This window comes from Barbus barbus (genome assembly GCF_936440315.1).
Source record: "Barbus barbus genome assembly, chromosome: 2".
Classification (NCBI taxonomy): domain Eukaryota; kingdom Metazoa; phylum Chordata; class Actinopteri; order Cypriniformes; family Cyprinidae; genus Barbus; species Barbus barbus.
The window spans coordinates 12,608,026-12,680,114 of record NC_136730.1 but is presented as its reverse complement, the minus strand read 5'-3'; the positions used below and the strand labels follow the sequence as shown (position 1 = coordinate 12,680,114).

Genomic DNA, 72,089 nt, shown 5'->3' with positions numbered 1-72,089 from the left:
ATCAGGCTTAAAATCAGCCTTAAAAACCTCTAGTGTGTAGCCAGCTTTAGGCTACGTCCTACGTCATCCTCTGGAATGCAGCTCAAACCAGCTGCCATGCTTTAAAACATGGCAAAAACAAAAAAATATGGAAAATAACAGCATATACCTAACCAGCATATGCTGTTTTTTTCAACAGGGTAGATAGATGGATGGATAGATAACATTGGATGGAAGGGTGGATGGATCTATCTGTATATACACTAGTGATAGAACCAGCGTATGCTGTTTTTTTTTTTCAACAGGATGGATGGATGGATGGATAGATAGATAACATTGGATGGATAGATGGATGGATGGATGGAAAGCTCTATCTGTATATATATTCAGAGACAGAACATTGGATGAAGGGATGGATGGATAGACTTATCTACATAATGAAAGAGCGTTGGATGGATCTATCTGTATAGAGTGATTCTTTCATGCTATTGTGTGGCTTCTGGTTGCTCGGTACGTTCTGCATCATCCAGCTTCACCTGTCAAAGCGTGAATCTCATCCAGTGAGTGTCTTCATTTCAGTTTATTAATTTCTTATAATGAGCGGCCGCGCTGTGAGCTGGCATTCCCTCTGATTTTTTTCCCTCCAATTAATCATTCCATGGAACCTACTGTTTTTGATTAAGCAGGAGGCAGTTTGAGAAGATAAACACAGTGCTGGACGAGAAAACCTTCGGCTGTGTAATGAAAGCGTCCTCATATATCGGGCAAAGAGCAGCTTTATTTTAATCATCACGTCTACTGGGATTTCTTTGCAAATGGCAGACATTCAGAATAAGAAAGTATTACGCAAATGTTCACCCGAAGAGTTTCGTTATTTCTGTCCCTTCCTGACCAGTTAGCCATAAGGTCAATGCTGAATTCAGCTGTTTTTCTGCTTTGAGAAGCCTGAGGCCTCATTTATAGATATGAATATATGGATGTACAATAATGTACAAGTGACCCAACTCACTCTTCTTAACGAATGTTCCAAGTTTTGTGCATGATTCATCACAGCATGCCTTAATAAATGATAAAATGATCAAATCTGATGCACATGCATTTTATATAAAATGGTATAAAATTTATACACTACGGTTTGCAGTCTGTAAGTTTTTGGATGATTTTGAAAGAAATTTCTTACGCTGACCAAGGCTGCATTTATTGGATCAAAAATAGTTTGAGTAATATTGTTAAATATCATCACAAATTAAAATAACTGTTTTCTATTTGAATATATTTTAAAATGTAATTTATCCCTGTGATGCAATGCTGAATTTTCAGCATCATTACAGTCTTCAGTGTCACATGATCCTTCAGAAATCATTCTAATATACTGATTTACTGCTCAAGAAACATTGCTTATTATTATCAATGTTGAAAAGAGTTGTGCTGCTTCATATTTTTGTGGAAACCACATGATACATTTTTTTCAGGATCGTTTAAATGTTCAAAAGAACAGCAAAATCACGTCACTTTTATTGTTTTAATGCATCCTTCCTGAATAGAAGTATTAATTACGTTCTACAAAATCATACCCCAAACTTTAGTGCATATTCTATTATGAATATAGCCTATGTATTTGGTAGATACACACAGGCTACCTGCAAGGCAGCAATACATAATGGACAAAGCAGACAGAAAATTGAGTTTGTTTTTGAAACACAAAACAATCAGAGCTTGATTTAATAAATATTGTTTTACACGAAGCAGCATCAGTCTGCACTTAGCTCTGTTTTATGAACTCACTGAGAGCAGAACAAGTCATTTATGTAAGTGCACCCCATGATTTTCTCCTATTTCGACCTCTTTCATCATCTGAAAAGGACAAAATCAGGCACAATACTTGTTCCTGCAGTTGTCGTGCAGAACTGCTCTGTGGAACTGCATTTATCTTGTACTTTGTTCTTTACTGCTGCGTCTGATTCCACTGTATTGATTAAACTAAGAAGGGCTCGTCTACATTACTGTGTTGTCTCATAGCAATTATAACCTCTCATCTTCGCTCAATACAGTTGTGGGAGTGTTTGCTTTCCACCTCATTCTCCATCTCAGAGCTTAGAGGCATGAGTCTCCTGAATATATTTTATAGAAGCACAGTCAAAATGTAGATTTATAATGAATGAAATGCCACAAGCCAAAATTTTATTCAGCTGAACTGAACTGTATATGTTTTTTTTTGTTTTTTTTATGTCACAAAGTGCCATAAAAAATAGACACATCACAGAGATGTTCACTGCAATTAGGTCAACACAGAGACATAATGGAGAAAGCAGGAGGACGATAGAGAGTCATTGTGGCAGAGCCTATGACAGACTGCTCATTATGCCTGTCTTAATTCACATGCTGTTTGTCAATAAAGACCACCAGGGCAAATCTCAACGCTTCTGCCGCTTAATGAGGCAATGAAGCATGTCAAATGCAGTTTCTAACAAATTCTATCCAAATGCAAACAAGAAAAGAGTAAAAACTTCTATTTAAAATAGTCTAGTATGCACCAATGCAATTCTTTGACGAATATCAAGATCCAAAGAACAGCATTTATTTACAATAGAAATCTTTTGTAACTTTTTACTGCCACTTTTGATCAATTTTCTGTATCCTTGCTGAAGAAAAATATATTAAAGTATAGGCACATTTTTTTGTCTACATGCACATATATATGTATAACTAATTGATAATAGTGTTTAAATTTGAGGATAAGCCTATAATATAATATTTCAAGTTGAAGCAGGACAAAATAAAGTAGAATCAAGTACAGAAGATCATTTTGAAGCAATCTTTACCCAAAATGCAAATTCTGTCATTATTCATTCACACTCATGTAATTTCCATCCTGTATCTGCCAATTTTCTGTGGAACACAGATTTCAAACTCAAAAAAAGACAATGAAAACAAAAAAAAAATGTACCACAGAAGTCTTCAGAAGCCTGACTGAGGAACATACTGAAATGAAAGTTATTACTAATAACGTTACTTTATCAAAATTCAAATAATAATTTGAGTTTGAAAACACGGTCATGGTCATTTTTACACATGCTGTAACCAAACAAGGCCATGCCAAATCATAAATATGTAGTGAATAATCAAATTGTTCAGGATTTTTCAGTGAATAATGACTTTTTATTATTCAGTCTGCTCCTCACGAGTTATAGAATGACATCAGAAGACTATGAATATAGTGCACATGTAATAAAGAGCACTTTAATGGTGACAGACATGGTCACAACGAATTGTTCCTCTATAGAAATGAGCAGTATAGCTCATGAGCAGTAGATTCTTCAAAATAATCCCCTTGTGTTTCACAGAAAAAATAACAGAGCATTTAATACAACATGAGTGACTAAATAAAGGCCAAATTTCTCTTTAATGTGAGGACAGACTGCATTTTTAGCCTTTTGGTAGAGAGTGTTTGGTAATTCTTATGCTGATACAGAAACTCATGTCTGAAAGGAGTCCCCAGACATTATTTGATTTGAGAATATGGATTGCATCCAAAGAGATTTAATGCATTTCATTCAGAAACGGGATCAGTATCGCAGGAATCATTTGAATTCAAATGACTTTGAGCAGCACTGAAATCAAGGTCTGACTGGAGCAGTTGACTCCTCGTCTTCATAGAGGACTTCATCAATAAGAATATCATGTTCACCCACTGGGACTTCAGCACACAGCTGCTCTTTGAAAGCCAAGGCGATGGTGTACGGCTTTCCCTTCGGGTGCGTCCTACAGCGCTCCAGATACGTGTCGTAGAAACCCTTTCCTCTGCCAAGCCGATTCCCCTCCTTATCAAATCCCAAACCAGGCATGAGGATCAGATCTAGTCCTCCTGTAACAAAATTAGAAAGGAAAGACAGTAATTAAATAAGATTATGTGGATTATGCAGATTTGCTTTTGGAGCTCAAATTACACCATTACAGCACAAAAGAGTCAATTTTCAGGCCTTAAGAACCAAAAAATGTGCGGGGAAGCCAAACATGCTTTGAAATGAAACCACTGAGTGGATTTCAGGCAATACAGACTCACATTTAAGAGCTAGAAATGCAAAGCATCTCTGTGCTTACAAAAAAAAAAAAAAAGTTTTCTGAAAAAAATATTCTGGCTATTTATAATGGAAAATATGCATCATGCATGCTTTCTAATTGACGGATATAATCAGTGCATGTCTTTACACAAATTACAGTAGCTTCTTTCAGATGATAGCTGTAGACATGTAAAGCAATGACAACTAGCTAATTAGTGGCTAATTATAAGAATTACACAAAATAGATTTGAAGGTTAGCTGATTAACACAGGAATGTGGCAGTAAATATACTGCAAAATATGCTGAAACTAATATAATTTAATGCTGAGCTAGTCATTAGTCTAAACTCAATTTCTTAGAGGAAGAAGGTGGTTTGTTTTGCAGTCCATACATAGCTAACAAACCTTCTATTTTCAAACTTCAAAAACATAATTTTTCAATGTTGTAAATAGAAAAAAAAATATTGGATTTTTTTACAAGGAAAAGACTCTTAAAAACTCTAAGCTAAAATTTAATGTGTAATTCATAGTCATTTCTTCATATCCGTTTGTGAAATTTACTGAGCAATTTCTAGAATTATTATTATTTTTTCCAGTGAGTCTCATGATGTGAGATCAGAAACAAATTCTGCTGTTTGTAAACCCATTTGTATGCAAAATGTTTAGAGCAACAGTGCACTTGTGAACAGATTTATGCTCATGCAGCCAACAAACAAAATCACTCTGGGCTGCATTCATGAAACAAGCAGAACTAATTGTGTACAAATCATGGGTAAACCCATTAGAATGCAAACTTTGAAATTTAATGCAAATATTTACGAATGGATTATAGCACTGCAGAATTGGTGTAATATTTACTTTTGCCAGATGTAAACTGCAAAGATGGCACAGAAGCGCTTCTGAAGTGGTGGTGTCTGCACAGACCGTTTAATGCTGCTCAGAGGTGGCATAAATGCATTTACGCAATTACAACAGTATACTTTGATACTAGGGGCTGACCAGGCATAATTTAGTCTGGCTTTTATGCAGCATTGAGTTTTGAGCAGACTGTGTAAAGATGCCTTTTTAATAAAATTCAAATTCCTTATTTAGAATTGCTAGTAAATTTCACAAATAATAACAGAAAATGGCAAGGAACAAACACTCTACAATTTAAGTTCACAATTTGGGCTACAAGAAACATGACTAGAACACACCTCTAGGTAAACTTCATAAACCTGTTTGGTGAAACGCAAGTAGAACCAATTTCTGTGCATCTCATTCGTAAATCCATTAGTATGTATACTATCATACTGAAATGCATTCAGCAATTTATGTACAAATGGATTTACTTTCTGCTCGCGAAGAGAAACAAATAAACACAACGTATTAAATTTACACAATGAGCCTCATAAAACACATTTCTGCATTAACTGTTAAACTAAACATAAATTGTTACATTAAGTTCAATGTGACAGTTTACAAACAAGCATTTACATTCCGCTGTTGTAGCCAACAAACACACTACATTCCTAATGAGCCTGTTGGGCCTCGTTCATGAATAATGATTTTCTGCATTTTTGTAAATGCATTGTATGCAAATTGGATTTCAATTTATGCACAAATGGATTTACGTTCAGTTTATGTTCATGAATGAGGCCCATTGCTTATAAAAGGCCTTACAAATTTGCAGATTTTCAAGACAAACTATAAATGTACGTTCATTGGTTTTCATGAAATCTGTGTTACGAGTCCATTAAATATTGATTTCAATGGTGTGAACGTCCCACAATCACAGCCTGTTCCTGCACCGCTTGTTTAATATTTCACTGTCGGCTGTGTTCTAACAAGCCTGTCTTCAACATTCATTAATAATGCATCTACACAGAACAGGAGTATTACATACACATTTTTCAACATGACACAACTGTGATGGAAAATCATAAGGAGTTGCTTTAAATAAAAAACACAAGGCAGTAAGATGACAGCATAGTCTCAGAGAGCTTCAACCGTATACTTCAAAATACAATTTTGTTATTAATGAGTCTATAAACAAGACTACTCGTATTTAACGTCCTACTCAAGCAATTTCAGATCTTTTACTTTCATAATTTCTGTAGAACGTCTTTCTCAGGCCTTCTGAGACTGTCCAAGATCTCAAATCATCATTTTGTCTCCAAATTGCTCAAGGTTTCAATCTGAAAGTGCATCAGTCCTTTGCAGGATTTCAAAAAAAATCTTCTCCCGTCTCATCTCTTCATCTCATCTATTTATCTGCCGATCCCAGTTCACAATTCTCTGGTGTAAGAGGTGAAGCAAAAAAAGGATTTGAAGAAACACAGGCTTGTGCTGATGGATTCTTTTTTTTACTGTAGATGAAAAGCACCCTTTTATGATTGTTTTAATTTGTTTCGATGACAAAACCTCAGTCATATAATGCTGCTAAAATGTGAAAAGAGGGAGACAAATTGAGATTTCTACTGTAATATATGTGTGTGAGAATTAAATAAAAAAAATATACATTTTTAAAATAGCACTTATTCTGCAAGGATACATTAAAAATAGGTCAATACCGATACATTTATCACAAAGTTATATTTCCAATAAAGCCGCTCTTTTGAACAAAGAATCCGGAAAAAAAAAAAACGTATTAGGGTTTCCACAAAACTATGAAGCGGCACAACTGTTTTCAACATTGATAATAATCAGAAATGTTTCTTGAGCAGCAAATCAGCATATTAGTATGATTTCTGAAAGATCATGTGACACTGAAGACTGTAATGATGCTGAAAATTCAGCTTTGATCACAGAAATAAATTACATTTTACAATATATTCACATAGAAAACAGTAAATTGTATAATAATATTTCACGATATTATTGTTTTTACAGTATTTTGATCAAATAAATGCAGCTTTGGTAGGCATAAGAGTACTTAAAAAAAGGATTAAACATTTTCAATTCACTAAAACAGCTGTATTTGTCAGAGACTCATTTCATGTATGGTTAGGCATATACACTACTAACAGCTGCGCCTATGAGATGATGCTTTTCATACTGCAGCCGGAAATATGAGTCATTCCATCCAGACGGCACAGTTCATTAAGTTCAAATGTTTGTTGGAATCATATAAAAACTTGTTGATTTACAAGCGGCACGGTTTGACCTTAAGGGAAGACAGTGAGGAATGGAGTGTTATTGCAGGATTAAATGCTATCGGAGCACCTCAGTCAGACACACCAACAGATGAATGTTGGTGTGAATGAAGTTCAAGTCGCTGGATTCAAACCATTCAGTCTTGTTAGCACTTAGTGTCACAGTGATGTACTGCCAATACAAGCATGCAAAGATTGTCCAGCACACCGATTCAAAGCTTGTCCCTCCTTCAAACACAAACGATTTCATCTAGTCACGGCCTTCTTTTATTTCTTCTTGTTGGCAACAGTTGTTAAAGTCAATGTCCATTTTACTACTTCAATCATGTCAACCACCAAAATTATCATAATAACCTAAAACAATATCTAAATAGACATTATAAAATTTATATTATATCAGGGTTACTATCATAAACTAGGACAAACTGTTTAAAAAAAAAAATAAACATTTAATTTATGTTGAAGTACTAAAATAACAAACTTCAATTAAAATAAATAGATAAAAAAACTAAAAAAAAAAACTAAAAATGACAAAAATACAAAACAAAAGTGAAATAGCACTGTATTATGTACAAAATAGCTCAAATTAAATAAACTAAGCCTAATAAACTGAAAACAGAAAACATAAAAATAAAATATCTAAGTATTAACAAAAATTATAATAGTGTATCGGTGATACTAAAATAACACCTATATTATAGATTTTATATTATAACTAAAAATACTTAAGCCATTTAAACACAATGAAATGACTAAAACTTTCAAATTAAAGTGAAAACAATATATAAATAAACTCAAATTAACATTATCATAAACCATACCAATGATACTGAAATAACTTATATATGAAAATAAAACTAAAACTAATAAATAAAAAATAAAAGTAAAATGACAAAAACACAACAAAATGACTAAAATTCATAATGTAATTCATATCAATAATACTAAAATAACTCTATTATATAAAGAAAAGTTGTTTCAGAGGTGAAACAAGTTATTACATATTAATGAAAGCTTTAAAATACCAACATTTTAAATCCTGCGTGCACTGAATCGTCCACAATAAAACCAGAAATCTCTATTTAGAAAGCAAATAACTTGAAACTTTTAGTTCATGTTGACTTTAAAGGCAAACATCTCTACAGGCGAGAGAAAACTGCAGGACGTCCTGAGCTCATGGTGGTAGTTTCACTCTGCGGGAACAAAATGCATAAAAACAGCCACCTTCCTCTCTCACACCGGAACAGTTCGGCGCGGTTCACATATCAGCCCTCATTTCTGTCTTTCCTTCCCTCTCTCCTGAACGGCTGTATATTTCATCCGCTCCTCTCTCTTTAATGCACATATACACAAACACCCCATCAAATCTGGGTCTAAAACACAGACTTTAATCTCTGAGTTATTACTTACTCCACAGGGGCGGGAGGCTTTGGTCTGCTGTCCTGTAACACCTGCCTAGTTTATATTCTGCACCACACGGACACAGTCAGATGGCTGATTTCTTTCCTATTTGCTTTAGAAAGCAAGCCATTCTGCTAGAATGTATGGTTTATTTATAGCTATAATTAGCCTGATGATAAATAATAGAGATGAAATAAATGATGGTAAATTAGGACGATTAGATGAAAAGCACATCTTTGATAACCCACGGTCACAAAACCCATAAATACTAGCTGTATGCAGGCAATGGCATGATTTATGAGTCATAATTCACTTACTGCAAATTAATGTGGGGAATATATTAAATATGATGGTAAGTTCATGACTCAGGCAGTATAACAAAAGTTTAACAGTAAACACTTTGTCAATTACTAAATTACACAATAATGGAGAAAAAGACCCTGCTCATGCATTTTTTTTTTTCTTAATACACATTTCTGGTCTTATTGTGCATGATTTATTGGAAAATATTATCGCAAAGGAACACATAAACCACCTCCAACCTCTGACTTGCTTCAGTTAACACCCACTTTTCACAATTTCTGATGGATAAAATCAAGTTGTGTCTTGCATTCTTTAACTAAAGTTTCCATACTATCCTGCATTAATTTAATAATCCATAAATAATAGAAGTACAATGTGTTGCTAACTTATTTCATGTTAGATGCATGATGCATTTAGAGAGAATATCTTATGATTACAGTAAAACTAGGTGGCGCTGCGATCTGTAGTCCGTACTGCTAGTGTACAGTCATTCGAGACTGCAATGCAGTGTCTTGGAAAAGTGCAAATATTCAACCACAAATTGCAATAGTGCAGTAACAAACTGAAAATATCGTAATGTTAATGTATAGATGCAATCTAAAGATTCAAAGCAATATAAAACAACAAAACTTGAATGCACTGTAAGTGAATATGAAACCAAATGTAACTGTGGAACGAGAGCACCCTCTAATGGTACAATATTTCCTTTTTCCACATCTCCTAATACCAGCATAACCTCTTCTCACATTATAATAATAATACTAATAATTATATAATATTATTATTAATTATATTAGCTAAGAGCTCTGTGAATGTGCATCAGAATTTATTTAGTATATTTTATTACAAGTAAACTAAAATTCAGTCTGATGGAATCATTTCTCATGATTTTCATTTTTCAATTGTGAAAAATTGCAGCTGTGATTTGCAATTCATTTTTTGTTCGCTTGTTTGTTTTTAAAGCTTGTTGAAAATGTTGATTTATAAATCAATATATAATACTAAATAATATTTTTTTATATTAAACAAAAGGAAATATTACTATTATAATATTTAACTAAAATGTAGTATTTAAGAAAAATATGATCAATTTTATTTTACAATACAACTTTTTTCTTTTTTTTTTTTAAGAAAAGCTTGTTTGTTGGGCTGCAAAGTTTGGTCAAAAATGTTGTGATTTAAAAATCAATATGATAATTTTTTTATTATTAAACAAAATAAGAAATTTGTTTTTTATTGCTATTGCAATAATTGTGAAACATCTAGTATTTAAGAAACACTACAGTTTTATTTTAAAGCATAACTGTAAAATTACAATATCAATACCAATATTTATGACTGTCTTATTCACTGTGGCATTTACTGCAGATTGAGTGGATCTGAGACGAGTTGCTCACATGTAAATGATCACCATATTGTGCTTTACTCTGAATCTTGCAGCTTATACTGTATCTTTAATTAAATTGCAGCCTCTGTGTTTTGATAAGCCATATTTCACGACAAGTTTTTTTTTTTGGATAATATAACACCAGAAAACACACTTTCCCTTCCAGGAACTCGAGCTGCGTCGAAGCGCTAGGGGAACGCCCACAGCGTGACCGCGCTCTGAACCAGAGTGTAACCTGTCCAATGGAAGGGCGAGACATCATAGGCGGGTGACGTCACTGACCGGAAAGCATATAAGCATGTGCGGTGGAGCCGGCGATTGCTTCCAGGAATGAAGCAACCGCTCGCAGGGATACAGGAAGTATGGCCTCGAGACGCAGCGTCTCGTTCCCTTCAGGGAACCAGGGTTACATACGTAACTGAGACGTTCCCTTCCAGGAACTCGAGCTGCGTCGAAGCGCTAGGGGAACGAGATGCCCACGCCACCAGACTTCCAAAATACCTGCCCTGTGTGTATTACTGGGAGCACAGCGAGGGCGAGAAACAGAAGAGCCGGGAGTGGCCGTAAGATCAAGGTGATAGAACCGAACAAAGGTGAGCCCCAGAGGCGAAGGGATGCCTGAAGATTCATAGGCCAAGGAAATGGTATACACAATCCACCTGCTAAGGGTCTGCTTAGAAGCAGGCAGACCCCGCTTAGGAGGACCGAAGCAAACTAGCAATTGGTCCGTCCTTCTCCACAGGGCAGCTTTGTGGACGTATGCGTCCAGTGCTCGCACTGGACACACACAGTTATGCTTTCGCTGGTCAGGCTCCCGAAAGGGAGGAGGACTGAAGGCCTGCAGCATGACAGGCCGTGGTATAGAAGAGGGGATCTAGGAAATAACCCGCTCGAGGGTAGATAAACGCTTTGGCCAAACCAGGGGCAAAGACGAGATAAGAAGGGGCCATGAAGGGCCTGCAAATCCCCACTCTCTTAAGAGAAGATATCGCCAAAAGGAAGTAAGTCTCAAAGTGAGAAAGCGATCAAATATCTCTTCAAAGGCTCGAATGGAGGTTACAGAGAGCTTCTAAAACCACAGCCAGGTCCCCGGAGGGACACGTCGTACAGTCCCTCACCTTCAGGGTGGAGTGAGTTACCCCTGCGGAGAAACGAGCCTGCAGGAACTCCAGCACTGTACCAATCGGGCAGTTAACTGGTTCAAGGTGGCGGTCTCCGCACCAAGAAGTGAAATATTTTCACTTCAGGGCATACAGTTTCCTCGTAGCTCTGGATTGGAAGATGGTCTCAACAACCTCGGTTGAGAGACCGGAAGCTATGAGCTGCGCCCCCTCAGAGGCCAGAACTTCCACACGTAATGCGCGCGTCGCCTCGGCAACGTGCGCTGCAACAGCGAGCACTCACTCAGAGGGGGAAGAACCGCACACGCGGGCTTCCACGAGCGAGAGCGCTAGATCTGGGGAATGCAGGAGGAGATAGGGCGAACCCGTCTCCAACCTGTTCGCCAGATCCATGTTGCCATCCAGAACTCCCGGGAGCAGAGCGATCGGGGAAAACCGTACAGACGAAGCCTCGGCCAAGCCTGTACCATAGCGTCCAGTCCCAGAGGAGCTGGAGGAACTAGAGACAACCAGAGGGAACATTGTGCTTCGACGCAGCGTCTCGTTCCCTTCAGGGAACCGGGGTTACATACATAACCGAGACGATATATGGCTAAATGTGCAGCATTCAGATGCATTTCAAGTGTTTTTTTAAAGGTGCTTTTTGACTGTACTAAAGCATAAAAATACCATACTATGTTTGCAGATATTTAAGAAGCATGCTAAGTTAACATACTTGTTTATCTGAAAAAAAAAACAATGCTACAGTCAGTTATTCTCCTTTGCAAATGTGTGTTCCAGGCTGGAATGTCAGTCTCTGTTTTGGTTTGTGAAACCCAATTGTATTTCGGCACCCCGGGTTGCCAGTTGGCGGAAAACACAGCGCATTTCATTTCAGTTATGGAAGCTGCCAAACGAAAGGGGTCAGTTCCTGTTGGTGTCGTCAATCTGGCAACCTGCGTGTGCATCCGGTCTGAGGAGGAGGGGCCGGGTAAAAAAAAACCCTCTCCAATATTTAGAATTTGGACTGCAATGCCTAGTTCAACCACTTAGTGTCAATCCTACATACAGCACCTTTAACAAGTACTTTATTAATATTTATTTGACATGTAATAAAATGTAAATAAAAAAAAAGAGGATGCTGTCTTCTGTCAATCTCACCTGTGGCCAGGGCTTCTTCTCTGTTGCTGTCGTCGTCTGCTGGCTGCTGGATGTTCCAGGACGTAAGGGGCAGCGTCTTCACATCCTCCACGTCTCTGAGTCGTAACATGTCCATATGACTGCTCTTGGTGAAGTATCTGGGAATGAAGCAGACTTTGCCCCTCTTGAAAATGTCCTGGAGGATGTCGTCTGTGTGCACCTCATCATGCATGTTCAGGAAGACAGCGACGCGCTGGCTGGACAGGTATTTGGGATGCCTGAACAACTAGGCGCACATTTGGCTAGTTGTTAATAAACAAATTATATTGTTCATAGTTTGTGTGTAACATGATTAACATGAACGGTTTAACTGCAAGAATTACGATTACAGTTGTATATTGCTTAATATAGGATATGTAATAACGTGTCTGTATTAACATAATATAATTAATGTACTAAACAAAAACACCTCAATATGAAACAAGTATATTGATATTTTTTAGCTGATTAGGAGTAAAAATATAACCAAAGCACTTTCCACACACCTGCAATTGAAAAGCGCTTTGGGATTAAGAGTACGAACATTCACACAATCAGTATATGTGGTTTGAGGGTTAATGATCTCTAAAGCCGGGCTTTCAATCTTTTAGATGCCACAGACTATTACATATGTGACCCTGGACCACAAAACCAGGCTTAAGCGTCACTTTTTTTAAATTGAGATTTATACATCATCTGAAAGCTGAATAAATAAACTTTCCATTGATGTATAGTTTACTAGGACAATATTTGAATATCGGACAATATTTGAAAATCTGGAATCTGAGGGTGCAAAAAAAATCTAAATACTGAGAAAATCACCTTTAGAGTTGTCCAAATTAAGTTCTCAGCAATGCATATTACTTATCAAAGATGAAGTTGATACATTTGCGGTAAGCAATTTACTAAATATCTTCATGGAACATCTTTACTTAATATTCTGATGATTTTTGGCATAAGAGAAAAATGGATAATTTTGACCCATACAATGTATTTTTGGCTATTGCTACAAATATACCTCAGCGACTTATGACTGGTTTTGTGCTCCAGAGTCACATATCATAATTGTGCAGGGGACACCCATCCTTAAATTTCAGAGGAATCTATACAGTTTCTTGTATAAAGACAATTTATACTGCCAAAAATATAAAAAATGCATAAATATTATTTTGAATCGAAAACATTTAGTTTGTATTGTAGCATTATTTTTTCCTACTCATTACTGCACTATTAATATAATATTACAGTAGGTATTATATTATTTATCTGTTGTTATTTAAATATAATTTTTATTTATATATCTATTAGTGCTGTCAAACGATTAATCACATCCAAAATAATACTTTGTTTACATAATATGTGTGTGTGTGCTGTGTATATTTATTATGTGTATATATAAATACAAACACATGCATGCATGTATATATTTAAGAAAAAATATGTTATGGTAATATATTAAATTTAAAATATAAGAATATAAATATGCATGTAAATATTTCCCAAATATATGCTGTATGTGAGTTTATGTATATACATAATAAATATACACAGTACACACACATATATATATATTATGTAAACAAAAGCTTATTTTGGATGCGATTAATCATTTGACAGCACTAATATTTATCCATTTCAATATATTTTTATTTATATTTGTTAATTGTTTTTCCTGTTTATATTGTAACATTATATGTTTCACAGACATGGTTTAAGCCTAGTCCTAGACTAAACTGTAAATCTGAGCTGTTTCAGCTGAGCTAAACTTGCACTGACTGACTATAAAATATATCAGTGCCTTTGTTTTGTCTCAAGATGCACCCCAGTAATGTTTTTTATAAGCATGTTTATAAAAATTACTGAAATGTCCTAACTGAACTATGGCCTAATCCTGGTTTAGTCTAAGCCCTGTCTGTGAAACCAGGCCTAAAAAATTTTCTACTCTCTACTGAACAATTGCCTGCCTTACAGAAATGCAAAAATAGAAGGACAAGCAGGAGACCAGGATGTAAAGACACTCTAAAATAATGTGCAAAATTTTTTTTTTTATTATATCCAAAATCTTAAAAAGAAATGTGTGAGTAGCCAATGTGAAATTAGAAATAAAAATAAAATAACTACATATTAAACAATTACCTTTTGCGAGACAACTCGAGACTGTCTCAGTTTCTCCAGATCACTCACTGCAGCCACTCGACCCTTGATTTCTCTCCTCAAAGCTTGTTTTGCTGCACGCAGAGCTGCCATAATGAACCTGCGCTGCCCAAATCTACTGCAAACAGTCTAAAAGCAGACCTCTGAGATCATTGCAGCAGCTCAGTTAATGATTAACTCGTGAGAAAGCGATAACAACAGTTCAATCTGCACGTGTGCGTGCGATCTGTCAATGCACGATAGATTAGTCGCCCTGAGTGGGCGGGGCTAGGGTAAAAAAGCCTTAAAGGAACAGTCTTTTGAAAACTTGCTCATTTGTTGCAAACTCGATTGACTTTTTTTTTTATTCAACATAAGATTTTTAAGTGGCCCTCTTTTTTGTGACTGATAAATGAAAGCATAATTTTGCTTAAACTTTTGCTATTAATATGCGAGCATTTTAACTTAAAAAATCTTACTTTGTTTCATTAACATAATCATAATACAAAGTTGTTGTTTTTTTAGAGTTAATGTTTGCTTATTTCAACTAAAATGCCTTTTGCTTTCAAGTTAGCATATTAAATATTAGAAAGCATGTTTTTCAAAATTACTGAAATGTCCTAAAAATTACTGAAATGTGTTAAATACTTTGTTTCAAATAATTTTTGTGAACATTAAAAATCAAAATATGACTTCATATATATTTCTGTAAAACTAAAAACAGTATTCTGACCTTTACAAAATTTATAAAAGAGAAAGTGATCATTCTAAATGTTGTTATATTTTAGCTGATTAAGTGAAGTGACATTCAGCCAAGTATGGTGACCCATACTCGGAATTCGTGCTCTGCATTTAACCCATCCAACGTGCACACACACAGCAGTGAACACACACACAGCAGTGAACACACACACACCCGGAGCAGTGGGCAGCCATTTATGCTGCGGCGCCCGGGGAGCAGTTGGGGGTTCGGTGCCTTGCTCAAGGGCACCTCAGTCGTGGTATTGAGGGTGGAGAGAGCGCTGGACATTCACTCCCCCCACCTACAATTCCTGCCGGCCCGAGACTCAAACCCGCAACCTTCGGATTACAAGGCCGACTCTCTAACCATTAGGCCACGACTTCCCCAATTAAAAATAATTGTTGACAAATGGCTAAATAGTTGTTTGAATGATCGTGGCAAAGATCCTTAAATCTTCTTTTAATCCCACATTTTTCCCAGACATGAAAATATTCAAATGATGTGTTATTAGTAACCCTTTGAAATAATCAATAATTATTTTTTGACTTTTTTTTTGGAAAAGTGTGTGAAAAATTGTGTTTTATGGTCAGTCACAATAGTGACTAGTGGGATACGGTGAGTACTGAAATCACATATTTCTGCAGTCATAAAAATTGTTATATATCTTAGCCCAGCTATTTTAAACTGTTTGATCACATTCTAGGGTTACTATTATGCATAAAAAATAACTTATGCATCATAGGAACACTGAGATAAAAGACAAAAACATTTTTTTTTTAAATACAACCATCAAAGCATTTCAAAATTGTTACTTTTTTGTAAAATATAACATCAAATTTTTATATTAGTGCTACCGGTATTACAACATCAATATTGTAAATATTTTGTAACATTTAAACTTTTAATTTTTAGTGCAATATTTTGTCATTGCAACATTTTAGTGTAATTTTCACTAAAACTGCAATTGTATTTTATATTGTATACCTACGTTCACTGTTATCCCACCATGTTTACTCACTCTATGACCACACTCAACAAAACTGAACGTATAGGAATTCATATATTAATACTAGACACCTTAAAGATAATGTGTACTAACACTCTTTGCCATATATTTATGTTAACATACTTTACTAGCCGTTCGTTTTAGAGCTTTGATGCAAGGTGCAAACAGGAAATAAACTGCTCTGGGGCCTATTTCATAAAACAAGTTTACCAAATAAGACTTATTTTGAACCAAATCAACTGACAATACATCAGACTAACTGAAATAAACCTGGCTTATTTGGTAAACGTGTTTTATGAAACACTAATCGTGTGAAACTGCACATATTTCATTGAGACCCTTTATTTTTTCCATATCTGCAGGAAGTGCACTAAAGCTTTATAAATGAAAACCTTTTTATGGTCACTATTGTGGGATTAAATGTATCATCTAATGATTCTTCTTCATGTCTGACAAATTTTATTTTTTATTTTTTCTTATATGAACTGTTACATTGAAGGATTAGAATTTAACAAACGAAATTTAAAAACATTTTGTTCATGTCTAGTCCTGCAATAAATTTAATGTATTAATAATAATAATAATAATTCACATAGAAACTACATTCAGCAGTATAATAGTTGGTTTGTTCAAAATAGTAATTTTAAAACTCTAAAAGTAACTTAAAAAAAATTAAAAGAGTACCGTAATAAGTCTATTCAATATATATTATATATATATATATTTTTTTTATTATTATTTTTTTTTGGAAACAACCAGTCCAAAAAGAAAGTTAATCTGTGTATATATATATATATATATATATAAAATAAAAATAAATAAATATGAGAATGAATATGTAAAGCGATGATTCGTCACCGGGGAGGTTAATCAGTCTCTGGTCAGAACTAACAAGCAGGCTGTTACTCGACGGGGGAAGGGAAGCTAGCTAACGTTACAACATACATAACATTATAATTATTATAATAGTGCAATAAAAATATAAAACAAACTCTTCTAATCCAGCGACATCGAGACTTTAGTCGCCAGGAGTGCGGAGGTGAGTTTATATGCGGGTGTTATCAGTTTAATCAGCTGTGATCTGTTAGCCAACTTGACATGAATAAAACCTGTTGTTGTATTTGATCGCTTAGCCAACAGCTTAAAGCTTGCCTTAAACTCACCGAACAATTATTAATGTGTCTGTACGGGAGCAGATAGCCGTTAGTTTGGAAGACGAGTAACGTAAGTTAGCTGTTAGCAAGCTAATAGCGAGATAATTAAGGGAGCTGGAAAAGTAAACAGTGGTGAATTACTAGTTAATTTTTTACTATATTGCTTGTTAGTTTACAGTGTGTGTTTATGTCTACTAGATCAAAAAAACATATGCTAACGTTAGCTGTTAAAACTAACGTTACAGTTTATGTCTTCGGGGAAGTATGTGATGTTAATACATTTGAAAGAGTCTCATATATTGAGAGCAGTCGCTGCAAATGAGTGCTGATTCAGCTTCTTTTTTTTTTTTTAAACACGTGTAAAATAAAATAAAAATGACTGAGAAATTAATCGTTTAAAACAAGTTCACAAAAACGGATCCACTTCAGAAATTCGTTTGAAACGAACTGTTCAAATGAACCGATTCGCGAAAACGAATCGGTTCGTGATGTACGTGGGCGTGGCTTGCAGGACGCGACCAATAGCGCTTCAGTGGGCGTGTACGTAACCCGTTCTATTATTACTCGATGTGTTTTACGATGCCCAGCTTTCATTTAAACAGCTAGCGACGTTACGCACAAGATAAACAGAGGTGCTCACTTTAAACCATTAACCAGGTAAGGAAGGCAAACGTATGGATATATAGGCGACATACTACCATGAAATCTGCTTTTAGTCGGCGTTGCCATTGTTATTACACGATTGCTTAAACAAAGGACAGTGTAAATAGTGCAAGTTACCGTGGAAACCTGATTATCTTAGTGCTAGGATCCAGCTGCTGTGAGTTCTAGTTGTAGTCAGTCGGTTTAATTGATAATGAAACAAACTCCTTGTGATTTAAGAGGAGTGTAGGTGTACTTTACTTCTATTTCTTTGTCCTAAACAGTGACATGTCACAGATGTTACCTTAAAAGACTACTAGAGTATTGTGTGAAGATGTGATCTGGTTATTTATTAAGGGAACTGTTAACACTTTTACCACACAAGCACTTCTTTATCTTTATCCCATTGTGATTGTATTTTCCCCATAAGTTAAAAGACACTGTCAACCCTAACAGCAATGCCATATAAAGCACTCCAGTTTCCAAATGGATTCTGGAACCTAATAGAACAAAAGCAGTCATTTGTACTGCAGAGCATTTTGTTTTCTTTTTCGCAAAAGACTGATTTTATTATAAAAAAGCTGGTATATGGGGTGAAAAGATCACTCCGTATATGAAGAGTGTTAAATAATTATATTGCAGCAGTAAATATGTATCATGCATTCAATTCAAACCTGTTGTTATGTAGTCACATTTGCTTCTGACCACAGTAATCCAATTACAAAGAAATTTGATCCTGGCTTTAATTGAATGTGGTTGGATCACCTGAGACAGATGTCAGTTTCAGGTGTGAACGAGAGAATTTTCTGACCTTAGGTCCACTTCTCCGTTCCCTCTGTAAAGTACAAGTAAAGCCTCGTTGTTTAAAATGTGGGACCCCAAAGTTGAATACTTAAGCTTAGCAGTTTGTTCATATCGAACCTAAAGCTTGAGCAGTATTCTGCATGCTTTCCTTTGTTTTTGATCTCTATTGTGCAGTTCTCTGCTGTATTTGTTAAATGCATTTGATTTGTTTTTCTCAATGTAGGAAATCCCCCATCAACTTGGGGATTTATCTCAAACATAAGACCCTAGAAGTTCTTTCCTAAAATTACCATCACATCTTTTTATTCAAACAGACTTCAGCAGATTTCAAAACAAATAGTTATTCTTATTTAATAATGTTGTGATGCTTAAATTGACTCTAACCAATAAGTAATCATATCAAAGCATTAATTTACAAAATATTCCAAATTAAGATGCATAATTTCCATTTATTTTCATTATTTTGTCAATTATTTTTGGTGTCTGTGGTGTTTGTCAAGGTGTTCTGTAATGGTCATTGTGTTGTAGGTTTGTGGCATATGTTCTTGGTCTTTCTTGGCCAGTGTCCTTCGTATATCTCCAACAAGAGCAACAGGATCACTGAGTGACTTATCTGAGCTGTTCTGTATCTGATCCAGTGCAAGGCCTGTCACAGGGCAACACATGTGAGCACAGCGGCTTACTGTACATTAGCCAGACAGTGTATGTTTGTGTGCACATCCGTTTTGATAAGTATCTGAAGAAACTTTGAGTTTTTAACAATCACATCAGAATTACGCACTTTCTCTTTCTCATCAGCACTTGGGCCATCTTAAACCTGTTTGAAAGTTGATTTAAAGCTGTTCTTTGGCTTGAACATTAACCACAAACACTGATATGTTGAAGCATTGTGTTTGGATTCACTCTTTGGAGTGTTTATGTAATGATAAAGTCAACATGGAAGCAGTACTGACTGTATTTTTTCTTGCTGTATTGTTCCTGGTGTTGGGGCAGGCCTAATGGTTAGAGAGTTGGACTTGTAACCCGAAAGTGGCTGGTTTGGGTACCGGTAGGAAATGTAGGTGGAGGGAGTGAATGAACAGTGCTCACTTCCACCCTCAAAACTTATGACTTGAGTGCCCTTGAGCAAACCTAACCCCCAATTGCTCCCCGCAGCAAAAAAAATGGCTGCCCACTGCTTTGTGTGTGTTCACTACTCACTGCTGTGTGTGGACCTAGATGGGTGAAATGCAGAAACTGTGTATTTAAGAACATCATTGAAATCATGGTATAATTTTAATAAAATTACAAATTAAATGGCATTTGTAATTTGTTTGTAGTATTTCTTGTCTGTCTGCCTGTTATTCCATCTATGCATCATTCTATCTTTCTGTCTGTCATTCCATGTGCATCGTTCTGTCTTTCTGTCATTATGTTGTTCCATCTATCCATCGTTTTATCTTGGCTATATATGTCTATATCCAGCATTCTATCTTTCTGTTGTTCTCTGTCTGTGTGTCGTTCCATCTGTCTTTCTGTCTTATATCTGTCTGTCCTTCCACCTATCCATCATCCATAGTGTCTGTCTGCATATAAGTCTGTCTGTAATTGCCCTATTCTCCCATCTTTCAGCACAGCGAGGACGCTTGATTTACTGTATGAATGTGAGACAGCCGCACAGGTAGTCTGAGAGAGACAGACTCTTACAGACAGGTGCAGAGAGACAGTTAGAACATGTCAGAGGAAGATCAGATAAGTGTCTTATTCACTCAAACATCTGCACAAAGCCTAATTCAGCCGTACACTCAGTAGTCAAAGCACAGATCGTAGACTCAGAGCTCTTTTAAGGTGAAACGGACCACTGGTTCTCATCTCATCTCATGCATGCATTTAGGTTTATTATTAAGCCTCTAAATTTTTTTAATGGTGATCTCTCTCTCTCTCTCTCTCTCTCTCTCTCTCTCTCTCTCTCTCTCTCTCTCCGTTCTGTCCACAGGAGAGGGATATGGCTCAGGAGACCAATCAGACACGAGTGCTCTGTTCCAATGGTTGTGGGTTTTACGGGAACCCGCGTAATAACGGCATGTGCTCGGTGTGCTACAAAGACTCCTTACAGCGACAGAACAACAGCGGCAGGTCCAGCGATCCAGGTCAGTCAGATGTATCGCAGAAAGACCCATTTCAAACTCTTCTGTGTTGGCAAGTACTATTTTACCATCAGAATTTAACGGTATTTGATCACATCAGGAGATGGTGTTGATTGGTTTTTAATGTCAACCCAAAATGTTGTGCATAGATTCTTTTACTTTGTTAATGTAACATTTGTGAGTTAGCTTTGCAAATGGGTTACGAAATTAAGAGGGGGTTGTGATTAAAAGGTAGGTCTTTTCAAAGGTGGAGGAAGTAATTAAGTTTTCATGATGGACTGTAAAGACACTTTTGAAATATGCTTATCGTGAATCATTTATGATAAGATCAGAATCATATTTTTAAGAAAGTAAAAATGGACGATAATGGCAAGATGTTGGTAGTTTAATTGCTGCTCGATTTCATGCTACATTTCAGAAGTTTAAGTTCGGTACATGTTTATAATATTTTTGAAAGGTCTCTTGTGCTCATCAAGGCTGCATTTATTTGATCAATAATACAGTAAAACTTGTAATTGTTTGAATTATTATTACAGTTTAAGATAACTTTTTATTTTAATATATTTTAAAATGCAATTTATTCCTGTGATCAAAGCTGAATTTTCAGCATCATTACTTCTGTCTTCAGTGTCACTTGATCCTTCAGAAATCAGTCTAATATCCTGATTGCTCAAGAAACCTTTATTATTATTATTATTATTATTATTAATGTTGAAAACCGTTGTGATGCTTTATATTTTTGTGGAAACCCTGGTACTTTTTTTTTTTTTTTTTTTTTTTCTGTCAAACGATTAAATAAAGTAGTGAAACTTACCCAAAGTAAAGGCTTAAACATCTAAAAAAATACACATTTAAGGGGTTACTCTTTTGGTGAAAGTTTTTAGACCGCTTTCAAAATGGCTGCCAGACAGAGTCAACGCACATCTCAGTGTATAATGATCTGATTGGCTTGAAATTATAGGAGCTATATAGTAACAAAACAAGTCAATTGATTAAGATATCAAGTAGGATGATACATTATTTTTTGTTTTTATAATCTGATCTCAAAAATGGAAGTGTGCTTAATGGGTACGTTTACCCTAATTTAATTATTCTCAACATCATTTAACCACTGGAAACTTGTCTGCTGGTTCCATCATGCCTGGTTTGGACACAGTAGTGTTATACTTAAACGTCTCAAAAAACAAACTCTCACTTGTTCTGTTACTTTTATCAGCTTCTGAAGAATAAGGAGAGCTTAAAGTGGAAGTGTTGACATTTTGGGTTTCCTGCTCTTTCATTGCCTGCAGTGTCTTCCAGCCTTAGCAGTAAAGGAGAATCTATGACTGTACCATCGACGTCACAGCATGAACCAAACCGGTACAACATCTTCCTCTTTACCACCCTTTCATCATTTCTCATAACAGTTGCTTAAGTCATTTCAATTTCATAGGATGTAGTTTGTTTGTGCAACTCTTATTTCAAAAGGGTAAGAAAAGGTCCCTTTCTTATTGAAGAGAACCTGTTTTAGAACTGAGTGGTTTGACTGTACATGCGGTAGAAGTGTGTCAGCAGATTCTGCATTGCCATTTATGTAACAATAGATATATTTGTATGACTATCAGTGGGCAGTTTTACTGTTGTTGTTATTTTGTGTAAAACCCAGGTATTACATATATTACATAAGGTCAAGCTGTTTTTGTGCTGATGGCAGACTTCATTTATGAATAGTTTTTTTATTGATTTTTCATCCAATAAGTTTTTCTTTTTGTTGTTTTTTTTTTTTTAAAGCAGTAAGGTACTACTGTAGTTTTTATAAATATTTTGAATTAGACTTATTTTTAGGTTTTGCATTTTCAATTTAATTTTAGATAGTTTTGGTAATTGTTTTTTTTTCTTTCTTTTTTTTTTGTCCGTCTTGTTTTTAATTTCAGTTTTAGTTATTTTAGTACTTTTGTTAAACCAAATAAAAATGAGAAATGTTGCCGTGGGAGCTAGCTGAAATGAACCCAATTTTAATGGTTATTAATATTTTGTAGTGTATTTAAAGGGGTCATATGATGCGATTTCAAGTTTTCCTTTCTCTTTGGAGTGTTACAAGCTGTTATTCTTTATAAGTTAAGACTTGTCCACGCCCCCCTAAAACGGCTCATTTAAACACACCCCCACGTCACGATGTGGAAATATTTGAGTAATGCCGCCCAAATGTTCACGCAAAGAGAGAAGGTGTGGTTTCAGGAACCGCAGTAGTGTTGATGCAGCCATGTCAGGGAGACGCTGTGTGTTTCTAGGCGAAAGCAAAAGCACTTTATTTGGCCTTCTGAAAGTAGATGCATTTAGGAATCATTGGTAAAGATTTGTTTACAACACAACAGCACAACCAAGATGTTCGAATCTGTGCAACGCATTTTATAGACGACAGTTTCGTCAACCTAGGAGAGTACACGGCTGGCTGTCCACGAAGGCTATTTCTAAAAAAGAGAAAAAAAAGGTAAATTCCAACTTTGCTATGACAATCTGGCGCTTCTGAATCAACGACTATACGTCTGTTTTGTTATTAGTTCAAGTATTTGCTATTGGCTGTTCAAATGCGTAGTTTTGTGCGTAACGTGTCGTGTGTGTGTGAGGGGAACAGGGTCACATCACAGCAGAGTGTACTGAAAATACATACGAGCATCATCACCGTGTCTGTCATGCGACTGTACCCCTTTCGGGCTAGAACGGATAAAACTAACTTGAAAGCTGAAGCTCGTGATTTATGTAAAGGGGCGTTACATTTCCGACTCGTGCTTGTGGTATTCGGCCAATCGCAATGCACTGGGTCAGTTGGCCAATCAGAGCAGGCTGCACTTGTTGGAAGGAGGGGCTTTGTAGAAAATGATGCGTTTGAGAGAGGCGGGGCATAGAGGACATACAATAATGTACAGTATTTGAAAAATGTGTTTTTTGAACATTAAAGCATGTCAACATATTCTTTTACACCAAATACACAAAATAATGATCTTTAAAATAGCATCATATGACCCCTTTAATCTATTGGTTTATCCGCAAATAGGCATTACAGCATGGTTATTAAATGTATGAACAATTTCTCATTTACTTTCCAGCAGTGATATAAAATTACTCGTACTGTGATATAAGGTTTATAACACCCACTTCTAAGTTTTACACAACTGGTAGGTATTTTCACTTTGTTACACAACAATGTTTTCTCATCATCCTCTCCAGTCAGTGTTTTTCAACGCCAACACCAGCAGCAGTTACACATAAAGAAGGTGCTTCAGCAGCAGCTCAATCAGGCCTGAAAACACCAGGTACGTTCCCTTTTTCACTTTGACCCATTTATTATGACATCCCCCCCTGTTCCAAAACCAGACACTGAGCAGATTACCATGGCACAAAAAGAGACAAACGCTCTGTCAAACTCCATAGAAAGAGCCAGACATCATCTTCCAAATGCGTCTGATTGTTTGCTTTGAGAGCAAGCCAATAAGTGCTCAGTTTACTTGATACATTTGATTAAAGCCCTGTTTTCTTTTTCCAGGGCTTAACTGGCTTACATTAGTATGTCTACTGATTTTACTGATCATAAGGCTCTTGTTTGTTAATTAGGTAGATTTGTTTATAAGAGATTAATGATAAAGGTTATTAACAAATGTTGATTGAAACCCGTTTAGTCATATTGCTTTATTTTCTCTCAATAATGAGCTTTACTCAACTAGCATAAATTTACAGGCAAAAGCAATTTGTTTTTATAAATGTTTATTAATTTATAAAAATATTTTCCATGCATACTGTATAACATTGTATATAATATTATACTACCAGAAGTTTGGGGTCAGTATTAAAAAATAATAATAATGATACTTTTATTCAGATTATATATTTAATTAATTATTTTATTCGTTTAATCAAAAAGTGATTCGTAAAGACTTAAATTGTTACAAGAGATTTCTGTTTTGAGTAAATTCTGTTCTTTTTTTTTTTTTCTTTTTTTTATTCATTAAAGAATCCTGAAAAAAGTTAAGCATATTAAGCAGCACAACTCTTTCAAACACTGATAATAAATCAGCATATTAGAATGATTTCTGAAGGATCATGTGACTCTGAAGACTGGAGCAATGATGCTGAAAATTCAGCTTTGCATCACAGAAATAAATTATACTTTCAAGTATCTATCCATATTATTTTTATGTTTAATGTGTCTGGCTTCCGGTCTCATTCACTTCCAGCTGTTTTTAGGTGTACAAAACTGCTCATTTTGCTGCTTGGTATTGCAAATTGGTGTGTCTTACCATATTATTTTAGTGCATTATCTTAATTATGAACACACTGGCTTGTAGTGCAAACAGTTTTACCGTTTACTGCATGTTGTTGTTATTCTTGTTATTTCCCTATAGCGGCTAATGAACTGCAAGTCTCGCACATTCACAGAAAAGGGCTTACTTCCACATTGAAAAACAAGGTGGATATTAAAACCATGGTTAGAAAACCATTATTTTAAATTGTAGTCCTATTACATGATATTACTGATTTTAGTGTATTTTTGATTAAATTAATACAGGCTTGGTGAGCATAAGCGACATCTTTAAACAAAAAAAGTAAAAAATCTTACTGATCCCAAACTTTTGAACTGTCTTGTATGTATTTATGTATGTGTATATATATATATATATATATATATATATATATATATATATATATATATATATATACACACATACACACAGTGGCTTGCAAAAGTATTCGGCCCCCTTGAACTTTTCCACATTTTGTCACATTACAGCCACAAACATGAATCAATTTTATTGGAATTCCACGTGAAAGACCAATACAAAGTGGTGTACACGTGAGAAGTGGAACGAAAATCATACATGATTCCAAACATTTTTTACAAATAAATAACTGAAAAGTGGTGTGTGCGTAATTATTCAGCCCCCTGAGTCAATACTTTGTAGAACCACCTTTTGCTGCAATTACAGCTGCCAGTCTTTTAGAGTATGTCTCTACCAGCTTTGCACATCTAGAGACTGAAATCCTTGCCCATTCTTCTTTGCAAAACAGCTCCAGCTCAGTCAGATTAGATGGACAGCGTTTGTGAACAGCAGTTTTCAGATCTTGCCACAGATTCTCGATTGGATTTAGATCTGGACTTTGACTGGGCCATTCTAACACATGGATACGTTTTGTTTTAAACCATTCCATTGTTGCCCTGGCTTTATGTTTAGGGTCGTTGTCCTGCTGGAAGGTGAACCTCCGCCCCAGTCTCAAGTCTTTTGCAGACTCCAAGAGGTTTTCTTCCAAGATTGCCCTGTATTTGGCTCCATCCATCTTCCCATCAACTCTGACCAGCTTCCCTGTCCCTGCTGAAGAGAAGGACCCCCAGAGCATGATGCTGCCACCACCATATTTGACAGTGGGGATGGTGTGTTCAGAGTGATGTGCAGTGTTAGTTTTGCATTTTGGCCAAAAAGTTCCATTTTGGTCTCATCTGACCAGAGCACCTTCTTCCACATGTTTGCTGTGTCCCCCACATGGCTTGTGGCAAACTGCAAACGGGACTTCTTATGGTTTTCTGTTAACAATGGCTTTCTTCTTGCCACTCTTCCATAAAGGCCAACTTTGTGCAGTGCACGACTAATAGTTGTCCTATGGACAGATTCCCCCACCTGAGCTGTAGATCTCTGCAGCTCGTCCAGAGTCACCATGGGCCTCTTGGCTGCATTTCTGATCAGTGCTCTCCTTGTTCGGCCTGTGAGTTTAGGCGGACGGCCTTGTCTTGGTAGGTTTACAGTTGTGCCATACTCCTTCCATTTCTGAATGATCGCTTGAACAGTGCTCCGTGGAATGTTCAAGGCTTTGGAAATCTTTTTGTAGCCTAAGCCTGCTTTAAATTTCTCAATAACTTTATCCCTGACCTGTCTGGTGTGTTCTTTGGACTTCATGGTGTTGTTGCTCCCAATATTCTCTTAGACAACCTCTGAAGCCGTCACAGAGCAGCTGTATTTCTACTGACATTAGATTACACACAGGTGCACTCTATTTAGTCATTAGCACTCATCAGGCAATGTCTATGGGCAACTGACTGCACTCAGACCAAAGGGGGCTGAATAATTACGCACACCCCACTTTTGAGTTATTTATTTGTAAAAAATGTTTGGAATCATGTATGATTTTCGTTCCACTTCTCACGTGTACACCACTTTGTATTGGTCTTTCATGTGGAATTCCAATAAAATTGATTCATGTTTGTGGCTGTAATGTGACAAAATGTGGAAAAGTTCAAGGGGGCCGAATACTTTTGCAAGCCACTGTATATATATATCTCTTTCAATAACCATGTCTATTTGTTCTACTTGGTTAATTATCAAAAGTGTTAACTCTCCAAAGTGCACCAGCCTAGTTAATTGCTGGTTTAAAATAATTATAAAATTGACTGTTTGCTTGTATAGAAGAAGTGTCGTGCAGTAAATTGGCGAGAAACATCCAGGAGTCCAAGGCAGGTAGCTCATCAGCGGAGGATTGCATATCGAGAGGAAAGAGGAAGCTTGATGAAACTTGTCAACCCATAGAAAGAGTGTCTGGTGAGTATCAGGATCAGAAAGTTCATCTTTGTCATGCTTGCCACATTTTCTTCAGAATGTTTTGATCAATAATATCCGAGGAAAAGTTTTAGGCTCAAACTGGATACTGCCCAAGAACTTTTGATATATAGAATCCCATTTGAAATGTTCGTGATAGCAGCATTTCTAAATCTTTGACACCTGTATTAAACTCTTAGCCTCAGATGTCTCAGAGCAAACCTCAGATGTAGCAGAGCAATCCAGACCTAAGAAGAACCGCTGCTTCACTTGCCGCAAGAAAGTCGGGCTCACTGGTAAATCACATGCTATACATTAAGCTGTACATATACATACACTAGTCAACATTTGAAGTGGATCAAAACCTTTTATCAAAGTTGTCCTAAAACCAAAATGTGTTCTTGTCTTGGGACAACTTTTAACTTTTTTGATCCACTTCAAATGTTGACTACAGTATACATGCATGCATTACAAAAAGTAACTTCAGCAAGAAATGTTTTGTTTGATTCAACAATGTATTACATGTACTCTTTTGGACCATGAGGGTGAGTAAATGACAATTTTAATTTTTGGGTGGGTGAACTATACCTTTAATAATCTTTATTATTATTACTACTATGGAAATATGAAATTATTTCTTTAAAGGGGTCATATGACGTTGCTAAAAAGAACATGATTTTGTATATTTGGTGTAATGCGTTTATGCGGTTTAAGGTTCAAAAACACATTTTCCACATATTATACATTATTGTTGCTCCTCTGCGTTTCTGACACGCGTCGATTTTTACAAAGCTCATCGTTCTGAGAAGCGAGGTGTGCTCAGATTGGCCAGCTATCCAGTGTGTTGTGATTGGCCGAATACCTCAAGCGTGAGACGGAAATGTTACGCCCCTCACCGTATTGTGATGCCGTGTCCTGGCACGATGACGCAAAAACAATAAAACCCATTCTAAACGAGGCATTTGTTGCATCTAGTGGGAACATAATTACTGATTATAATGACTTATACTGTCTTTTTACGCATTGCATCACGCCGCGTAAACATTACCATGTCTGCATTTGTGATCAGAGAAACAACAAGCATTACTCTACACAGCTCAAAACTCACTTTGAATCGTCAGTGGCAAATTCTTTAAATACGAAAACACTTAAAATACTTACAGGCTGTGAGTCAGAAGCGTCAGACTGTCCTTGCAAAGTTGGAATTGCCCCACTTTATAGAAACATCCTTTGAGCAAGCCAGCATTGTAGGCTACTCTCCCAGGTTCAGGAAATAGTCCTTCGTAAAATGCGCTGCACACACTCTAATATTTGGGTTGTACTGTTCTGGAACAGTGTTGTAAATACAACTTAACCACTGATTTCTAGTTGTGTCCTCTTTTGGAAGCCCAAACAAAGTAGTTTTGCTTTCACGACGAAACGCAGCATCTCCAGGACATGGTGCCGATGACAGCAACAATACTACAGCGAGAATAAAAGTTATGCTTTCTTTCATTACATATACATTTAGGCGGTGTTGTGCAAATCTCCCCACACCGTGACGTAGACCTGTGGGGGCGTGTTTGAACAAGGTGTTTTAGGGGGGCGTGGTCGAGTCTTAACTTTAATAAAGAATATCTCTTTGGTTTTGAGACTTTAGTCTTTGCAACTTCAGGGATCTTATCTATACACAAACAGCTTGTAACACCCCAAAGAGAAAGGAAAACATAAAATCGCATCATATGACCCCTTTAATGAAATGATAGACCTAGTCTAAGTAAGAAACTAAAACTGCCAGTAGATGGTGTTAAATGTTTTAATGATTAAGTCATCGAGTTATTTATTCATTCATTTGATTCGTTCAAATAGCTGATTCATTCTGAGTGTAATAAATGGTTCTCTTTATGAATGGTCCATTGAATCATTAGGCTTGTTCGACTTGAAGCAGCTCATCACCATCAGACTCGTCTGTGTGTGACATCAAAGTACTGTGAGAGCGATCAGAGAGCAGACGGCTCCTTATGCTTTTGAATTGCTCTCGCTCTACTTTGGTCGATCTGATGATGAGCCGCTTCAAATCCAACGCGCCTAATGGTTCACCCAATTCGTTAAAAACGTGCATTAAGAGAATGAAATGCCACTGTGTGTTGCTCAGAGTTTTTTTTTAAAAATTGTCTTATATTTTCGTTGGCAAAATTGAGCAAAAAAGACAACATTGTGTGTAAAATAACACAATATTAACTTATTTATTGAACTGTTTTATAAGATCAGTATCACATTTGCACTTTTGAGATATTGCACTTATTGTTTGTGTGGTACTGCTTAACTATATGATGTAAATATGAGACACAAAATCAAACTGGGCCAATATCTTGAATTTTAGGGACATTCTAACTATGTTCTCTAGGCTCCATCATACAGTGAGTTGTTGCCCTGCCTCATATTTGTCATCAATCAACTTTATGAAATGTCAGATGACCCACATAGGTCTGGGGCGGGGCGTGTGTGTGTATAAAATATTTGTGTAGATTTATTTTATAAATCTTGAGTATATTGTTCTAATTTAGCTTTTGTTTCTATATGACAGGCTTCGACTGCCGGTGCGGACACTTGTTTTGCAGCATCCACCGATACTCAGATGTGCACAACTGTAGTTTTGATTACAAGGCTGATGCAGCAGAGAAGATAAGGAAAGAAAACCCGCTTATCGTTGGGGAGAAAATCAAGAAGATTTGAGTTGAAGTTTGCAAAGATGTTTTTTTTTACCCTCTTTCCCTTGAAACCTTGAATTGTGCATGCTACAATGAAACGCATACGCAAATTTATTTTGTCCCTTTGTTTCATTTTACCTCAAGTTTATTTACTTACAAAATACTGTGGTATGTATACCTTGAAATATTTATATAATTAGTAATTTAAGTTGCATTAATAAATGGGTTTTAGTTCTCACATGCTGAGATGACTCGGGTGACCGTGCATTTCTGGTGATTGAACAAAGCTTGCATGTTAAAGCCATAGCCAGAATTTTTATTTTAGTTTTTTCAATAACGATTGTAAAAAAGAAAATGACATTATTTACTTAATAAAACCTTATCTTTTTTTATATTATCAATTACTGTATTTGCTTCATCCTTGGTTTAAAAAATTAAGAAGTTTATAAGTAATTTCAAATATACAAATTATGTTTGCAACTGCGGTCTCTGGTTTAACAGGTTATTTTGCACTTCATTACAGACTGTGATTTACATTTTCCTCATAGCTCATTTATTAGAGTGAGTGGAAGTTGCGAGCGGTTTTATTTATGTTTGTGTATTCACTGCATTCATTCAATAAAGTTTTACACGTCACACTGTAGTAAGCTCTAGTGACTCAATTTAGCCAAGTAAAAAGTCTCCCTAGTTTGTTTAATGGCATTCTATGTGTGTTTATGCTATTAATGTTAAAATACATCATAAGACCGGCAACAGTGCTGCAATATCTTGCCGTTAGTTTTGCGGTGCACAGTTGTTTAAAGGTACAAATCATTTAAGTGGTTAGCAAACTGATTATACCTTAATTCTTATTATGATACAATACGTGCCTTTCGAGTGCTGTAAATGATCTTTTACATAACCCTGGCTTATATTTATGAACCATGAAACCTTAAAGTAATGCCAGAGGATGTTAGAAATGAAAGAAGAAAAAAGTAATGAGAACATTTTATTCAATGTTGTTTATCAAAATAGGCTCTGTTTGTGTTCTGGAAACGTTAGCTAATTAATAGTTACGAAAAATACACCCTTAAAACGTTAAGACAACATTGTTATTAGATTATAACGACAACAAAAAAATGACTAAAAAATGTTCAAGGGGAGCCTTTCCACCTGAAAATATACTATATAGTAATTCACAGTCTTGGGGGGTAATGCATTACAAGTAGTGCAAGTTACGTAATCCGATTACTTTTTCAAAAGTAACTTGTAAAGTAACGCATTACTTTTTAATTTACAAGAAAATATCTGAGTTACTTTTCCCATTTATGCTGTGTGAACATGATGTTACTGTAGTTCTAGACTAAATGTCAACATGTATTAATTCATCTCACTCGCAAAATAATTTAGTATTCATCAAAATAAATTAAAACCATGAAATGCAAACTAAGAATATGACGCAAACCTGCAATAATTAAATATGTTAAATAACAAATGTATCTAATCCCATTTTATTAACCAATGTCTTTGCTGCTGACCTTCAATGATCCAGTTCAACCATACTAATAAGCAAAAATGACTTTAGATAAACTAACCTTCTTCTCCTGCATTCTACTGTACAGACGTGAAATTACTCTTCCTTCAACCTGAGGTTTATTCATTACACTTTTTGGTGTGAAAGGGCTTTTACATTTGCTATAAATAGAACTTATTATATTAAACACAAACAATCAAGCCCTGCTCATATTTAAAAAGTAACGCAAAAGTAACGTAACGGATTACTTTCTATAAAATTACCGTAATTAGTTACTTTTTTAGGGAGTAACGCAATATTGTATGGCATTACTTTTAAAAGTAACTTTCCCCACACTGGCAATTCATATAGTGTTTTTGAACCATACTGTAGTAAAGTGTGTTATACTGTATATATTACAGTATTTACAACACTGTTAATGAATGCTACAGCATACTGTAGTATTAACTATTGTGAACTGACAAAATGTAATAAATACTGTAGTATACTTTAGTTTTTACTACAGTAAACTGTAGTTATTGTAGTATAATATACCCCATAGTTGTAGAAACCTTAGTACAGTATTGGGTAAAGTAATTTGTTTATATTACTATAGTTATTATATTACCACAGCAATTATAGAATTACCACAACAAATTAATTCAAGTACTTTACTATAGTATGGTTCAAAACACTATAGTATTTACTATAAATTAGCCTACTATAGTATTTTTAAAATTAATGTCAGAAAATTGATTTTTTATTAAAAAATATATGAACAATATATAAATATGAAAAACAATTTTTGCCTTACAGGTGCATTTCTAAATAACAAATATCAATTTTCACACTACCCCTAGTGCTTTTGTAAACCTAAAAGTAACGTTCTAAGGATGTTAGGAACTTAAAAAGTTAAATAAGGAGAACATACATTCTGTGTGGAAAATATGATTATTATATTGTTCATCAAAAAACGTTTTATTAGGTTGCAACAAACAAAAAACGTTATGGTTGCAAAAAAACGTTCCTAGAACATTAGGAATTAGTTAAAGTAATGGGACCCATACCCAAAAGTTGGTGCTTTTCAGCTGAGCCACGTCTAATAGAGGAAGTGTGCTTGATATAGGGAGGATAGAAGGAGGCGTCTCTGATTGGCTCGCCGCTTCGGCACGTGAGGCGGTAGCTTTCATGTATCAAGTCAACATCTGGAAGAGGTTACTCGCGCTGCTGTTTACTCTGAGAAGTATTTCAGAGTACGACTGCAACTTCAAAATGTCTTTCGTAAAAGTGGAGGAGAAAAGTGACTTTTCTTATCACAACTTGCCTTATGGAGTCTTCTCCACGCCGGATAATGTGAGTACACGGTTTATTCACTCCTGGAAGTATGTTTGTCTGAACTGAATGACTGAAGTCTTATGTAATAAGAGCGTGTTTAGTTTTATGAAATGACTAAATGATGTTATATGCTTATTACTATTATTACTTCCACTGCAATTCTGGTTTCAAAGGTCAGAATGCACATTGAAAATCTGCATTCAGAATCTAAAATAAACACTTTTATTGACAACTAAACTTTATTAGCATGATTGTCAGCGTTTATAACACTGACAAAGCATATAGTATTTAAAGTAGGCAATATACATTTTTTTTGGAACATCTATAATCATGCTGGAGAACATGATCTGTCATAAAAGCAAAGGAAAGCCAAAGATATTCTGAAATCCATGCATAATTTTCAAATCAGCAAGATACTTTTTAACTTATATAACATGTTTGGATATAACAGCCCAGGCATAGAATCGGCGTTGCCATTGGAGACCAGATTTTGGACCTCAGTGTTATCAAGCATCTTTTCAATGGACCGGCTCTTGGGCATCATCAGGATGTTTTTGAACAGGTGAGCTCCATATAGTTTTGTATTAAACAACATCATGGATTCTTTTGCATCCTTATGCTTTTTTTTTCTTCTTCTTCATCAAAGCCCACACTCAATGCTTTTATGGCTCTGGGTTATGATGCTTGGAAGGAAGCAAGAAAGTGCCTCCAGATGCTTCTGGCTGCAAACGAGTCCACGCTGCGTGATGATGTCGGTTTAAGAAGCCGGTAAATGTCCCTCATACAATATGGATATTTCAGTTTATTAGTTTATTTATAACTGCAATTTGCTAAGTATGCACAGTATACTGTCTATATGTAGAACAGTACATATGCAACATTTTGAACTATACATTTAAACATTTAACTATGCATTTATAATTTTTCGTTTATATATATATATAAGTATATATATATAAGTATATATATATATGTATATAAACGAAAAATTATAAATGCATAGTATATATATATATATATATATATATATATATATATATTTTTTTTTTTTTTAAACCAGAAAGCTGAAAAAAGATTTAAATCAGGAAACTTGTGTGTGTGTGTGTGTGTGTGTTTTGTAATCTCCAGGGCATTTGTTCAGCAGAGTTCTGCCGTGATGCATCTCCCAGCTGAGATCGGTGAGTGTGAAAGTCAAACAGATAGCTTCAAACTCCATATTTCCAAATCATAGGACCATATTTCTTATACAACTCATGTTTCAACTCTTCCTCAGTATAGATTTAAAGTCAACAGTGCCTTTTGCAACAGTTTAACTTCCATTATCTAATACATTTCAGAATTAAACAGTAAATTCATCTAGAAAAAATGTACAGCGGGACTTTATCATTATTTTATCCATAAGGAATTGATTGGATCAAGTGGTGTTATACAGCAGAATTAAGGCTGGAGGTGAAGAGGGATTACTCTTATTGATGTCCGCCAAATGCAAAGTTGAGGCCGAGCAGGTTATTACATTTTGATGAAAGATTATAAAGACAAACATTTTTCATTGGAAGAACATGCACTGGTCAATAATACATACACCAACACTTTGAAGTTGTCTTTAAAGCAGTCAGTGTTGTCTGAATTTGACTAGTGTCTTTAAAATTGCCCTGTAGAGACAGAAGTCATGATTCTGTTTCATAATGACCACTAGAGTGCACTGTTCACTAACTATTGCTGTCAGAGCCATTCAGAAACCCTCTCATGCCTTGAAAAATTACAGCCTTCTCTTTGTTCTGCATTATGGGCATTATGGGTGTTGGTGTTTTCCTATGTTTTTTCGCTACAGCCCTTTTTCTCTTGTAGAGTAGCACTGATTTTAAAACACACACACATTTCTATACTGCATAGACAGCCAACTTTTATTAAAACCTCATCTTTTCAATAGTGAATTACCTCACTAACTTATGCAGTTACTTTTGCATTTATTTTTATTTATAAATACACTGCCCTCCAAAAGTTTGGAAACACCCCAGGCAAAGTGTGGTTTTGGACGATATCAGCATAAATCCTTATCATTTTTTGGTGCAAATACATTAAAGTAACTTGACATTATCATTGAAGACCAGCAATAAAACATAATAATGTCAATATAAAAAGACATGCCCCTTTGCCAGCTGTGATGCCTGCTTACTGGTTTAAACTTGGCCCAGGTTTTTAAAGATTTTTGGGTCAGCACACCTTAATACTGTAGCTTCAACAATTGATTGCCAATTCAGAGTCAATGTTTATATAAACCTACAGCTCAGATGCCCAGATTATGCAGAGATGTAATAGTGGCTAATGGTGGATATTTTGATTAATCAAACATTTAAGTTTTTTCTATGTATAAACTGTTTATGTAATAAAATATGTTTTCGTAGATTGTGTTGTCCCTTATCAGTGCAAAATTATCACTAATTAAAAAGGATTCAAGGATTCTAGAGCGTTTCCAAACTTTTGGAGGGCAGTGTATTTCAATACTTATTCATATTTTATAATTATTTATGATCATTATAATTATAATAATTATTATTATTTTATATATTAGTTGAAAACTAAATTCTTGATCTTTCTTTCTTGCTCTTGTGCATGTAATTGTGCATTTAACTGTGTTATGAGCACACTTCATTAATAAATAAGGACAGATAGCTGCCGATAGAGTCTTTTAATACAAGCTAAAATTCTTGTGATTCTTGAAGGAATATTTCTGCTCTAAACAATTGTGAGGATGTGGAAAATCTGGAAACGTTTGTGAAAGGTGGTTTTCCTAGTGTCTTGAAATTCCAAAATTCTAATTTATACCTACACTACCAGACAAAAGTTTGCAATAATTAATTATGTTATTAAAGAAATTATTTTATAATAATTTCATTTTCATATTTTTGAAAGAAGTCTTTTATGCTCACCAAGGCTGCATTTATTTGATTAAAAAACTAAAATATTGCAATTTAAAATAACTGTTTTCTAATTGAAGATATTTAAAAATATAATTTCTTCCTGTGATCAAAGCTGAATTTTCAGCATCATTACTCCAGTCTTTAGTTTCACATGATCCTTCAGAAATCAGTCTAATATGCTGATTTGCTGCTCAGTTATTATCATTATTATTGATGCTAAATGATTAATAATGTTTCTGATTATTTTGTTTGCTATATTTAAATAGAAAACAGTTATTTTAAATTGTAATGATATTTCACAATATTACTGTTTTTACTGTATTTATAACAAATAAATGCAGCCTTTATGAGCTGAAGAGACTTATTTCAAAAACATAAAAAAAATATAATTATTCCAAACTTTTGACTAGTTGTGTATATATATATATTTATATAAATAATTAACTTTTTTTATTTTGTCTGGTCATTCCAACACTGTATTATGTTCTTTTTCCATGAAACATAAAAGTAAAAATATTCCTCTCTTCCAGACATCTCAAATCACTTTTAGAAACATTGCGTCAGATTTTGCATAATTTATACCAAATGCCATTAGATATCAGCTGTCACATGACCAATTAAAAACTGAAAATTACGACTTGATTTGAGATTTGAGAGCAACAGCAGAGGTGGCGGTTATCAGTGAATAACTAAAATAAATGTTTCAGTCATAAATGTATAATTAATTTCCTCACACAAAGCGAGAGGAATAGTTTTGGTTCAGATCTTTCTTTAATGTTGTGCACCAGAAACAGAACTGAATAAACCTGAGCAGAAGTCTGACACAGAGGTTTTTTCACTCCTGTCACTACAAGTGTTTACTCCTCATTAACCCCCCTGTTTTTTTCCATCATCTTTTATTCTCCCTTCTCTGCAACAGGCGACTACACAGACTTTTACTCATCGAGAGATCATGCCACCAACGTTGGAATAATGTTCCGTGGAAAAGAAAATGCCTTGATGCCCAACTGGTACGTGACAGCCTATTAATATTCCTCACCCTCTTAAATACTAACATCCGAAGCAAGCGTGCAGCCGAGTCACACCATCATTGGCTCCTGCTGACTTCATATTTCACTCATCTTTTGAGTTACTAACCACATACGTACGAGTTTTAAAGACCCAGCAAAGTTCCTGTAAGTTATTCCCATAAACACTCGCTTTATTCTTTCCCAGCATACGCTTGTCAGGCTAAATAATGCACCTGCGCATTTTCCAGCTCGCTGTGAAAAACGTCTTTTAGCAATAACTCTTCCCTCCGAAACAGAACTGTATTTCTTGTCACATTTTCACTTACAAGGCCCAGAGAGGGAGTCATTCACTCGGAGACAGAACAAGGACTTGTGTGGAAATGAAGAGGGAAGTTTTTTTAAATTTAATTTCGGCACCTCGCCTACCTGAAGTTCCCCTCGGCTCAGTCCATCTGTCAGCGGTCCTTTCCAAACACGTGTGCATGAGAATTAGTCTGGAGGAAAATCTATAGTTGATTTACATTGGGCTTGAAGCCGTGGGCCTGAGCTGGGCTTTTGAGGTCAGGGTGATTTCTGGAGTAGGATTTGAAGTGAAACGTTAAAGAAGTAGGTCACCCAGAAGTGTAAATTCTGTCAATATTCACTTACCCTCATGTCGCTCCAAACCTGCATGCGTTATAGCACATAAGGAGAATTTTTGAAGAGTCTTTTTGCTTTTTGCTCTTTTCTATACAAAGAATTTCAACTGAACTGAAAGAGTTCAGTCGAGGAAGAGAATGAAGTTATTATGTGTGTCTAATATAGTGAAATGAGCATTCAGTTACTAATAAAACCATATGGAATGGTCATTTGGAATGATCATGCATAAAAATGTCAAGTATTCAATATATTCAAATTCAAGTATTATTCTAGACAGAAGTACTTTAAAAATCAAGGACCACGATTTACATTTACCTCCATTAAAAGCATATCTGAAACGTTATTGTATAAAGAAATGACATCAGAGTAAATAGGTAGAGAACCAATGTTTTGTTTTGTTTTATTTAATGTGATAAATGCTTAATATTGTATTCATCTATTTATAAATAGCTAAATGATTTGCTATTTATAAGAGTTTTATGTGGAAGCCTAAATGCATAATATTGAGGATCCAATGTATATATATTCATTTGTTTTTCTTTTGTTGTTTTAAATATTTTATATATATATATATATATATATATATATATATATATATATATATATATATATACTGTATATATATATATGTGTGTATGTATGAGAGAAAGTGAAGAATGAGATTTAAGAGTGAAGAGAAAGATTTTCTCTCTGATATATTTATTAAATCTGCTATATGTATTACAAACCCGATTCCAAAAAAGTTGGGACACTGTACAAATTGTGAATAAAAACAGAATGCAATGATGTGGAAGTTTCAAATTTCAATATTTTATTCAGAATACAACATAGATGACATATCAAATGTTTAAACTGAGAAAATGTATCATTTTAAGGGAAAAATAAGTTTATTTTAAATTTCATGGCATCAACACATCTCAAAAAAGTTGGGACAAGGCCATGTTTACCACTGTGTGGCATCCCCTCTTCTTTTTATAACAGTCTGCAAACGTCTGGGGACTGAGGAGACAAGTTGCTCAAGTTTAGGAATAGGAATGTTGTCCCATTCTTGTCTAATACAGGCTTCTAGTTGCTCAACTGTCTTAGGTCTTCTTTGTCGCATCTTCCTCTTTATGATGCGCCAAATGTTTTCTATGGGTGAAAGATCTGGACTACAGGCTGGCCATTTCAGTACCCGGATCCTCCTTCTACGCAGCCATGATGTTGTAATTGATGCAGTATGTGGTCTGGCATTGTCATGTTGGAAAATGCAAGGTCTTCCCTGAAAGAGACAACGTCTGGATGGGAGCATATGTTGTTCTAGAACTTGGATATACCTTTCAGCATTGATGGTGCCTTTCCAGATGTGTAAGCTGCCCATGCCACAAGCACTCATGCAACCCCATACCATCAGAGATGCAGGCTTCTGAACTGAGCGCTGATAACAACTTGGGTTGTCCTTGTCCTCTTTAGTCCGGATGACATGGCGTCCCAATTTTCCAAAAAGAACTTCAAATTTTGATTCGTCTGACCACAGAACAGTTTTCCACTTTGCCACAGTCCATTTTAAATAAGCCTTGGCCCAGAGAAAACGCCTGCACTTCTGGATCATGTTTAGATATGGCTTCTTTTTTGACCTATAGAGTTTTAGCCGGCAACGGCGAATGGCACGGTGGATTGTGTTCACCGACAATGTTTTCTGGAAGTATTCCTGAGCCCATATTGTGATTTCCATTACAGTAGCATTCCTGTATGTGATGCAGTGCCGTCTAAGGGCCCGAAGATCACGGGCATCCAGTATGGTTTTCCGGCCTTGACCCTTACGCACAGAGATTGTTCCAGATTCTCTGAATCTTTGGATGATATTATGCACTGTAGATGATGATAACTTCAAACTCTTTGCAATTTTTCTCTGAGAAACTCCTTTCTGATATTGCTCCACTATTTTTCGCCGCAGCATTGGGGGAATTGGTGATCCTCTTGCCATCTTGACTTCTGAGAGACACTGCCACTCTGAGAGGCTTTTTTTTATACCCAATCTTGTTGCCAATTGACCTAATAAGTTGCAAATTGGTCCTCCAGCTGTTACTTATATGTACATTTAACTTTTCCGGCCTCTTATTGCTACCTGTCCCAACTTTTTTGGAATGTGTAGCTCTCATGAAATCCAAAATGAGCCAATATTTGGCATGACATTTCAAAATGTCTCACTTTCAACATTTGATATGTTATCTATATTCTATTGTGAATAAAATATAATTTTATGAGATTTGTAAATTATTGCATTCCTTTTTTATTCGTAATTTGTACAGTGTCCCAACTTTTTTGGAATCGGGTTTGTATGTATAACCATAAATATAACAAAATCTTACGACATTTCAATGTTTTTCCATTAAAGCCATTATTTGTTGTCTACTTTTCTTCTTAATATCTTCTTTTATATTTTGGAGAACAAAGAAAGTCGTGCAGGTTTGGATTGGGACAACATGAGGAGGCATAAATGATGACAGAAATGCAATTCTTGGATCTCTTAAAGGATGCAAAATTCACCCAAAAGATAAAAAGTCTCACATCTAAAGCACTGCTAGAAAGTTAAGATGTGTTGTGATAAAGGGGATGATATATTATCCTGTCGTGTAGGCTGCGACTGCCAGTGGGGTATCATGGGAGAGCTTCATCTGTGGTCGTCTCTGGAACACCAATCAGAAGACCTCGAGGACAGATGAGACCAGATACAGGTAAACAAATGATTCTCATCAACACAAGTTCTTCTGCTGTAAATTTAGAATTTATAAAACTAAAAATTAACTGTATTGTTTCTGTTTGATTGTACTTAAAAGGAATAGTTCACCCAAAAATGAAAATTTGTTAAAAATGTACTCACCATCAAGCCATCCAAGATGTAGATGAGTTTGTTTCTTCATCAGAGAAATTTAGCATTGCATCACTCGCTTGCATTCACATCACAATAAGAAGAAGCTAAAGAGTGACGAGTACTTGAGCGCCGATTGCGAACAAAACGGAGACATTTGATGCCGTTTCACTTACCGTCTGCAGTTCTGAATCATGACCGGATCTTTTATCGCTGGGACTGCTCCATCTTTCAGTATCAAACGATGTGTCGAACTGGGCCTTGTTTATACAGTCTTCGTCAACAAACACACTTGAGAAACTCCATTGCTGCCCCGGAAAAACAAACTGCATCCACTATTTACGTAACAAGGAGTTCCACCCTTTGTGACGTCATGAAGAGCCATGCTCAAAAAAAACTTTCTAAAACTTATACAAAACCGTGAGTTAAAGTTAAAATGTCTTAATAATGGATGTGTTTCTTACAAACAAGCAGCTTTTTGCTTCACAAGATGTCAATTAATGGTCTGGAGGGGTGTGGATTATTGTGATGTTTTTATCAGCTGTTTGGACTCTCATTTTGATGGCACCCATTCACTGCAGCGGATCCATTAGTGTAATGTACTAAATTACATTAGCAGTGACGTAATGCTAAATTTATCCAAATCCGGTGAAGAAACAAACTCATTTGCATCTTGGATGAGCTGAGGGTGAGTTAATGTGAACTATTCTTTTAATTGACAACAAAATGTTCATAATTAAAAAAATATATATAATTTGAAGTATACTTATTAGTATAAATATAAATATGTTTATATAGTGTATATATTTATAAATATTTATTTAAATGTATGTATTTTGAAGTTTATTTCAGCAGTTAAGTGCACATTGCAGTGTTCTCTGTGTGAATAACGTGTTATGCATTAACATATGGCACAGTCAGCACATTAACAAAAAAAACAAGCAATATGTGCATTTGCTTATTTTGCGTCATAGACATCGTAGCAGTGGCAGGCTGATTAATGGCATCATGTTTCATGAAAAACCTCCATGTGGCTTGGAATGATGGGGCTGTTATGCTATTTTCCTGTACCTTAAATAATTGCTTTCACTGGTCAGCAAACCCGCACCGTTCATTATTACAGCTTCACTTGAGAACTGATCTGACACATGTTTAAGTGGGGACTATAAATATTATGCAGATCCAGCCTGTAATGAATTCTGCTGTGAAATCCATCAAAACAGCTGTAAATCTGTGTTTGTTTCATAACTCTATTTCTCTTTCAGCTCAACCGCCCATCTTTGGACCTAGCAAGCAGCTGGATATAGAGTTAGAGATGGTGAGTATATATATATGATATAGTTCATTAGTTTATTAGTTTATTCAGGGTGGTCGTGGCCTAATGGATAGAGAGTTGGACTTGTAACCCGAAGGTCGTGGGTCGAGTCTCAGGTCCGGCAGGGATTGTAGGTGGGGGTGTGAATAACCAACACGCTCTCCACCCTTAATACCACGACTGAGGTGAGACCCTTGAGCAAGGCACCGAAGACCGAACCCCTAACTGCTCCCCAGGCGGGCACCTTTTTTAGTTGAGCATGTTATTGTGAGTTGTTGCTGATTCACTCCAGAGCAGCAATGATGTAAGGAACTAAAGAGTTATAGATCTCAATCCTTCCCCATTGTTCTGTTAAACAAAGCACATGATCTCAGAAGAATGTCTTTACAAGAAATGTACTTTCAATGGAAATGTTTCCAAAATTGCATGCAATTTGTCACTTTCTGCTTGCAGTAATGCTGTATTATTCTGTTGGCATCTCTATGATCAAGGTTCTCACATCTCAAATCTCTTTTGCAGCTGATTTTATAAATATATATACTGTATATCAATATATATATCAAGCCAAACAGCCTTTTTAGTAAATGCTGAAATTCAAAATGATTAATTAAACACTTAATCTAATTCAAACAATTTAGTAAAATCAGTAAAACTCCAGTTAAAATAGATTTGTTCACTAAATATTTAACAGTTATTTGCTAAATATTTAATCATTTTAATGAATATGCAACCATAAAACAATACAAATTATGCTTTTAGATGCATGAAGCCAGCTTTATTGTTTTTCCTATCACTTTTTCCTCCATGAATATCGTATACAGTGGACTTGCACTAGCATTCTGTTTGCTCATGCAGATACTTGTCTCAAAATATGGTGCAACATTCTAAACATATAAATTAGGATGATATACATATTCAATATGATATTTGTCTTTCAGGCGTTCTTCGTGGGAAAAGGGAACAAACTTGGAGAGCCCATCCCAGTGGAGAAGGCTCACGAGCACATCTTTGGCATGGTGCTTATGAACGACTGGAGTGGTGAGAGCTAACTTTTGCAATGCATGTTCTCCAAAATCAACTTCTAAGATGGTAGATAAGCTTATATAAGCTATATATTGCAACACAAGTGTGAAAAATAGCAAATGAGATTTGAGAGGGGAAGAAGAATGGGTTGAATTCCATACAATAGAATTATCATGTATCTATACTGTATGAAGGACTTTTGTAAAGAAGTTCATATGTGACCCTGGACAACAAAACCAGTCATAAGGGTAAATTTTTCGAAATTGAGATTTATACATCATCTGAAAGCTGAATAAATAAGCTTTCCATTGATGTATGGTTTGTTAGGAGATACAACTATTTGAAAATCTGGAATCTGAGGGTGCAAAAAAATCAAAATACTGAGAAAATTGCCTTTAAAATTGTCGAAATGAAGTTCTTAGCAATGCATATTACTAATCAAAAATGAAGTTTTTATATATTTACAGTAGGAAATTTACAAAATATCTTCATGGAACATGATCTTCACTTAATATCCTAATGATTTTTGTCATAAAATAAAAATGTATCATTTTGACCCATACAATGTATTTTTGGCTATTGCTACAAATATACCCCAGCGACTTAAGACTGGTTTTGTGGTCCAGGGTCACATATGTCATTAAACCATATGAAGTACTTTACATTTAAAGTACACTGCATTTAACATCACCCATCTTGCTACAAAAAAAATAAAAAATCAGTCTGCTTTTCATTCGTCTTGTTGTCTACGAACAAAAACAGTGAAACATTAATATAAATCTCAGTTTACAAATCGTGCCACAACTCAGTTTCACTTGAGAGAATTTTAATCATATCTTGTAAGGTTTCTTCAACTGTTCAGAGAAGCCTGGGACTGTAAGTCTGACGTGGCGTGATTTAGCAGTGTTTCCCAGTCAGGCAAGTGCGTCATTTCTGAGCAACAGCCACTGTTAATTCTTTTTATTATTCGTCTCGTCTGTCTCTTCTTAAACCTACAATGTCTCCTTCTTGAGCACACTAAACACATTGCATTTTTATGAGCCGTTGAGCAGACTTGGGAAATGAGAAACACTTTTAGGGCGAGGATGCAGAGGGTGATGCTTGGTGAAGTGTGCATGCCAAGCTACGTCCGTTTACACAGCATCTGCTTAGCTGTAGCTCAGTTTCCTTTGACAGAATGCTGTATTTTTGTAGCACAGCGAGTAAAACACAAGTATTTTGACTAGTGAATAGTTTTTGCCAATCGAAAAATGTAGTCTGTGCAGTGAAATATTGGCTGATATCGGTAAGAAACCATAAAAATTCAAGAGATGTTTGGAAACTAATATTGTTGCATATTAATTCATTTACTTGTGTACTTTTGTATGTTTTTTTTGTTTTTGTTTTTTTTACATAAATGCATGGGCATTATTTTGAACATGCAGTACTGTATTGCTCTGCTTTGTTGCAAAACTTGCAAAACAAAAAAAATGCAAAGAAATATTTCTTAATATATTAAAAACTTAATTCAATGCAAAAATGCATTACTAAGTTCTAATTAAAATTTTAATTTGTCACTTAAAATCACTATTTGAAATTTAAAAATGTGCCACTTTATGCAATATCTGTTTATTTACTTTTTAGTTATGTATTTTATATTTGCCATTATTTTGCATTTGCATTGCTGTCTTGCTTTGCTCTGTTGCAAAACATAGTGAACTACAGATAAATTTATAGAAATATTATATAATACATTAAACATTTTTCATCACTTGTTCAATATAAAATGCATCACTAAGTATCACAAAATGCATCACTAAGCAATTTAAATATGTACTTTTGCCCAATACTTTTGTGTATTTATTTGATTTTGTATTTCTATGTATTTTATATTTGCCATTATATTGGACTTGCATTTGTGATCATGAATGCTAATGGCTTTTTTTAATGCCACTTCCTTCCAGATTTTTACTTTAAATTCAGTGTTTTCTTCCTTGCATTTCTTTAGAAGACCTCTCTTTCTCCTCCAAAGTTCCTTCCTCACCAGTAGCGAGTCCCAGTTCTCTTCTGAAACACATTCCTCAGAAATGCTGCATGTCTTCTAGTGAGAGTCTGTCAGAATTATGCAGAGGGTAGATATCTGTATGTTATATGAGTACAGCTCCAGAATATCTTGTGCTGTTTGGAGTGGATTCGAGAAAATGTCTGCGTTCATGCAGAGAAATGACTTCTTGATGATGTGTATTGGCGTCTCTTTGGCATCTGTTCTGCGTAAAGCTCAAGATTTTTATTTGTCACATACACAATTATACAGGGTATAACCAGCAGTGAAATGTAGGTTGTAAGCTGCGAGAAATACTCAGATGCATCAGTCTGGATGGGATTTCTAGATATATGAATGGATTTAAAACACAATGAATAACTAAAGACACGAGACAGCTAAAGAATATCAATGCTGTGAGGCTGCAGACTTTATGAAAGCTTGCGGTTTCAAATTCAATGATCTTGCCTTAATGTGACCAGATTACTGGACAAAAGCTTTATAGGGCTTATTTTGCCAGCGCATTTTGGTTTGGAAAATTGAATTATATTGCACTGAAATGTATTATGGTGAAGTGTGGGAATTTACACTGCAGCAAATTGTTCCTTAAATGAATAAAATCTTGCACTGTTGCAAAACCAAGTGAACTACATAGTCAGCATTGTAAGGGGCCATTTGCACATTTCCACCGCACAGGCTGATCCTAGATGTTCAAAGATACCTTGTTTTGTCAAAATCCAAGGTAGCAGTCTATGTGTGACATAACAAAGTGAGAGAACTATTATATGATAAATTATATGTATAAAAATACAATTAATTTATTACCAAAATGCATTGGTAAAACTACTTTTTTAAATGTACTATTTGGCCAGTGTGTGTGTGTGTGTTATATGTTTATGCTTATTGAAGTATTTGAATATTGTGTTGTTAACATTAAGTCCTATCTATGTAGACATCAAGACACCGCTCACTAGGATTTGGAACGCAGCCTGTTTGGGCCTGGGTAGTGATGGGTGCAATGCACATTTAATTTGAAGAAACTAATTGAATTTATTTAAAGAAGATGAAATAGCACAGGTAATGATCCATCCTGTCCCAGATTCAGGCAAGCAGCAGAAGAGATCTAGTTTAAAGAGAGTTTAAATGCATCTACAGTAGTTGTTCAGGACTCATACATTTAAACTGTTTTCATGACTTATTATACATAGTCTTTTTTTCTCTTTTATGTTGCAGCTCGGGATATCCAGGCTTGGGAGTATGTTCCATTAGGTCCGTTCCTGGGCAAGAATTTTGGGACCACTATCTCTCCCTGGGTCATCCCAATGGAAGCACTGATGCCCTTTGTTGAGCCCAATCCGGTCCAGGTAAATTGGGTCGATTCTAAGTGTAAGAGTGCGAATATTTTGGGAATGGGGTAACACTATAAATTCACACAGTCATGTGTTACTGCATTTCTAAAAATGAGTTAAAAATAACTGCATGCACAGTACATTTGCATCTGTTTTTTTCTGTGTATCAGTGTATTTTCTAGTTTCCTGTTTATTTTACATTTACATTTAGTCATTTGGCAGACGCTTTTATCCAAAGCGACTTACAATTGGGGAATACAAAAAGCGATTCATCTTGAAGAGGCAGTCAGACAGAGGAAGTGCTCGTAACACCAAGTCTCAGTCATTGTTCAAATAAGTACAAACTAGTAGGTGGAGAGAAAGATAGAGGGAAAGTTTTTTTTTTTTTTTTTTTTTTTGAGTTTAGGATGAAGTCAAGTACTGCCGAAAGAGATGAGTTTTCAGTTGTTGCTTGAAGGTTGCCAGGGATCCGGCGTTCCGGATAGGGGAGGGAAGATTATTCCACCAGCCAGGAATGGTGAACGAGAATGTTCTGGAGAGTGATTTTGAGCCTCTCTGTGATGGTACCACAAGGCGTCGCTCACTAGCAGATCTCAGACTTCTGGAGGGGATGTAGGTTCGTAATAGTGAGTGGAAGTAGGAGGGTGCAGAGCCTGTGGTAGATCTGTACGCAAGCATCAGTGACTTGAACTGGATGCGAGCTGCCACTGGTAGCCAGTGCAAAGAGATGAAGAGAGGTGTAACATGCGCTCTTTTGGGCTCGTTGAAGATCAGTCGTGCCGCTGCATTCTGAATCATTTGTAGAGGTTTGATTGCGTTTGATGGCAGACCAGCCAGAAGAGCATTGCAGTAGTCCAGTCTAGAAACAACCAGGGCCTGGACAAGAAGTTGCGCAGCATGCTCTGTCAGAAAGGGCCTGATCTTTCTGATGTTGTGTAGTGCAAACCTGCAGGAACGAGCAGTCTTTGCAATGTGCTCTTTGAAGGTCAGCTGGTCATCAAAGATTACACCAAGATTTCTGACCGAAGTTGATGGGGTAATCATTGATGAGCCGAACTGAATCGTGAAGTCATGCCGTAGAGTCGAAGTGGCAGGGAAGACCAGAAGTTCCGTCTTTGCCAGGTTGAGCTGTAGGTGATGTTCTTTCATCCATGCCGAGATGTCCGCCAGGCAGTCTGAGATCCGTGCAGCTACCGTTGGGTCATCTGGTTTAAGATCATACTCTAGCACTACATTACTGTATGTGAAGGCTTTCAACCTCTACATGCTGTTTGAGAAGACTTCATTTTTCAGGTTTTGGCCTTTTGAACTTTATATATTTGGTGGGACTTTCACTTATTTTAAGATCATACTCTAGCATTTCACAGATTATGGTAGATTGTAGAAAAATGTTATGCTTATTTAATATTAATATTAATTCTCAGCTCATTGGGACTCTGCAATGTTAGTGCATCTCTAATTTGACATACACTACAGTTTGGGGTCAGTGTTTTTTTGTTTTTCTAAAGGGGCATTCAATTGATCAAAAATAAGATTAAGTGACAAATTTATTTTCGTATAAATGTTGTTCTTTTGAAAATTCTGTTGAGAGAAAAACTAAAATATGAAGCAACACAACTGCTTTCAATATTTTAATAATAATAATAAATGTTTCTTAAGCAGCAAATCAGCATATTAGAATGATTTCTAAAGGATCATGTGACACTGAAGACTGGAGAAATTATGCTAAAAATTCAGCTTTGCGTCACATGAATAAATTATATTTTAAAACGTTCAAATAGAAAAGAGTTATTTGAAATTTTAATAATATTGCACAATTTTTCCAGATTTACTGTGTTGTTGATCAAATAAATGCAGCCTAAACATTTCAGAAACATTAGAAAGAAATCTTACCAACCCCAAACCTTTGAATGGAAGTGTATAGTATCAGCATAGTATCTCTTTTTTTCCAAAACCTGCTGTCTACTACATATGTTGGCAGCATTCGTACTGAAATAAAACCTTGTAAGGGAATGATTTGGGTCTCTCTACACAGCCAACAGCTCCATGTATCACACAAATAGCCTTTCTTCATACTAAATGGATGGGTGCCTTTAGAAGGCAACATAATCATGCCTACCTTTGGTAGAAGCTCTTTGGTGCCTTTAAAACGCTGGCTCCATTGGCTTTGGGCAAAGTTTCCAATTAGCACCTCAGGAGCGGCCAATGCAGACCCATTATCTTTAAAAATGATGGTCAGAGTGCGAATTTATTCAGCTTTACAGTCCCGTTACAGCTCTGTGGAACGGACTCTGCATCATCACAGACGGCAGAGTGCAGACTTTGCATATAAGCGGGAAATGAGACGTGCTAAAGGCCGTTCTTTGAGTTACTGCTTTCCTCTTTTTCTACAGCAGCCAGCCACTGTGAGCGAATGAGGCAAACACACATCTTTATTCTCTTTTACGCATTCATTTGTTGGATCAGTGATTCTCAATTGGTGGTTTGCTGCCCAAAAATGGGCCGCAGGACTGTTCTGATGCTTCAATGCTAATGTAGTTTTTTTTGTTTGTTTATTATTTTGAGGAGTTCTTGGATTTTTAAAAAAAAAAAAAGCAAATATAGATTGACTGTAACAATTATTGTGCATTTGGCAAAAAAAAAATGGAATCTTACGTTTTAAAAATAATTGAAATTTTTTAAATCAGTGTTATTTTAGAGTCATTGAGATAATAGTTTAGTTTTTCTTAATATTTCATTTTGGTCATTTTGTTTTTGTCATTTTTAGTATTTTTGTTTTTTAAATTTTTTATTTCAGTTTTAGTACATTAAGTTAAACTTATTAAAATAAGAAATATTGCCTTGGCAACAAGCTAAAATAAATATTTATTTTTAATATTTTATATTATATATATTAATATAGATTTTTATTTTATTTTATTTTATTTCTGTTATTGTTTTAATTCAAGTAACAAAATGTTTTTAATGTTTTTAATTTTAGTTAACTGAAATAACCCTAGTTTAAATTCATTTACTTCTTTCCATCACTTATTTTACTATCACTGATATTTTATTATAGATTTTATAATTGTTTTTAATTATATTTCATCTTTGAATTTTTGTTTTTTTTTTCACTTTTTTCACTTTTTTTGTCTATATAGTATTTATTTATTTTTTAGAAAATGAGAAACACTGAGAAATAAATGAAAACGAAACATCTTGGCAACTTGCTGAAATAAAAAACTAAAATAAATATATATTTTTAAGTTTTAGTTAACTATAATAACCTTGATACAGAGTAGCAACAAATATATATACAGTCAGGTCCATAAATATTGGGACATCGACACAATTCTAACATTTTTGGCTCTATACACCACCACAATGGATTTCAAATGAAACGAACAAGATGTGCTTTAACTGCAGACTGTCAGCTTTAATTTGAGGGTATTTACATCCAAATCAGGTGAACGGTGTAGGAATTACAACAGTTTGCATATGTGCCTCCCACTTGTTAAGGGACCAAAAGTAATGGGACAATTGGCTTCTCAGCTGTTCCATGGCTAGGTGTGTGTTATTCCCTCATTATCCCAACTACAATGAGCAGATAAAAGGTCCAGAGTTCATTTCAAGTGTGCTATTTGCATTTGGAATCTGTTGCTGTCAACTGTCAAGATGAGATCCAAAGAGCTGTCACTATCAGTGAAGCAAGCCATCATTAGGCTGAAAAAACAAAACAAACCCATAGTTAAGTTAAGTTGTGACGTATTGTCAAGTATGGTGACCCATACTCGAAATTGGTGCTCTGCGTTTAACCCATCCAAGTGCACACACACAGCAGTGAGTAGTGAACAAATGCACACACACACACACACACACACCGTGAACACACACCCGGAGCAGTGGGCAGCCATTTATGCTGCGGCGCCCGGGGAGCAGTTGTGGGTTCGGTGCCTTGCTCAAGGGCACCTCAGTCGTGGTATTGAGGGTGGAGAGAGCGCTGGACATTCACTCCCCCCACCTACAATTCCTGCCGGCCCGAGACTCGAACCCGCAACCTTTCGATTACGAGTCCGACTCTCTAACCATTAGGCCACGACTCTCCATCAGAGAGATAGCAAAAACATTAGGCGTGGCCAAAACAACTGTTTGGAACATTCTTAAAAAGAAGGAACGCACCGGTGAGCTCAGCAACACCAAAAGACCCGGAAGACCACGGAAAACAACTGTGGTGGATGACCGAAGAATTCTTTTCCTGGTGAAGAAAACACCCTTCACAACAGTTGGCCAGATCAAGAACACTCTCCAGGAGGTAGGTGTATGTGTGTCAAAGTCAACAATCAAGAGAAGACTTCACCAGAGTGAATACAGAGGGTTCACCACAAGATGTAAACCATTGGTGAGCCTCAAAAACAGGAAGGCCAGATTAGAGTTTGCCAAACGACATCTAAAAAAGCCTTCACAGTTCTGGAACAACATCCTATGGACAGATGAGACCAAGATCAACTTGTACCAGAGTGATGGGAAGAGAAGAGTATGGAGAAGGAAAGGAACTGCTCATGATCCTAAGCATACCACCTCATCAGTGAAGCATGGTGGTGGTAGTGTCATGGCGTGGGCATGTATGGCTGCCAGTGGAGCTGGTTCTCTTGTATTTATTGATGATGTGACTGCTGACAAAAGCAGCAGGATGAATTCTGAAGTGTTTCGGGCAATATTATCTGCTCATATTCAGCCAAATGCTTCAGAACTCACTGGACGGCGCTTCACAGTGCAGATGGACAATGACCCAAAGCATACTGCAAAAGCAACCAAAGAGTTTTTGAAGGGAAAGAAGTGGACTGTTATGCAATGGCCAAGTCAATCACCTGATCTGAATCCGATTGAGCATGCATTTCACTTGCTGAAGACAAAACTGAAGGGAAAATGCCCCAAGAACAAGCAGGAACTGAAGACGGTTGCAGTAGAGGCCTGGCAGAGCATCACCAGGGATGAAACCCAGCATCTGGTGATGTCTATGCGTTCCAGACTTCAGGCTGTAATTGACTGCAAAGGATTTGCAACCAAGTATTAAAAAGTGAAAGTTTGATTTATGATTATTATTCTGTCCCATTACTTTTGGTCCCTTAACAAGTGGGAGGGACATATGCAAACTGTTGTAAATCCTACACCGTTCACCTGATTTGGATGTAAATACCCTCAAATTAAAGCTGACAGTCTGCAGTTAAAGCACATTTTGTTCGTTTCATTTGAAATCCATTGTGGTGGTGTATAGAGCCAAAAATGTTAGAATTGTGTCGATATCCCAATATTTATGAACCTGACTGTATACAGATATAGATATAAATAAATAAAATTTTAAATAACAAAATATTTTAAGAGCCATCAAAATAAAAATTGGGCATAGGTAAAACGGTTTAAAAAAAATATATATATATATAGGCTTTGGCTGAGATGCGTTCTTAATGTCTGGTGAGGTTTCCTAATGTTATTTTTTTGTCATTTTAGGACCCTGCGCCTCTTCCATACTTGCGTCATGATGACCCCTACAGGTTCAACATCAACCTGTTCGTCGCTGTGAAATGTGTGTGTCAGTTCTGTAACATCTGTCTGTCATTATGCATACGCTGCATGTTAAAGCGCTCAGTCTTGTTTTCTTCTCGTTTGTTTCTCATCTGTCCAGGTGAAGGGATGCAAGAGGCCGCCACCATTTGCAAGTCCAATTTTAAGGTAAGAGATAGATTTGCATTTGTTTTGCATTGGCACACTGCTGTTTCACAAATAACTCGTACTGTACCCATTTGATTATACATGATTTTCCCTGGAAAAACTCCTGCATTAACCAGATATGGAGCAGAAAAGATAAAAAAAGAAATCTATGATTGCATAGAGGAATTTCATAAGGCAATGATAAACATACTCTACACAATTATGCAGAATTGTTTGCCAAAATATTGTAAACATTTGGTCATACTGGGACAAGAAACAACAAAATACTGACAAATTGGGCCAAATAAAAATGTAAAAATATTTTCTGATTGCCCTTTGGACCCAATAGAGATTATTTTATCCCCACTGGAATTGTTTTGTGCCTTTTCTGTGCATAAATACACACTCTTGCTGTTTACGTATATGTGGTCTGTTTGCCTCGTCGTAAATTACCCCGTGCAAGTTTAGATTTGCAACTTCACGCCATTACCTAATTTGCATAATTCCATTAGTGAATCAGGCACTAAAACAACACAGATTGTGCAGAGCAAATAAACAAAGCTATTCATTCTTAGTGAAACTCCCCTCCGTGTCTGTGTTGGGCTCCTTGTGTTATCGGTTCTGGGAGAAACTCATTCCATTTCCAGGCTTTCTGTATCGCCACATGCAGAGAAAGCCATTTTGTCGTTTAGTAAGAGACAGCAGGCATGTGAAACGTGTTGTGTGTCTTCTCAGTACATGTACTGGTCCATGAAACAGCAGCTGGCACACCACACAGTCAATGGCTGCAACGTCAGACCGGGAGACCTGCTGGCATCAGGCACCATCAGCGGACCGGTGCGTGTCTGTGTGAGCGTGTGTGAGTGTGTGTGCGTGTGCGAGTGTGCTTGTGTGTGTGTGAGTGTGTGTGCGTGTGCGAGTGTGCTTGTGTGTGTGTGTGTGTGAGTGTGTGTGCGTGTGTGCTTGTGCATGTGTGTGTGTGCGTTACTTTTAGCAAATAATATAATAAATACATTATATATAATAATATTAATATAATATAGCAATATAATACATTTAACTATAATTATTAATAATAGTAATTATGTATACACACATATATATATATATATATATATATATATATATATATATATATATATATATAAAATTTAGGTTAATACATTGGAAGCCACTTTTACATTTTTTATATTTCAATCTGTTAAATTCAGTAAATAATATAATGAATAACTTTTAATTATTACATTTAACTATCATTATTATTAATCATTTTAAAAAAGTAATTTGATAAATACACTGGAAGTCACATGTTTATTTGTTTAATTTCAATCTTTAAATTCTGTAAATAATATAATGATTAACTATTAAATATAACTATAATTATTAAATATAAAAAGATTCAAGTAAATACCCTGGAAGACATTTATATTTTGATATTATTATTAATAGTAGTAATAGTAAAGATACAAAAAATTAGATAAATAAGCTGGAAGACATTTTGATATTTGAACCATTTAAATCCAGTAAATAATACAATAATTAACTTAAATTATTCATTTCAACTACAATCAATACGATTAATAATAATTGTAAAATATTGCAAATAATTAAGAAATGTTTGTCTTCTGTAAAAAAAAAAAATCAATAAAGAAAATAACATTTATAATTTTATGTTTTCTAAATTCTAAATTTCTAAATTAAATTCTGTAAATTATATAATAATTAACTTTATTAAATTGTAATTATTAATTATAAAAATATAAATAATTAATTTAGGTAAATACACTGGAGCACACATTTATATTTTAATATTATTTCAATCTGTTAAATTCAGTAAATAATATAATAATTTATTAAATAATTAACTTTATTACATCTAACTAACATTTTTAAAAAGCAATTCAAGTAAATACACTGGAAGCTACATTTATTTTTCTTATTTTCAATCTGTTAAATTCTGTAAACAAAATAATAATTAACTTTAATTATTATAAAAAAAAAAATTATAAATGCATATTTACATTTATATAATATCAATTTTTTATATTTACGTTTGTCATATTTACCTGAAAAATCTAACTAACAATCCTCTGTACAGAGCTGTATTATATAGTACTGACTCTGTATTTGTGTGCATGAAGGATCCTGAGAGTTTTGGCTCTATGCTGGAGCTCTCATGGAGGGGATCCAAGACTATTGACCTCGGCGATGGAGAGACAAGGACCTTCCTGAAGGACGGGGACAAGGTCACTCTCTCAGGTGGGCTTCTGGAGTCTGTGTGTGCTTGTTTAATGTGCTGATGGAAATGTGATCTCTGTGATAAGGGTCATGGTCTCTCTCTGTGCAGGTTATTGTGAGGGCAGGGGTTACAGAGTGGGGTTCGGTCTGTGTGAGGGGAAGATCCTTCCTGCCCTGCAACAGTGACGCACATCTCTGTCTGTCTCTCCCTCCTGTAAGCCAGACACAACAGCCATGAACAAATACAGTATTATTCATGATCTAATATTCACAGCCTGTTTAAACCTGTTTAGAGGTCTTTTAAAAATAACATAAAACACTTTTTATGTTCATAATCTGGTGCATTTCTGAGTGAAACAGGATATTCAATAAGAAATAATGTAGGGTGGAACTTGATTTTATCCATCTGGATTGATCGGGCTGTGAAAATTGGTCATTAAATGTCATTAAATATGAAGGAAAATGTAAAAGAACAGTTTTTTTTGATAACCTTTGTGATCTTAAGAAAATATGTTGGTAAAATAGTAATGCATCATTATGGGCCTCCATATGCTTGAAATCGGTCATTCATTTCTGCAATTGATCTAGTTTTTGCAGAAATTACACACTTGAATTGCTTTGTCATTCTGTGTTTCTGAAAAATAATTCAATAAAGTTACTGATTGCTTTTAAACCTTTTATAAGTCATGCATTTTATTTCTTTTTTTTATTTTATTTTATTATAATTTCTTTTATGTCCATAAAATGTTTGTTCATTGCATGTTGCTGAGCTAATGCGATATGATAAAAATGCATACCACCACAAAGACTGGGTAAAATAGTACATTTCTCATTACTAATCATTTTTGCTTTTCATTATTGATTGAATGACTATATTTATAAGAATTTCTCTCACTTTATCTTAGATGGATTTATTTTCATGTACATTTATACATTATGCAATTTGTATTTTTTTGTTTTATTTGCACATTTAACATTTTACCACCATGTCTTTTTTTTTCAACACATTACTACTACTGTTTTATTCTGCATGTTATGATTCTACTTAGATTTTATTTTATTTTATTTTAAACGTTTAGTTTAAAATTTTTGTGTGTGTTTTTTGTTTGTTTTATTTGTTTATTTAGGTGTTTTTATTTTATTTATTCCACTGCAGTGCATTTTGGGATTGAGAAGGCTGAAGAAAGCATTGCAAAGGTGATAAAATAGCCAAAAAGAAACTTGAAACTTTGTATGTAAGCAAAATGATATTGTATAACATTATACCTGGATATGTGATAAACAAGATGTTTTTGTTGCTAGCAGCATCATATGTGACCCTGGACCACAAAACCAGTCCTAAGATATATCGATATATTTATGCTAGGAAATTTACAAAATATCTTCACTTAATATCCTAATGATTTTTGGCATAAAAGAAAAATGTATAATTTTGACCAATGCAGCGTATTTTTGGCTACTGCTACAAATATACTCCAGCGACATAAGACTGCTTTTGTGGTCCAGGGTCACATATATGAAACTGTTGGATTGGTGCAGCAGTTGAGTTACAGTTCCAGCGCCTGACTGTCAAACAGGTAAAATGCTCCCAGAGGGAGAGACTGAGTGACAGGTCACTGCTTGAGTTCCTGGGTTTGTCTCACATCACCACATCATTATCAAGCCTTTCAAAGCTTTGAGTGAAGTGAACGATGCTGTAATTACTGACGGAGGACGTCCGGTTCAGTCTGAACAGACCTGATGTGTGCATCAATAAACTCAGGAACAACGTTCAACGGTAATTAGAGGTGCTTGTTAAATTGAACATTCACTGTTTTTGCTGTTGCTTTTTCAGGTTATTGATCTGAGAGAAGAATTTTGAGTTTTATGAATGATGGTAATACCATTTTTGGACATGTACCATGACAAAATCACTTTTTTGGATACCATGTTTTTTTGGACCTGTATGTTTTTGAATTATTTTAATTTGTTATTTTATTTTATTTTACAACATAATTGTTTTTGATGAGTACTTATTCCATGGTACTACTTTGCTTTTGTTTGTATTTTTAATTTTAGCTCATGCATTATGGTGCTACCAAGTTTTTTGTTTGTTTGTTTGGAAGTGTAGTGTACCATGAAAATATCATGTTTTTGTAGATATGCACTATACTATTTAAGTACATTTTTATTTATTTTCATGTGTATTTATATATTGATTATGCAATTTGTATTTTAATTTGTTTTATTTGCACATTTCCCTGCACATTACTACCATTTTTTCCCTGCACTTTACCTCTTCCATAGCACTACTTAGATTTATTTTATTTTATTTTATTTGTTGTTGTTGTTGTTGTTTTAAAAAAAAAAATTATTTATCTCATTGTTTATTTTTTGTACATTTAGCATACATTTACCATGGTATTTTTTGGATATTTATCATGGAAATACTATGTTTTTAAACTATAATATTTACTCAATTATTTTTGGTATTTGGAGTATTTATTGGAGTATTTATCACCATTAATCATTGTATCACTACAGTGTGTAAGGGCAGATGGTACAGGTACTCTGAGACAAATTTAAACTATAAAAATAAAATATATGATATGGAATATATCTATTATAAATAAGTTGTCACGACAGACTTCCTCTGCAATGAATCTCTTGTATTGTATCTGAGCTGCTAACAGATGGTGCGGAGCGTTTGGAGCCGTGCGGTGGAGATCACGAGGGCCGTCTGGGAGTCATTGAGTCATCATAGGTCAGATGCTCCATCCGCAACTCCTTCAGCGTAAGTGTGAACGTGTGAGCGCTCGTGTTGGTTTGCAGACAGAGATGGAAGGATCTGGCTTTCACTCTTACTGTGTGTTTCTCCCCCTCTGTGATCAGACTTTTATCCAAGAATCTTGACGGCCTCACAGATGGACCTCTAGCGCTTGACCTATCGTTTACTGAAGGAGAAAAGCAGGTGATAAATCTCTGAATACAGTGTGTGCTACCAATAAAAGTGTGGTGCTGCCAGCTCCGTTTACCATAATTAACCCTGGCAGAATCCCTTCTATAGAATGAAGCAAATTAACTAGTACAAAAATCTGCAGATTTGAATCAGCTTTTATTGTTATATTTCCAGTTTTCATTTTAGTTTGTTTCATTTCATAGGTGGGGTTGATTATTAAGCACAGCATGTGTGTGTGTGTGTGTGTGTGTGCATGCACTGCTTTAATCAGTCGGGTCTGTGGATCAGAGTGTTATTAATGAAATCCATGGGAGACGCATTTAATCAATGCAGAGGTACATTTTAAATGCAAATGAACAAAAGGTGAAACATTTTTATTTCACACTGCATTTCAAAACACAGACCACAAACATGTGCTAATAGCATGTCCACACAGATACTAACAAAGAGACATTTATTATAATTTTCAAAATATTTTTTTAAAAAGCTGTCTTTTTTTACTTTTATTGAAGAATCTGTAAGAAATGTTCCTTGAGCAGCAGATCAGTATATTAGACTGATTTCTGAAGGATCATGTGACACTGAAGACTGGAGTAATGATGCTGAAAATTCAGCTTTGATCACAGCAATAAATTACATTTTACAATATATTCAAATATAAAATGGTTGTTTTAAATTGTAATAATATTTCACAATATTTCTGTTTTTACTGTATTTTTGATCAAATAAATGCACCTTTGGTGAGCGTAAGAGACCTGGTCTCTTGTAAGTTTAGTGTGCATCGCCCTCAACAGCAGCACATCATTACTGTTAGCATAATTCAGTTTGCGCTGCTGAGAGCTTTTATCCAGCTGCCCCTCATGAATTATGGGCTCAAAGATACTGTGCCTCTAAAGTTAATAAAGTATTGATTTGTGTGAGTTGTGTGGCAGTGCTGTTATACTGTGTGTGTGTGTGTGTGTGTGTGTGTGTGTGGGTTCAGTTAGCTGCACACAGCTAATTTCAGAGCTTTAATGTGTTTAAACACATTAACACTGATTGGAAATTAAATAATTCAACTATTACCAGATTCAATACTTGGTGACACATACTGCAAACTGGACATGTTTTGGATGCACTATGCAGTACATTTTCTTATCACATTTTCATGTTTTTATCAGTTTTATAGAGATGGATTTCACATTTTACCACAATATCAGTTTTAATATTTTTGTGTTTTAATGGAAAACCATTGTATAAGTCTTTCCTGTGTCCTCAACTTCACTTTCCATCCTGTCAGTCCTTTTAATTTTAATGTAGTTAATTTAATTAATTTTAAGTAACTTATTTGACTATTTTTAATGATTTTTTTTTAATTTGCAGATATAGCCAGGGGGTACATTGGGCTAAACAGGAAAAAAAATAATTAAAAAATAATAAATAAAATGTTTCTAAAATAAAATAAAAATAAGTAAAAAAAAATCTTAAATAAAAGCATTAAAATTATAACAATTAACAGATTTCTTATTGTTTTAAACAAATGCGTAAAGCAGATACAGAATAGAGTCAGCTCAGTTCAGTATGAAAAAGTATAAATTTGATGAATTCTGAGATGTTTTGTGGTAGTTGGACTGTCGCTTTGAAATATTAAATTACAAAAAATATGTAAGGTGCCAAAGTATGGTTACAAACATATAAAAATGAACTTAATGTAACTCCAATTCTTTCAGAGAGCAATTATGGCCAAATTCAGCTCCTAACTTCATCCTGTTAGGAGTCTTAACATTTAATGTCTAATTTTCTCACCATTTCACACATCATCAAGTCATAATTAAGAAAGTTAAATGTCTGAGTTTGACCACGGCATATTTCTGAAAGTCTGGTACATGCTTTCGCAGAAATACTGCCTTACAATTCAAGCATATTCATTTTTTGAAGGTTAGACTTCAAAAGGTTCTGCAGAACAGGAATGACTGGAGGACGGGTTAGATCAGCTGAATTAGGTTGCAGAAAAGGAGAAACCAGTCTGAGAAACCTGAGAAGCCAGGGAAATGATTTGTAGCATTTAAATGAATTGAACAGCAAATGAAAAGCTGAGGTATTCTTGGGTTGATCGATCACGCTGCACAGTTTGAAATACTCATGTTGAGAGGAGGGGAACTTGTGCTTCTTATGATGGACAACAAATGCTTTTGCTGTGCTGAATCATCAGCTCATTTTGAGCACTGCTTCCTCTGAGTGTATGAGATAAAAGAGGGAGTGATGCGAGGAAAAACATCAATCTGTTTTTAATGAAAGTGATCATAACTTGCTGTCAAGCTTCTCAATACCACTGTCTTTTGAATTTAGAGCATGTACAATGTGTCACTGTCACTGTAATGCTTTTTGTCATTACCTTTAAAAAACACTTCTGGTTGTAGAGATAAGACCTTCTTGACAGGTAAAGGACTTGAGATGTTCTGTTTGATTCGCTGTGTCAGTGAGGCTTTCTATCAGTGGATGATTGTAGACAAAGGAATCGGTTCTTTTTTTAATTCGTTCGAACAGATGGTTTCGATGACTCTGCTTGTGTTAAAGGGGTCATGAATGAAGAAATCAAAATTCCCTTGATCTTTTCACATACAAGAGGTCATTGTACTATAAAAACATCCTTTATAAATTTCAGTTACTCTAAAAACAGCTTATATTGAAGCCAGTCTGCCAAAACCACGTTCTATGATGTAATAGTGTGGTTTAGCACCACCCACTGATTCACACACGTAGTGTAAATAAAAGGCGAACGCGTACACTGTTAAAAAAAAAATCTGTAAAATGTACGGTAATAAAATTGCAGCTGTGGTACCTCTGTAACAAGGTTTTACAGTTTTAACTTAAATTTACAGTTAAATACCGTAATTTCATTAACTGATACAATGTTAATATAACAAACTATTGAAGTACTGAAATCTGTTTTGTACCTTTGAAATACACTGATAACCACCAAATGCAGGTGGTGATGAGAAAGTCACATGATGAGCCAAAGCCATCACAAGCTGCTTTTAAATAATAACATGTATAGAAGGTGCACAGTGTCATTCACACAAGCACTAAACACCATCATTGTGAGACTCATTAAACTGAAATATGCAATAAACATTAATTTAACAACATTAGATGTAACATACAACCCTAATAAACATAACTGATAAGAAAAAACTAAGAAGAAACATAGTTATTTCAAAGAAAAAAACATCCAATTCAAACTAAATTTGTAATGCATGCAGGGAATTCTGGGAACGTCAGTTTACGTTTTTTCCCTGTAAATTTTTCAGAAACTTACCGTTTAACAGGTTTTTACTCAGTTTTTTACCGTTAAAATCAGTCATTTTTTACAGTGTAGGTCTATGCAGAAACCAAATGATAAAGATGCTCCGAAGACAACAAGATACTGTGCAATGCCAAGTTGTAGAAAAAACAGTATGAATGTTTTAATGAAGACCCAGACTGCGTCAGTAAGAACTCAATCCTTTATTCACTTCATTTTACCATGGATTCGTTTACAAACAAGTCACAATTCAATGCGGGATTTTCAGAAATATTGAAACTAAAAGACGATGCTGTGCCAACTATATTGGATCTGACAGTAATGTTACAATCGTGAGTAACTGTTTTTATTACGTGATAACTATTGCTTTGTCTGTGAAACAGATCGTTTGGTATGTACTGAGTATTAATGCGTTTTTAGCCTACAACAGCTGCACCTGTGAAGGATGTTGGCTGTAAAACATACGCAACTGTTAGCCAATCACAGCAGTGGGCGTTTACTTCTGAGTCTACAATCTGCCACACCTATTCAAACAGAGCGTTCTGATGAGGGGGGTTGAAAACAGGACAGAAAATGGCCTATTACTTCTAAATTATTATGTTTTTTATGTAAAAATCTTGATAACATTATAAGTGAACATCAGAGAACGTTACAACATAAAAACAGAAGCAGTTCATGACCCCTTTAATACGCAATAAGATCGTAAGCATATACCATTTATTGGTTCAATGAGTCATTGAATTGTTTATTCGACTTGTTTCGAGTCAGGTACGTTTGAAACAGGCGGTTCTCGTTTTAAAGCATTGTAAGTTGTTCATTTGAGAATCACTCGTTGTGTACTAATTTGTGCGTGACGGATGACGTATAGGCAAACGAATTGGTTCTTTTGAATTCTTTCGAATAGATGGTTACAATGATCTGCTTCGTATTTGTGTTGTTATAACTGTGACACAATAATCGTACGTATATCTGACAGACATTTATCAGTTTATCATGAGTCAGTGAATTGTTCGTTCAGCTTATTTCGAGTCAGGCTGAATGAGTCGGTTTGGGAACTGTCGTATATTGCTTCATGAGTGTCTGAATTGCTAATGCTAGAAGCACTTACCCTGCATCCCAATGTGCATACTATCCACCCCCTCTGCCCTAAATAGTATTGAAAATTACTAATATCACAGAATTTAGGGTGGATAGTATGCACATTGGGACGCAGGCTTAGACCGAATAATAAGACTGAATTGTGGAAGAATCGCTCAGCTCAGTTTGGAGAACCGGTTCGTTTGATTCATAGCGGAGTTATGCGGAGACATCAGAAATGTGCATTACATTGGTGATGCTGTTGGTAAACATTGGTGCGAACGCACTATGGAGGATGATACAATGACTGACAATATCACGTGAATAATATTGATATATTAATTTGAATGAGTTAGCTTGCTTAAGTCGCTGATGTGCAAGTAGAAATGCAACTGAACTGTTCTGAAGATAGAATTTGCAAAATAAAAAACACGTTCAGTACAATTTTTACCCCTTTTTTCATTAATAATTTAGTAAAAATGTTTTTTTCAAAATTAATTTAGTGTAAAATACAAGTAACATCATCATGTATGGGTGGAATTCATTAGTAAATTGCACCAATGATAATATTAATATTATTGTACCATACTCGCATTATAAGATGAGAACACAAAAAATTGAACTAAATTGAGAGTAAGCTCAATAATGACACTGCTGTCTGTAGTGTTGGTTTATAACTGAATTAAATTAAATTTACAACACTGTAATTGAACTGAATGGAATCACTGTTGAACTGAATTGCACTGACACTAGCCTGTATTTGCATTACGTATCTTGTTTAAACTGAAGTTTTCAAAATTTATGAATTTTGCAACACTGTTATTTTTCTGTTCATTACTGTGAAGCTGCTTTGAAACAATATGTAGATCTATTATCTAAAATGCTAAATAAAATGCAATATGACTTGTTTATACTCGAATTCCCCCCCAAATTGTAGTGTGAGTCCATTTAAATTCCCATTATAAAGCTTAAAGATTTCCAGTGGTAATAATCATAGTGTACTCACCAATGGTTGGTGATAATTCACCGGATATATTGGAATTACTATTATCTTTATTGTGGTTAAGACAGGCAGGACACTGGCATTTAGTTGCTTTGTCCTTCACATGAATGAAGGATACATTCATTTATTTATATGACTTCAGCTGAGGCACTTGATATCATGCAGTGCAGACTATAGCTCTCTGCAAATGCGTACAATTCATCAAAGACAACAGAATCAAACCATACCAGGGGATCAGATCGTAAGAGCCGATAAATGAAAGACAGATGCTCTTGTAAAGACAATGTTAAGATTAATGCAACAGTTCATGGCGCTTTTGATCTTTAGCAGTTTCCACAAGGCCTTCAGTCAAGGTTTTGTCTTCTTGCAAAACATAATCACGATTAAGATCATACTTTATGCAAGTCTGTAAATGTGAATGCTTGACCAATGTATTGCAAGTATGCTGTCCCATTGTAAATACTGTATTCGCAGTGGTTCTACTCAAGGGGGCGATAGAGTTAGCTGCAAATTACTGTGCCAATAAACCATAAATAAACATGCTGGCTGTTAACTAGCCTTTTAACAAACTGTTGCTCCACCATGACTGTGTAAAAGAAAATTGATTTTAAGAAGACAGCTATAGCACCCCTTGTGGCAATGCTAAAAATGCAGCTCCGTTTGCGTACAAAATTGCGTAGCTAGACATGTTTTCTGTGCCGTACTTGAATGTGTATCTCATTTATCATTATGAAATATAAAAATATACATTTGCTCCCTTGTTTAACTACAAATTCAGGATACCTTGGTTGTGAGAACGCCAGGTTAGCGGGGTTGGAGGTGTCTGATTTTGGCTTGTTTGTGCTTCGTTTTGGAGTGATTTCAATTTACTGAAGCCCTTCCAGGGCAGGAGCAAAAAAGAAGATATGGTTGTCAAAATCAACTTAATTTCGGGATTCATGCCTTCTTGTTTAATACAGTGTTGGTTGGGAAGAATTCAACTCAGTTTCCATAAAGAGATCTTCAAAGCTAGCGATGCTGTATGCAAGCTGCTTAAATATCCCACAGACATCTGTGTACTGGTTGAAACATGATGTTAGGGTTTGATTGAATGCAGGTGCATGTTTATTTGCTGCGGTCATTGGGAAAAATGTGATCTGCTAGTCGTCCAAGTGCTGTTCCTCCCAGGTGGAGGTGGGAATGGCACTGTAGGGGTCCATGATGACTTTGGCACAGCGGATGATCATTGCCACCAGCAGCAGACAGAGGAAGGCGATACACGCCAGTGTCAGACCCTGGTCCACGTCCACAAAAGCGGGGTCTGGCGTTGTCTCCTCCATCGCTTCGGTCTGTCCGCATCAGTCCGGACCTCTGCTACCATCCTGATTGCTTATCTGTGGGTGAAGAGACGGAGAGAGAAGTAATTGCTGCCTGACAGAAAGTCCACTAAACTGAGCTGGCTGAAAGATTCCATAATGGACTTTAGGTTCAGTACACCTTAAACTGGAATTACCACAGAAAATCTGTATTATTTGCTCTGTAAAGGGGATGTACATTTAGGACATGGTTTTACATTCTGTCTGGGCTATTTTTTAGTTGTTTGATCTTGTCAGCTGAACGTTTTGGCCAATCGTGCTGCATTTTTTAAAATCAAATGTAATTTGTCAATATGACTGTAAAATTAAGAAACCAACATATTTAGCCCCCGTGTATACATGGTCAAAGAACAATTTCTGTTTTCAGAGAATGCATTTGCTAATGCATTTTTAAATATAAATCTTATCAAGTTATTAATAGAGGTCGACCGATATGGGTTTTTCTCTGGCCGATGCCATCAGGGCAGCTGATGGCCGATATATGATGTAAATTTTCTTTTTTTCCCTTCATCTCTTAATTAATGATTATTGCAGTGTACAAGATAGTAATAGTATAATAATAGCCTAATAATACATGGCTCAAAACGTAAGCACCATCTCAACACAGTTCTGAAGCATGCTTTTTGTTTATGTTTGATAATAATAGCCTATTATTTCAAAATTATGTTTTTTGATGTAAAAATCTTGATAACATTATAAGGGTACCTCAGAGAACAGAACAAAATAGCCTAATAAAAAAGCAGTTCATGACCCCTTTAATGCATACACCTAAACTCTATAATCTTGGTATTGCATCACTTCTCTTGTTACTTTCCCCTTAGGATGATTCTTCATTTGTTTATTTGCATTATGCATCTGCTAAATGAATAACTGTACATGTTTATTTGTCATTGCTGTTGTACGGTGATGTGTTTCATAGTTTGTAATCATACAGCGTGCTGCATTTATGGGGTTTATGAATCATTGATGAGATCATTAAGTAAGTATTATGAATGTGATGTTCAGTCATTATAGTGCTTTATTAGTAATTTAAAAGAAGTGCACAGTGATGAAAATGTTTTGCATGATAAGAGTGAGCACAAAGCATGCATTAGTCTCTGTGTTAGAGAGCAGCATTTAGGGCAGTGCAGATCACTGATGTGACAGCGGATCATTCCCTAAACAGCAGTACAATTTAGTTGAGATTTGATTTCCTCATTTTTATATCTAGGTATAAGGATAAGAGTATAATATATTCGGATTAGTAGCAGACTGCATGTCAATATCTGCTCTTTTATTCATTTGCTGCAGGTCAATTTTATTGTCTGCTCACAAAAAGGAAACAAATAAAGCCTGTGGCTAATGCATTTCTTATTAGCATTGATTGTATGTTTACTGTCCTTTGATTACGACTGGCTCTGGCTGTGATGTAGATCTGCTACTGGTTATTGACTCTAGTGTGTGTTGCGTAAACGTCATTTGTGCAAGGTCACATTGCTCACCAACAGGTGGTAGTTGAATATGTTTACAGAAAAATATTTAAAACATTAAATATACAATAAATGCATTCAGATGGGTGTGGCTTTTTAACCTTCTGAAAAGGGAAACTGTTTCTTTCTGTCCTTTACCCATAATATTGATTTCTCCAGTAAAAAAAAAAAAATCATCTCTTCTGAATCAGGAGAGAAATATGCACAGATCAAGCACTGGTTACAAGCAAAAACAGTGCAAAACTATTCTAAACAAATATTTCAGTGTATTTTGATGTGAGAGGAGAACAGGGGATGGACTTTTCACTGGAGGAAGCTTTTTCATGGGTCATGGACTCAAGATGGATTTGTTTCTTACAAACATGTAGCTTTTCATTTCACAAGATGTTAACTGATGTACTGGAGTGGTGTGGGTTACTTGTGGATTATTGTGATGTTTTTATCAGCTGTTTGGACTCTCATTCTGACGGCACCCATTCACTGCAGAGGATCCATTGCTTAGCAAGTGATGCAGTGCAACATTTCTCCAAATATGTTTAGATAAAGAAACAAATTTATCAACATTTTGGATGGCCTGAGAGTACATTTTCAGCAAATTTGAATGAACTATTCCTTTAAGCACGTACGTGAATGCAAACACTGCTAGTAATGAAATATGTCAGGTTGCAATTCATAATACAACCCTAAGCATCTAAAGCAAGTATTAGCATAAACTACGTCCAGTTTTCTGTTTCAGAACAACTAATGTCATGGCAGAGCAACAGTCTGAAGAGAATCTTCATCAAGTAAGTTAAAGTTAAACTAACAACATTTTGTTGCTACAGATAGCTACCTAAATAATAGAACCTAGATCTGTCGGATTCCCCTCTGTGTTCTGCTACCTTCACTCACTTTGAACCATTATCCCTTGCTTCATTGACTGATATTGTGGGTCGGATGAAACCCTCAAACTGTCCTGGTAATAGGATTCCATCATGGCTTTTTAAAAAGGCAGCGGCTATTTGCACTAAATGTAAATAGCGATAGATACTATTTACACTAAGTGCAAATAGCAATGGATTCTATTTACACCAAGTGAAAATAGCAGTATTTTTTAATGATATGCTATTTACACTAAGTTAATTTTATTTACACTATGTTAAAATAGCAAAGTTTTCTGCTATTTATACTACTGGAAATAGTGGCAATTATCTGCACCTCAGTATTGTAGTACATTATAAAACAGTACGCAATAATAACGTATTGGGCATCAATTTAATAAATTTATTAAATCCATTCATTAAAATTGGGCATTGGGCATCCATTTATTAAATCACTCCCTACACCTACACATACTTTTATTTTCAACTTTTTGATTATTTCCTTCATTTGCCTTCAGGTTTTGCCTAATTTCTGTCCAATTTCTAAGTTGCCATTCTTAACCAAGGTTCTTGAAAAGTCTGTTTTTAAGTTAAACCACGGGTTTAGGCCACGGGGGAAGTCGTGGCCTAATGGTTAGAGAGTCGGACTCGTAATCGAAAGATTGCGAGTTCGAGCCCCCGGCCGGCAGGAATTGTAGGTGGGGGGAGGGAATGTCCAGCGCTCTCTCCACCCTCAATACCACGACTGAGGTGCCCTTGAGCAAGGCACCGAACCCCCAATTGCTCCCCGGGCGCCGCAGCATGGCTGCCCACTGCTCCGGGTGTGTGTTCACGGTGTGTGTGTGTGTGTGTGTGTGCATTTGTTCACTACTCACTGCTGTGTGTGTGCACTTGGATGGGTTAAACGCAGAGCACCAATTTCGAGTATGGGTCACCATACTTGACAATACGTCACGACTTTACTTTACTTTACTAGAGTTTACCAACTAGAGTTTTTTGGACCAAAATGTGGCTCTGGAAGTGTTTCAATCAGGCTTTAAAGCCAATCATAGTACAGAATCTACACTCCTAAGAGTTTTAAATTATATTTTTTTATTTAGTGATCCTGGCAATTCTGTTGTCCTGTTGTTATTAGATCTCACTGTAGCCTTTGACACCATAGACCATGAGGTTTTAATTTCACGCCTTGAGAATGTGGTAGGCATCCATGGTACTGCTTTAAACTGGTTTCGATCATTTTTGGAAAACATAAGTTTTTCTGTTAACCTAGGCCAGACCTTTTCTTCATCTGCTTTCTTCATCTGACTTGTGGAGTTCCACAGGGATCTATTCTTGCTCCAATGTTATTTGCCCTATATATACTACCATTAGGGTTTATTTTTCGCAACTATGGGATTTATTTGCCTGTGAGAAAAAATATTGACACAACGCTGGATTCCCTCAGAGTCTGCTTATGGGAGGTTAAAGCCTGGCTATCAAATAATGTTTTTTAAATTAAATGAAAGTAAAACTGAGCTTGTGTGGTTTGGAGGACCTGCTATGAGTGATCTCCCTAATTTAGGAGAGTTGTCACCATATTGTAAACCGGTGGTTAGAGATCTTGGGGTAATGTTGGATTCCTCCTTAAACTTCGAGAAACAGATAAACTCAGTGGTGAAATCTGAAGTTTTTCATTTCTTCTGGTAAAACCGTTCCTATCTTGTAAGGATTTGGAGATGTTGATCCATGCTTTTGTGTTCTCGAGACTTGACTATTGTAACTCACTCTACATAGGCGTCTCCCAAACATCTTTAAGTCAGCTGCAAGTAATACAAAATGCTGCGGCCAGACTTTTGACAGGGACCCGCAAATATGATCACATCTCTTCTATTTTGGGTTGGTTATCCTTTCAAGCTAGAGCTGATTTTAAACTTTTAATTTTAGTTTATAAGAGCCTATATGGACTAGCCCCGCCATATTTATCTGAGCTCCTTCAGATCTATAAGCCCCTTAGGTCCTTAAGGTCTGCAGAAAAAAGGGGTTCTGTTTATTCCGAGGACGAAATACAAGAAAATGTGTGATAGGGCCTTTGCAGTAGTTGCCCCTAAGATATGGAACAATCTACCACTCCATATTAGATCTGCTCCCACATTAGGCTCTTTTAAAAGTCGTTTAAAAATGCACTTCCTCTGTATAGCCTCTATGAGTGAAGAGGGGTGAGTTTTTGTTTATTCATGGTTCTGTGTTGCTGTATTATAATGTAATTTTTGTTTTTATCATGTTTTTTTTTTTTTTTTTTACTAATGCCTGTACAGCACTTTGGTGCAACTCTCTATTGTTTGAATAGTGCTATAGAAATAAATGAGCTAAACTAAATTAACCTAGAACATTATGTCTCAGATAGTATTGCCACCATAGTGATGCATGATAGCAAGTGAGTGTATTTAGTGCACACTTGCAGTCCACATATCTGATTTTGTGTTTGCATCCCGAAGGTTTCTGACCTCAGCTGAGTTTGTCGTATTGAACCCACATGTTTTGGTGATTAAATGGTCTCTAAAAAGTTGTCGCTGGAGATAAATTCTTTTGGCAGCCGTCATCATTTAAGCTGTGATAGTGTGCGACATTTGCAGTATTTTGATAATTGGCTGTTGTGATTAACGACTCAGCCATTGAGGGTGCTAGGCTGTCGAAGCTGGGATGGCAGATAACAGCAGTGTGTGTGAGGCAGACATGAAGAACAACTCAATTTACCAGTGACTAGAGGGGAAAATACTCTCTTGGACCTCTTGGACGTTTGAGCCTTTGTTAGGTTGTTGCATTGTGTCCAAAATGGAAGCTAGCAGATAAAAATATCATTTATCATGGCAGAGGATGGGAATTGTAAGGAATCCCATTTTTATTGTGTTTCAGATGACACTTTTACACTTTTTTTTTAAAAACACAATTCCTTATAATTATTCCGTTATCAGTTTTAATTTTTTTTATTATGAAGAAGTCACCCTAATAATTAGTTCTAACTGTAAACTAAACAAAAACAAATTCTGCAATAATTAATTATAAATATCAAATTAATTAATAATGCATTAATAATGAATATAAACATACAAATAAATATTTATTTTATTTATTTATTTGTTTTTCAGTAAAATAATAATTAAAATAAGATACATTAATTTGAGCAGCAACTGCATGAAATATCAAGCCTTGTTTTTATAGATTTAATATCGAATTGAAGTCTTTGTCTTATTGCACTTGCAGATTTTTATACTCATTTATTACTCTTTTTTACTCAAACAAGTGATAAAAATCTTGCATTAAGACAAAAACACTCATTAAATATTATATGAAAAAAGTATTAATATCTAAGATAATAATTAAATAAAGTAATACATTTTGAGGATTTACAGATATTACTGTAAAAACTAAAATTACGGACAATGAATGAAAAGCTATCAATGTTGTTTTAATTAATACATTTATAATCAATTGTATAATTATTTATTAGTTCTTCCCAAGTAAATGCATCTTGGTTTAAATTGCTGTGAATTATTTATTTTAATATTTCACATTTAATTTAAGCAGCTTTATTGCAATTAACTCTGAACAACCAAGTTAAAGCAAACAAGTGCCTCAAATTTAAAGTGCATTTAATCCGATAGCTCACAAACTTGAGAGTGATTGAGCATTTTTGACTGATTCAAGAAAAAGCATAAGAGTAAAAGTCATTTGTTCATGAATCAGACTTTACAGAATTACAGGTCACGTTTTACGGTTGCTATTGTGTGCAACTAGTGGGAATACTGTGAATTTATTCTAGTCTTTCTAAAGTTTTGTGAGATTTTTTTTTATTATTCAGGCTGCATGCTCAAACATTTCTTTCGCTGTTTCTCTGTAGATTCAGTCATGCTGTCAGAGTATTTTAGTACAGTGTTCCCTGTGCTTTGGCAGCAGAATACAGACATTCAGAAACTATTAATCAAACTGAAAGTCATGGAAATCATTCGGTTCCAGTATTTTTGAACAAATGCAACTGGTTCTCGATTCCAAGCTGTAATCACAGCCATCTGTCAGAGATGAAGCCCAGAGAAAGCACATCTGTTCAGCCCAATCCAGCAGAACCAATACACACTCACACTTTCTTTATGGTTTGTTCAGTAGCTCTGGATGTTACAATGGGGATTCGAGACCTTTCACACTGACAAGCAAGTTCTGTTTTTTAATGCCATTGCATTTAACCCCAGGGATCAATTTTCTTGTAATACCTCTCACACTTTTCCCTTCACCATCCCTTTTTTATGGTCAATCTTCTCTCTGGCTCTATTACCACTTGTTTCTCCCTCACACTCTCCTCTTGCCACAGCTTGTATCTCTGCATGTTGCTCCAAACTCATATGCTGTATTATTATTCCTGTACAACACATCAAGAGAATTTTTACAGGGCTTAACCTTTGTATTATGTTAAAAGACTGAGTATGTCTTATGTTCCAGGTCAGATTGATCCAAACTGAATTCAAAACAATGTATGAGAACATATGTGACCCTGGACCACAAAACCAGTCATAAGGGTAATTTTTTTTAATCGAGATTTATACATCATCTGAATAAATAAGCTTTCCATTGATCTGTGGTTTATTAGGATCTGATAATATTAGGCCGAGATACAACTATTTGAAAATCTGGAATCTGAGGGTGCAAAAAAATAAATAAATAAATAAATCGAAATATTGAGAAAATCACTTTTAAAGTTGTCCAAATGAAGTTCTTAGCAATGCATATTACTAATCAAAAATTAGGTTGATATTTACGGTAGGAAATTTACAAAATATCTTCATGGAACATGATCTCTACTTGATATCCTAATGATTTTTGGCATAAAAGAAATCAATAATTGTGCCATTTTGACCCATACTGCCACATCTCACCAGGAACATGGAAACACAGAGATTCAAGTAACAGTCTTTAATGGTACTGGAGACATGGAACACACGCAGGGAAGACACTCAAGAACTGACAAACACTAACTGAAAGAACTGGGGCTTAGAAACACAGGGTAATCTGGGAGGAAGACGAGACACACCTGGAATCAAATTAACAATCAGCATGAGGGAGAAACTGGGTCACAGGGACCACATGGGGAGCAAAAAAAAATAATAAAAAAAAAAATCCTGACATATTGCCCCCCTCCCGGAAGGTGCGTCCTTGCACCGTAGTAACATCCAAAGTGGAGGGGCGGGAACTAAGGAGGAGGCTCAGGCCCACGGTGGAGCCGACGGAGGGAGGAGCCATGGACGAGGGATGGCCACCGACTCCAGGGGGCCGACCAACGGCGGCGGAGCAGGTGGTGGAGGAGCCCGAGGCGGAGACGGAGAGCCAACGAGCCAGGGGGATGCCGAGGATCCGGGGGGCCAGGGTGGAGCCAAGGGCTCTGACGACTGAGGCAGAGATCTGCGGCGGAGCCGGAGCGACTGAGGACCCAGGTGGAGCTGAAGGGAGGAAGGAGCCCAACAGAGCCGGTGGGACGGAGTGATGAGGCGCAGCCAGAGGAGAGGAGTCCTGAGGCAATGGTGGGTCGACACCCAACCAAGGCGGAGCCAGAGGGACGAGGGAGCCCAGTGGATCGATGGGTAATGGTGGAGGCGAGGGAGCCAGGAGCCGAGGTGGAACCACTGGGTCTACGGGCCGAGGCGGAGTCCAGGCCTCGGAGGCTGGAGGTGAGGGATACTCCAGCTCCCACGACGCTGGAGGATGGCAGACCCACAGGGCTCGCACCGTACAGATAGGGGGCTGAGGGCGAGCGGGGGGGCTGCCAGACGACAGCGGTGGAGGAGGCAGGAGTGGGTG

The 72,089-nt window shown here is 35.8% G+C and overlaps 4 protein-coding genes across 10 annotated transcripts; 2 read left to right on the top strand and 2 right to left on the bottom strand.

Moving 5' to 3' along the window:
* Positions 1–1,476: 1,476 nt before the first annotated feature.
* Positions 1,477–14,958, bottom strand: mthfs (5,10-methenyltetrahydrofolate synthetase (5-formyltetrahydrofolate cyclo-ligase)). Its single transcript, XM_079438676.1, has 3 exons — positions 14,680–14,958; positions 12,526–12,790; positions 1,477–3,844 (listed from the first exon to the last, which is right to left on the bottom strand). Exons 1-3 carry the CDS (start codon positions 14,788–14,790, stop codon positions 3,597–3,599), a joined length of 624 nt encoding a protein of 207 aa, XP_079294802.1. The 5' UTR covers positions 14,791–14,958; the 3' UTR covers positions 1,477–3,596.
* Positions 14,959–17,285: 2,327 nt separating this feature from the next.
* LOC306883023 (AN1-type zinc finger protein 6-like) lies at positions 17,286–31,036 on the top strand. 7 transcript variants are annotated; one of them, XM_079438073.1, is made up of 8 exons: positions 17,293–17,463; positions 20,636–20,851; positions 21,000–21,153; positions 22,440–22,509; positions 24,358–24,443; positions 27,582–27,713; positions 27,911–28,006; positions 30,277–31,036. In XM_079438073.1, exons 3-8 carry the CDS (start codon positions 21,009–21,011, stop codon positions 30,423–30,425), a joined length of 678 nt encoding a protein of 225 aa, XP_079294199.1. In that variant the 5' UTR covers positions 17,293–17,463; positions 20,636–20,851; positions 21,000–21,008; the 3' UTR covers positions 30,426–31,036. The 7 variants fall into 7 exon arrangements, with proteins under 7 accessions (XP_079294197.1, XP_079294196.1, XP_079294199.1 ...); XM_079438075.1 differs by having other exon boundaries at positions 17,305–17,463; positions 20,636–20,759; XM_079438074.1 differs by lacking the exon at positions 17,293–17,463 and adding an exon at positions 18,110–18,235 and having other exon boundaries at positions 20,636–20,759.
* Positions 31,037–33,071: 2,035 nt separating this feature from the next.
* On the top strand, positions 33,072–54,959 carry LOC306879233 (fumarylacetoacetase-like). The gene is made up of 14 exons (XM_079432018.1): positions 33,072–33,245; positions 33,679–33,789; positions 33,874–33,995; positions 34,356–34,405; positions 37,068–37,158; positions 40,417–40,514; positions 41,914–41,966; positions 42,902–43,001; positions 46,240–46,370; positions 51,843–51,918; positions 52,018–52,064; positions 52,779–52,880; positions 54,185–54,302; positions 54,391–54,959. The coding sequence occupies exons 1-14, from the start codon at positions 33,081–33,083 to the stop codon at positions 54,465–54,467; spliced, it is 1,341 nt and encodes a 446-aa protein (XP_079288144.1). The 5' UTR covers positions 33,072–33,080; the 3' UTR covers positions 54,468–54,959.
* Positions 54,960–63,721: 8,762 nt separating this feature from the next.
* On the bottom strand, positions 63,722–63,901 carry LOC306879503 (cortexin domain-containing 1 protein; the record flags this gene model as incomplete). The annotated part of the gene is made up of 1 exon (XM_079432496.1): positions 63,722–63,901. The coding sequence occupies one exon, from the start codon at positions 63,899–63,901 to the stop codon at positions 63,722–63,724; it is 180 nt and encodes a 59-aa protein (XP_079288622.1).
* Between the last annotated feature and the right edge of the window lie 8,188 nt (positions 63,902–72,089).

What these genes read in the sequence shown, in the direction of transcription:
- LOC306879233 (XM_079432018.1), top strand. Translation starts at nt 33,081, where the DNA reads ATGTATCAAGTCAACATCTGGAAGAGGTTACTCGCGCTGCTGTTTACT. An exon ending in GCTTATGAACGACTGGAGTG is followed by an intron (nt 43,002 to 46,239) that starts GTGAGAGCTAAC and finishes TTTATGTTGCAG; the next exon opens with CTCGGGATATCCAGGCTTGG. An exon ending in CCTGTTCGTCGCTGTGAAAT is followed by an intron (nt 51,919 to 52,017) that starts GTGTGTGTCAGT and finishes TCATCTGTCCAG; the next exon opens with GTGAAGGGATGCAAGAGGCC.
- mthfs (XM_079438676.1), bottom strand. Translation starts at nt 14,790, where the DNA reads ATGGCAGCTCTGCGTGCAGCAAAACAAGCTTTGAGGAGAGAAATCAAG. An exon ending in CTCGAGTTGTCTCGCAAAAG is followed by an intron (nt 12,791 to 14,679) that starts GTAATTGTTTAA and finishes ATGTGCGCCTAG; the next exon opens with TTGTTCAGGCATCCCAAATA. An exon ending in AGAAGAAGCCCTGGCCACAG is followed by an intron (nt 3,845 to 12,525) that starts GTGAGATTGACA and finishes ATTTTGTTACAG; the next exon opens with GAGGACTAGATCTGATCCTC.
- LOC306883023 (XM_079438070.1), top strand. Translation starts at nt 21,049, where the DNA reads ATGGTTGTGGGTTTTACGGGAACCCGCGTAATAACGGCATGTGCTCGG. An exon ending in ATCAGGCCTGAAAACACCAG is followed by an intron (nt 24,444 to 27,581) that starts GTACGTTCCCTT and finishes TTGCTTGTATAG; the next exon opens with AAGAAGTGTCGTGCAGTAAA. An exon ending in ACCCATAGAAAGAGTGTCTG is followed by an intron (nt 27,714 to 27,910) that starts GTGAGTATCAGG and finishes TTAAACTCTTAG; the next exon opens with CCTCAGATGTCTCAGAGCAA.